Genomic DNA, 72,089 nt, shown 5'->3' with positions numbered 1-72,089 from the left:
ACTCAGCTTGCCTGACAGCATCATCATTTTAATGCGTTGCTTCTCCCTGAAGAACCTTGCCACCGTCCACTGATTTGTTATCTATGTAGCGTGGAGGGTGCATTTCTTGCCTGATGGGATTTTAATGTATCTGTGACTCTTCCTAGTTCCCAGAGGCTAGGTTTGCTGCATTTCTTTTTGATTCCTAGTTTTCCCGCCTTTCTGTGGCATATGTACCTTTTCCAATAAAAGCACAACTTTCAAACTCACTATCTTTTACATTGCATTAATGTTTTCCCTTCTGGTTTAAGCTCTTAGTTATACCCTGGTTACAGAAACTCAGTTACCCTTGAAACTTCACCTAAACTTCAGTCAATTCCTTCTGTGTTTTCAAGGACCAAACCATTTATGCCATGCACATAAATTAGCCTGTTTCAGACTGCACTGGGAACATTTGTGTTTTTGGAAATGAAGCTTTCCCTGTTACTAACACTCGCAAGCATACATCTATTTCTTTTAAACCTGACCTTACTAAGACTGAGCCCCTAATAGTCCAGCTAGTGTTTAGGTAAAGAATAGGCTCAAATAATATTTCTGAACTTCTAAGGGCATTATTTTAACAAACTGCCTCCAGAAATGAATGAAGAGGTGACAGTTCATCTTGATCAAACATTAGTGACCATTTTTTAAAATGGTGTCAGTGTGTTCCAAAAACGTATTTTTAGAAGTGAAAATGCAAGAGATCGATAAAACTCACATTGAACCATCAAGTTCAAAATGAACTAGAGCTCGGGAAAAAAAGAAGTATGTGTGCACAAACAGAAGCACTCTGGAGGAGGGAATTTGGTGCCTATTTCACACTTGATACAGCAGTTACTTGGAAAGGCATCCAAATATTTTAGTTCTCTAATGAAATTAATTCTGAGCATACATATACATCTGTATTAGGTAATACATATGACGTAGAGGAATGATAATAAAACACAGCCAAGTTCACTCAAAAACCTGGCTAGTGGTCACAACTGCAGAGAAGTATTTTAAAATCTGTGCCTTATTGTCTCTAAAATATCCCTGAAGAGAAGTCCACATACTTTAATAACTTCCAGATGTAATGTTAAGAATGGGGTATCCATGAAGGAGGTCTGTCTAATTTATAGCTCGAATATTTTCTTCTTCATGTTGTGATGCAATGCAATAGAAGTCCATCTATGTTAAATTCCACAAGCTACTTGCAGCAAACGAGAGACCTGTGAAAAAAATGCTTATGAGAAAAAAAATACAAGAGTGGTTTTAACCTATCCTTTTTGATACAGTATGCTAGGATTCTGACTATTTTCACAGAGGGCTAAAGGAAAGTGCTAATGCAATAAGGCTGTTTAATCAAAACAAACGCTCTGCTTTTAGAGAGTATATGCAGGTAAAACAATGCACTTCAATAAATGTAGGGCTGACCTTGGCATGAGTTTTCCCTTTGGTGAATTACTGGTTAGAGGTCCTCTGGTGAATTATTATTTAGAGGTCCTCTTATCCAAAAGCTTAATAAAGATTTTTTGCTCATGCCAAGTGGCAGATGCACGGGCTTCTGAGCAGAAGCACTTGTCTGTTCTCTCTCAGAAGTTCTACATGGGCTCAGCGTATTTCAAAGCAATGAAGAAAAAGGAATACATTTTTACACATTTGTTGTGAATACTGAATTCACAGCAAGCAAGATCTCTTTACATCAGCAAAGTCCTCACCACTGCTTTTTCTGCAAAGTTTTATCCATTTTATTGCTGATTTCCCCTTTTCTTTTAACAACATTTATGCAATAACAAAAAAAGTTTCTTTATTGTCCTTTGTGAAAAAAAATAGTAAAAGAAACGTTAGAAGAATGGCTAATCTTTTAAAAGCTATTCCTAAAACAACAACACACCATTTAGAATTAGGGATATTTTATTGTGCTTGTGATGGAGAAAACAAGGCATACCAGGACAGTGTTTATACTGTTTAAGCAGTATACTTAGGTCTCGAATTACATCGCTCTGGCGAATCTATTTGTATCTATATTTTGTCTTTGCTCTGGTCCATCTCCATAGCAACATGTTTGTTCTGATGGAGAATCTAGGGGAATAATTTCAAACTGAGCCTGAAATTTTTAAAGCAAGGTTTCTGTTTTCTATAAAATAATTATGGACAAGAGCAATTTCACAAAAAAAAATTCAAAAATAAACATAGTTTTACCCTTGTTTCTTTTACCCTACTGTAGACATGGTTAGCTCTCAATAATCCTTTGATCTTTCTTTCCCGGGATGTTCAGACTGGGAGCAGGCTTATCCACATGACTTCAGCAGCTGTTATAAAATCTGGTGGGGAATTTTCATTCCAATTTGAATGGCTCAGTCACTGTATTTACGAATTATGTTGTTATACACACACATTCCAAGTTTTTGCTCAGAAACTGGGACCTTCACTTAAAAAACACCCAACAAACAAAAGTCCCATGAGGAGAGGGGGGAAGAGAACAGAGCTTTAAAAGGACTTTCAAGATAATATAGGTCATTTTAGAGGTGGTCTTTAAATTACAGCCAGTATCACTTCCTGCTTATATTTGTAACTGTTCTCTCTTTCATCTCAGGGAAAGAGTCTATAGCTAATAACTGTTTATTACTGCAAGATAACAGTGTAAAAAAAGAGTGTCAAAAAGCATTATTGCTTTTTAGGATTAATAGTAATGAAACAATTATTTACTTCTTCAAATGTAATCACCCAGAGAAATCTAAAAAAAAGGAGGATATTTCCATCAGAACATGCTGGAAAATAAAATAAATTTTATAAAAGCAGAAGGGGAAAAAAAAGACTAAGAAAAAATTATTCCTAATGACATAGTATATTTTTTTATCATGAGCTTTCTTAGACTAGTAGGTCTTTTAAGTCTAGTAGTAAAATGATCCAGCTAGTTTTTCACTCAAATAATTTCAGGAATTCTCATGGAATTGCCAAATTTGTCTGACCAAATTCAGCTTTCCTGCATTGCACAGTATAGCAAGACTGAAAATCCTGTGTATAAGCTCGCTTAAAAGGAAGGACCTTTGTTTTCTTTAATTGAAAGAAAATGGCTCAGACAATGCCATTCTCCCAATTTAGCTGAATTACTGCTGCGAAGTTTGAACAATTCTGCAATATTTTAAGGCAGATCCAGCATCTGCATCATCTGGAGGTAATGAGGCTTTCATTCTTTCTGCCAGCTATTCAAGTCTTCTATCTGATACTCAAAAAGTTTTCACAGATGGCCCATTCCAACCTGTTCTTTTTCTGTTTCCCCTGGGTCTGTATTTTTTTAGGCATTTCCCATCTGCCTACTTTAAGATCTTTAAATAGGTGGAATATTCTGGTGAAAGGAATGAATACTTTTATTCTGCCTCCAAATTCTTTCGCAATGATGCCACGCGCACATTAGGGCTGGCACGCCCATACTTTGAAAAGAAGCATGAGGTTAAGAAGCAAAATATGGACCTGTTTTATATAACAGTGAGTCACTGCTGCATTTCAATCGTAGACTACAGACAACAAAAGAGAAATGAAGTGTCAATGATTTAATTGGCAGTAATAGACAAAGGCTGAATAGAGACAGCATTATCTCTTTTAAACTACAAAAACATGTTCATTTACGAGATAGGTGCCCTGCCATCAGCCACTTGAAGACAGCTTTAAAAACCTAGGTGGCGTAAGTAAACAGGACATACAATTATGGAAGTGGTGTCTGAATATCAGTCTGAACAATATACTTGAGTGGTACAAAAAATAACTGAGAAATAGATACTGAGTAAAGAAAGATGTATCATTAATTTTGAACAAAAGTATCAAAAGAAATACATTCCTATTCCATAAAGTAAAAAAACAAATAATGAAATTAGGCAGTATGTGTGACAATTTATTTTTAATCATTTAAGCCAACCTTTCCTATTTGAGCTAGGAAAAAAAGGAACATGGAAAACAGTGGCAGCTTTGTCTGGAACCAAGACTGGTCTTCTGTAAGAAAAAATCCCATGTGGCATGTATGGCTTTTATTATTGCAATGTGAGCACTGAACTAGTCACTCATCTTCAGATTTCAGATTGCAATCCACTTGAGTTCAGTGGGAACTAGAGGTAAAATCAGCTCTTGTCTAAATCAGATATCTAAAAATGTGTTGCTTAGTACCAAGGTACTTTAAATCACAGGCCATTACTGAAAATTTGGGTTTCAGTGCACAGCGACTATATTCACTTGCACAGTCCACTCATATTTGTAATTCAGTACTTCTACTTGAAAAAGCTATGAAAGCCTGCAGAAAGAAAGAGGAGCATGTTCGTCAGAATTAAAGGTACTGAAGACAACTTAAATTATTACCCAGGTTCATGCAGTTTTAGTGTTTTCTGTCCTAAAATTCAAGCTGATAAATATACGCTGCAGTGTAACATCTGTGTACCATCCCATGGTGAAAATCATGGGCCTTCATCAACTCTGTGGAATATAAACTAAAAAAACAAGACAGTGAATTACTGAAAGATGTTTTTTTATGTCACATGAAGAAATAGGAGAATTCACAAGCAAGTCAGGAATAAAACACTGAAATGTGAGAAGAACAAACATCATCAGACTCATTTCAATAAATTAAAGTCTCACATGCAGTTTTTTAAAAGCTGGTGGATAGATACTTCAATGAGATGTTATTCAAAGGCTAAAAGCTTTTTCCTGACAAAGGAATACTTGGAGACTTGCCATCTAATTGCAAACAGTCATGGATAAATAAGTGCTTCTCTTCAAATCCAGACTGTCTCTAAATGTGTGGAGACATCATAGGAAGCCCCTGGGAATACTCTACGTGTTTTGGATCACATAACAACTAAATGTCTTTTAACTGTGGTTGTGTTGGAGTCTATGTCATACTAGGGGTTGTATGAGGATACATAGGATAAAAGCTAAACAGTTAGTGAACTGAATAAACCAAAGCATATTACTATTTATCAGTTTTTGGTACTGTGTGTGTTTTGCATAGCCTCATCTCATTCTAAATAAGCACTACACTGTTCTCATTACAGCAGTAGGTGAGAGCCATGTATTGGTTGTGTTCGCGTCCTTTGTCCAGGAAAAAGGACGCAGTGGTGTGTCGTGTTAGAACAGGTTCTTTTCACAAATGTCTGTTGTATATGGCTATGTTAAATAAAGTCAGGCCATAGAAACGTGCTTTGCACTTGGAAGAAAATACGGAAATATCTAAGATGTTTTCACACTTGCAGAAGGCAAGTCCACTGTTCTTTGCATATGTAAGTTTTACTTTAAAAAAGTAAGAGGAGTTTTACAGAGCTGGAATAAGGGCACAATATACCATACCGTTCATGTAAGAGACAGACTGACATTTCCACTTACCAAAATAGTAAGCCAGAAGTTAGGGCACTTGCCCAGAATTTGAAGCTTGTTAATCCGGGGAGTGCCTAACTAATGCATTAGCTTTTCCATCTTGAGTTGGAGGATTTTTCCCGAATGTAATGTATGCAAGCCTATATATTGCCAGAAAATATTCTGGGTTCAAAAGAGCAAGAAAAAAAACCCAACATAGTTAAGAACTTTTCACTGGCTCTAGAGATAATGAATTAAGAGCATGTTACTGACTGCTAGGATAGGACCTAGCTAACTCAGGATAATATTAAAAATCAGAAATAGTGCTTTCTGTGAGATGCTACAGGATGAATGAGCCAAATGTAAATTTGCATCAACTAGCCAAAGAGACGAATGCTTCAGACTCCTACTCTTTAACTATCTTTTATCAATTCTTGGTTGGCTTCAGCAGAGTCTTCTTCCATGAAATGTTCTTATCCAACATCCAAAATTATCTTGTTGGCAGCATGGTCTTAAGTGATGAACATTACTTACAATGTTTACATTTCATGCTAAACATAGATACACTCATTCCTGTAAAATAAAATCCTTTCAATGCACCCTTATAAATATACATGTAGATTTTACACGACAAATACATAAAAAGGCATAACAAAATGCGTTAATAAAACAACAAAGTCACCTAAATACAAATTATGCCCCTGTCAACGTTCCCTAAAGTCTATCCATTCCATTGAGTAGGCTACGGATCATGCATTTCTCTGTAAGTGTTCTTTCTAAGCAGCTCTTCCTGAAAAGGCTTACCTAGAAATGTAGATATAATTTCTGCTTTTCCTATTTCATCACCACCTCTGTGGCTCTGGCCCTCTGGTTGTGTTTCTGTTTAGAGAGTAGAAACGCTATTGCTCTAGTGTTTTTCTCCATTTAATGCTGTTGTATAGCAGTCTGCGGATGTTGCCTAATTTGAAAGCCTTGGCCACTTAAATCGTGGCTGCCTGCAGCAGTTGCTAAGAAACTACAACTTAACTGCTTTCAAATACAGTTTTACTAAAGTGCTATTACCCACACCTGCTATTATTATTTATATGAGCTAATGTGTAATTCCTTCTTCACCATAGTGGACACTTCCTCTCTTACCTCCCTTTGCACTAAGTCCCTTCTTTCTGGCAAGTTGTGAGATCATTTCTCATCTCATCCAAACAAACATTTTAAACCACGCCCATACCCCAGATATTCCCCGGGCAGGGAAATGTGTCACAAAACAGCTTAGCATAGCTCAGCACAAGTCAGAGCATAAATGCCCAGCTGGTCACTGTCACTTAGAAAACCACTATTGTGAGGCAGAGCCTCCATAGTTATTTTACCCCTGGGGAGACTGCGTGGCTGACGAGGAGGCGGATGGGCATTTTTTAATTGAAGAGAATGTTTCTGCAGTAATAAATTATTTAACTAAAAAGTAAGTGGACCATTTACTAACTCTGCTTCTAGTAAGTCAGCCTCCAACGTTTTGTTATAAGAACAAACAAAATGCCAGTGGGTGTCTTTTGTCTTTACCTTTTCTTATCATGTAAACATCTATTGGTGCCTCTTGAATAACAAGGGCATCTTTTATAGCATCTTGGCTGTATTCCACATCAGCTCAGACCAATCTGTTTACTAAGTAACTTCAACCACGTGAATTAGCTGCCTTATTCTTTGCTTCCTGGAGGTGAATGCAGACATCTTGCAGCCAATCAAGCAGCGACTTGAGTGCGAGGAAGGTTTAAGCAGATAGTGGGAGTCAACAATTAAAATGCCCCAAATTTGTGAAGCTTGATGCCTGCCCTTTTTATGCAACAGGAGGTGAACCAGCATGCAGCAACACAGGGCAGTAAGGGGATAACAGCAGTAGTAAGAAGAGCGTGGCACCTCTCCGCAGGCAGGAAAAGCCAGGCTTGGTTACCTCTTTGCTTCCCCTCTGCTTCCGCTCAGAGCTAACTAGACACAAACCAGTGAACAGGCTCTGCAAGGAGGCAAATGTATTACCCTCAGTCCAGGTGTGTGTTAAAACATGCGTGTAAGCCATCTGGAGAGACCCTTGCTCGTACTGAAGAGTCAGAAACACTGGAAACAGAGCTTACATGTCTACCCTGTCTTTCACATGGATACACATGAAACAGAGAATGCGAAAGAAAAAGGCGAAGGAAAAGGGGAGAAAAAACAGATCTTCTTACCCAATAAATACCTGCATACTCAGACCTTCTACATTTACAAGCTGTTTAAAAGAAAGTTGCATTTTCTAATGCAAAAGTTGATGTAAACCAATCTCATTAATCATTGTATCACTAGTCATTTAAGCTAAACTACTTGATTTTTAGCATCTGGTTTGTAATCAGAGTACACAATTACTTGTCTCACTGCTGAATTTGGGTGTTTGCTCTGCACGTATCCAGGTTTCTGGCAACCCAATGTTGAATACTTCAGCCTGTCCATGGGATAGTGAGACGATGTATGCTGCATTAGACTGCAGAGGTAAACAACGTGATTTGTAGCTGCATGGGGTTGTTAATTATGCAAAGAAAAAATTTGGAAACAGTACAATAAACAGATGAGGTTATTTGTAAATCTCTCATTTTCTGGTTTTAACTCCCAAAATGCATAATACAAAAGTGCCCATGTTTTCTTGCATGAAAATCACAGTAAGTTAAAAAAAAGTATCGAAATACATCATTGTGCAGTTATTTGTAAAAACAAAGGAGTCTACAGTTCCTTTCAAGTAGATTTCATTAACAAACATTTTGACATCTCTAGATGACTTAATAACATATTGTGAGAATATATGTCACCAGAATTTCAATACAGCTGCTGCATTACTGTAGCAAACTAACCACAGGATTTTGAGAAGTCCATTTTAAGAAAACAAAACAAAACAAAACAAGAAAACATTTTCACAAAGCTCTGGTTTAGAGTGGCATAGGGGATAACAAGCTTGAATATCATTTGAATGACCACCTTTGGAGACGCAGCCTCACACGGCTTGCCCCACATTGCCCAGGAGACCATCAGAGGCCTTCCAGTGCCCAGGTGACAAGGGGCCGGCAGCCCCTCTGCCCTGCTGCAACAGGCCCCGGTGCAGGGGGCTGTGCGCCAGGGGACCGACCAACCACCAAGAGTTTCCAGCCTCCTCCCAGGTCCAGACACACGTTATCATTCATGTTCTGAATACAACACTAAAGCACTATATTGAATGCCATTTTTACAACAAATTTATCAATATGAGTAAGATGTCAGACTTTAGGGTGTGCTTTTAAGGGTAGTTTGAAGGAAACAGAGGGTGGCAGAAGGGCAACAGACCACAGAGAGGGCTCCCAGGTGTATTCCTGTGCATCCAGACACATCCAGATTTTTAATAATTGTTTCACCTGTGTGAAATTTCTTCTGCTTTACTTGTGGATGGATTAGAAATTCACTCTTCTTCATATCCTCTTTACCACCTGAAATAGGGACCATAAACCACACAACTAATAAATCTAGAGATTCAAACTGCAGCCCTTGGCTGCCACCTAAAGGTTTCAAATACTCCTTTAGAGGGATACCGTCAGGCTCCATTCCTGGGTTTGGAATGGAAAAATGCTTCCCTAGTATTGTTACAGGCAGCCTCTACAGTCCCTACAGCTGAAAGATATTAAAGGAGGGGGGAAAATTAGTCTGGAAGAAAAAAAAACACAAAACAAAGCAAGAAAAAAACTCATTAGTCCAACTGGGCTCCAGAAGGAATGATTTCTTCTCTCTGCATATACCTTGGATTTGAAAGCCAATCTAAAAATTAGGGAAAAAAAATAGCGTACATTATTTGTTTTCAGTAAAAGAAGAAAGCCAGAACAAAGAAACAACATAAAAGAAAGCATAAACTACCAAGCAATGGATGGCTCGAGCAAAAGGGTGTGGTGTGCCCAGCCACCATTTGGGTAATGCAACGGCAGCAGCAGGCAGGTTGGGTAGGTCTTGTGCTCTTTACGGAGGAGAGGTTGCTCTTTCTAGGCACTTTTTAGAAAATGAAGCTGCTTGAAAATAGCAGGAGCTCAGATGGAAAAGAAAACCCTGGCCACTAACTCCTTCTTGCACCAACAGGTAGAATTCTGCCTCAACTCTCTATTTAGCTACAACTATCTACAATTTCCATCAATTAACTTAAAATCATTGTTTCTTATTCACAGTGTCTGCACTAGGTGGTCAATACTGACTTCTTGCATAGATATTTTGAATCTATTATATAAATTTCAATTTCAATGAAGTATCAATTTTACATAATGAAATACTATGTTGGGCAACATTTTTCTAATGTATCTACGTATCTAGAATTCATAACATCGTACAGTCAATGTTATGGTTTGCTCCTTATATAAGTGGATCTCACAAAAACTTTTTAGTAGGCTGTAGAATACAGAGTGAGGATCTCAGTAAGGAGAAAGAGGGCTTTGAAGTGATAGGGCCACATAGTATAAATGTAAAACTACCAGAAAATCAACTTATAGTTGGAAATCAAGTTGTAGTCAACTTTTTAGCATGAAAGTATACTCATGCACATTCTTTTTATCATTTCTGTGATATGGTCATCCTATATGTCTTACATCCTGGAGCACAAAGAGCAAACAAAATAATGTTTGCAATAGATTATATGTAAAATATATGCAAATTAATATTTTGTGTTCCATTTTCTTCCAAGGCCAAGTCATACAGTTTTGCTAATTACTTGTAGAAGTGCAGACACTTAGAAGATTGATAGAATTTATATCGAGAAAGAATTATAATTATTTTTTCTGACCTCCCATATTATATACAATATAAAACTTCAGCTAGCAATTTCTCCATTAACCTTAACACTTCTGCTTCATCTATAGTCTGTCTCTTATAAAACCATTAAAGACAATTTGTGATGGAAAATGGTGCCAAAAAAGAAGTCTGATCAGAACCATTTTTCTTCAAACACAGTTAGGCTTATTAAATTATTTTGCAACCTCTATTTCCCCTCACCTTCCAGTGTTCATTAGTGTGTCATGTCACATAAGGATTATTTGCTGGTAAAGTATCACATTAACTAAATTCTAAAGGATCAAAGTAATAGTTTGCCTGTAACCTAATTATGTAAAATATTTTCCATTTGACATAAAAAGATAAGTTCTGACAAATCCTAAGGTAGCTCTGTACTTTTATCAAGTATATGCTAACAGCGTGACCTTAATTTTGGTCCTCAGTTTACACTGACTTTTTATTGAATTGTTGAACAATTCAATTACCGCTTGACTGCCTCAACTCAGGCTAGAAATGTCTGCCCAAACAAAGTGATTTCTGTTCCTTAGCAACAGATGAATCCCATAGTTCCCCTCATGCCTTATCCTCACTTCAGTAATGGTCAGTACCAGATGCTTCAGCAAAGGTAGGAATCATCTTTAAAGGACCGCATCACCGTATGGCTGCAGGGGAAGTTTCTCTGTAGCCCCCCACAGTGTTTGATTCTCGTTCTGAAGCAAGAAAGCTTACCTTCCTTATGAACTTTTATCCTGGCTAGTGTGAAGGCACATAAAATTCATATAAATATCTAATCTGTTTTTATATCCTACAAAGTTATTATCTGGAGCCAATGAATTCCACAAGTTAATTATACGCTATTTTTAAAAGAATCTTAGCTTTATTATAGCATAAAGGAAAAACAGCAAAACCAATAACTACAGCTCTACTAGATCCTGGACTTAGACAAGAGAAGATTTACTGAGATGAATAAAAAAAATTTCAGAAGGAGGGATGAACTTGTGTGAGGTGCTGGCCAAACATACTTGCTCCTATGCCAAAATGATAACAATCTAAGGATAAGCAGGATGTGAGAGGTGAGGAGACATATCTACAGACACATATGTGAAATAATTACAAAAATCTGTAAGTAGTGTGGTTTTTTCCCATTCTTTCTTGACTTCACCATTAAACATTTCTTTATTTGTTTTAGTTGTCACGTTAGCAGTGAGTCTTGAGCAGCAATCTGGTGCGAGAGGGGAGGGGATGTACAGATAAATACCCGCAGAGAGCATCCTGGCTGTCACGTACACACCGTGTTTCAAGACTGAGGACAAGAGATGAAATCCTATCAGAGAGGCTTAAAACCTTTGATAATTCTGGAAAAACACACCCTCCCTTTCCCTGCTCCCCATCCCTCCTACTTCCCCCCTCTGCCATGCACAGACAGAGTCTGCCTGTGGGATTTTTCCACTCATCGACCACAGCTCAGTCCACCAGATTGAGCAGTTTAGCTGTGGACAGGAGAAATTATTTGTACTTATCACTCACCCAGTTACAAACTTCTGTGTTGTAACTGTAGGATACTTTTAAGACTGATATAAAGAGGTTATACTGTGCTAAAAATGAACTTTAATTTCTGTTAAACAATACTAGTGCTGTTTCAAACCGCAACTTAACTTTCCCTTTCAACCTCTAACACTTCATTTCCTCAGTAGTTTCTCAGGAGGAACTTCAATGTTTCAGAAGTCCCAAGAAATATTTCCTACTGTTTCTCTGCTATATTCTACCTTTTTATTTCTACCAGTTCCTTGTAGAACATTACATAGGAAACCTCTGGGAAATACAAGTGAGCTAATGGGGACAGGGGCTTACCTGGGAATTTTCTCTGAAAACTTTCCAATATGTTGTCAGGCCTGCTGTGTTGTTATGGAATATTTAATCTCCCCCTTTGGTAACCCAGTATCTTAAATCCTGGGGACAGAGAAGGGGTGTAATCTACACGGAAAGAGGATGAGGGAGAAATTTCAGTGCTGCTTGAGCTAGCTGCAGTGGCAGCAGTCATGACCTTGAGACTCCATTAGGGAAGTGAGAGAAGCAGAGAGGGGGAAGATGGGGAAAGTAAGTGGCCTTAATGAGAAGAAAGAGTAAAAAAATAATTTTAATGCAGGTGAGGAGGGAGGCAGAATAAGAGTAATAGTCTTCAATGAAAAAAAAAGAGGAAAAACTAAATTTTGAGGAAGAAAATGAAAAAACTTGCTGTGTAACACAGTCACTTGATTGGCACCTAAGCTGGCTCCTGGCAGTAAGTGGAGATAACATACCTTTTTCAAGTACCAGAGAGAAAGGTAGGAGACAGGCAACAAGAACAGAAGGAAATAGGTGGAGGTAAAAGAAAGAAAAACACATGGAGTGCCAGTGCAATGTGGATAGCTTCAGCTCACAATAATAGTAAAAAAATCTGATAAAAGTGCTTGACTAGCTGAACTTTACAGTGGCTGTTGGTGCTCTGTGGAAATGAAAATGCTATTCGTTTATGTCACAAACTATCCTTTCAAATCTGTATTTTCAGAGGAGTTCAGCAGCCTTAGCATCAGTGGATCTACACCTACCTCTATCAAGAGGAAACCTGGCCTTCACCCATCCTCCACGGAACTGGAAAATCATACAGTTAGCATCAAAATTGTAATGACTGTTTTGGGGTGGGCTGCAGTCCTTTGTGAATATAAAACTAAGTAAAATGATATGCTCTTCGTTCTGTTAGTCTATGAAGGAAACAGAAAAATGGCACAAAGATTAGTAAACAGAGGGTCTGATCTTCCGGCAAAAGTCCCACTGAAAGAAGGTTAATGAAATAAATTATCCGGCTTCTATCCTATTCCTTCCAGAAGTCAAGCCACAGCGCCGGTAAATATATGACATTATATCTGGCAAATATTAATGACAGCCTTTAGAAGAACCCCAGATAAATTTTATACTTTAAAGGGAGGCCACAAGGGAGCTCTTCTGTCTAAAATCATAAGGCCTGTCACAGTACACCACATGTTTATTTGTCAAAAGGAAGAAAACACTTCTATCTGAAATACCAGTTCCGTCACATAAAAAAGCATAGTGGAAGTACCAAAAAATCTCAGTGTAATAGTGTTCTTTAAAACTTTGCATAGGACACAACTAAAATGTTCTTCTTTCAGAACAGATCTGTTCAACTGCATGTACCGCTGGGGGTTTTTCAGTAAATACTTCCAGAAAGACATTATTCGAGCATTTCAACAAACAACCCTAAGCTTTGACCACTTGTTACAATACACGTTTTTATGCTTTTGAGCATCTTACTTGGACTATATTGATAATTTCTTCTGCTTGCTTGTTTCTAGAAAAATCACCCTACTCTTTCTTAAACAGAGGGCTAGGGCACCTTCACCGAGGCACAATGCAACACGAAGTTACAGACCAGCTGTCTGTACTACAGACGTCTTAGAAAATGGGTGTCTGTATAGAGCTTAAAGCATTGATTTTGACCTAGTAAACTGTAAACAGACTGGTACCTCTCACTCAAGAAGCCACTGCTGTCTCCCTCTCAAACAATGTAAGATGAGATCACAGCCGCATGCTGACCATTTCGGTTGAGAAACCATCTGATTCTCAATCTTTTTTTTCACGATGGTGTGAAATATCTCAGGTTTATTGTCTTGCAACACACACTTCTACAGTGGGCTTCTGGCAAGCACTGAAGCGCGCAAGATCAAGATCTGGGATTTCTAGAGGACTACATACTCTGTTTTTAATATACATATTTTAGAATTTGCTTGGTTGTCTTAGAAAGGAAGAGAAGTGCACTGTTGGGGTTTTGCAAGTAATTTTGTGCAAAGAAGCAGAAGGGAGGGAATATTGCTGGCACTTAGACCAGAAAAAGCTTCATCTTGTATTTAAACCTACAAAAATAAATAGTGAATAAGAACAACAGTTAGACACAAGATACACAACTGTCACTAGGCTGGAATGTATGGAAAATAGCAGGTGTTATTCCACCTCTCTCTGCATAACATTGACTAAACTGTTAGAGTCAAGCACGTAGATGCAAAAAGATTATGCTTCAGACGTTGCCAGATTGTTTTATGCAAGCCGCTTGAAGCCACAGAAGTTGCAAACCCAAGTATGATTTGTAATGCCACATGAAACACCTGCATGAAATCAATGGCAGCCTTCATGAAAAACTCTAGAGTATTGGTCATTTTGGATTATTATTTTTCCTTAAAATGCACCATTTTCTCTTTGTGCCATGTGCATCAGAAAGTTCAGTAGCATGGACTGGTAACTAGGGCAGGCATTAATGAAAAAAATAATGAAAAATACTATTCTGGTGAGTAAATACTCTGTTTTGAAAGTTGACATAACCAGTTTTCACAGTGAGAATTGAGCCTAGAAATGAGAAACGATGTTCATAGCTTTAATATCTTGTACAAAAATGCGTCATAACTTTGTCAAAACAACAAAATTACATGTTGTCAAAAATTTTGTGTATTGCATTGGGTAGTTGGAATTTTACACAGAATTTTACTGGATATAAAAAACAGCATGGGTAGATTGTTCATCATCTACACTGCTGGAAGAGAGGCCTATGACTCCTTGGCAATCTGATTCTTGGGAACAGCTATTGAATTTGAATTGTGCCATCATTTTAAATTGATGGGTTATGAAAGATTTTCAGACTACACTGACTTCTTTATATGAAACAGATGCAGTTTAGATTCAAATCTTGTGTAAAAAAAAAGAACCCAAGCTATAGCAAATGCAATTGTATCTGACTGACAAGCATGTGATCCTTTTATTAAGTCATATAGCAAAGAAATACAATTTGCATGTCTGTGGGATCAAGTGAAGGCCCCAAATCCAAAACAATTATTGCACTCCAGGAAGATTTTAAATTATTAAAATAGGGAAGTTGGAGGAAAGTGCAATTAATTCAAGTATACCAAAATGCTTGCTATGGGGATTTTAATCGTGTCTAAGATGCCATGATAATGCAAAAAATCACGTGATAGGTTAATGAACACATAATGCATTTTTCATTTTAAAAAAGTTTTGATATTAGAAGTTGTAAAACACCATCACTCTTCCCTTTGCAATCTCGGTTTGGACTCTCCCCCATGAAATGGCACATCAAAGATGGTTGGAAATATTCAACCAAAAAAGGAACATGGTTTTTATAAGAAATGCTTTGGGTTTTTTGACCAGCTCGACTGAACAGTCATCGCAGATGCAACATTTTCAAAACTGTTTCCTGAAAAGAGAGGCTATTCACCAACACTGTGAGAGACAATTATATTTTGTTTTCAGTGAAGCAAATGTAAATACTGGAAAGAAACCACAGCTATAACACTTAAAGAAATTTGGTATACATGTAATATAAGAACAGAGAATTACACACTTTCCATCATAAAAATTCACAGAATAACTTAGCTTAGAAAAAGCCGCCCCGAGGCCCAGCCGGCCCGCTGCTTGAAACAGGCCCAATTAGATCAGGTTGCCTGGGGACTTGTTCAGCTGAGTTTCAAGTATCTCCAAGCACAGAGATCCCACAAACACGTTACTTCAAGCATTCATGGCCCTGCTAGGACAACAGACTGAGACTTAAATCCAATTCCAGTGGTGTTAAACTGCTTGTAACCAGTCTCTTAATGTGACCTTAGATGATTCGGTTTCTCCACTTGCAAAACTAGAACTATAATTCAAATAATGCTCTTTGATATGTGGCTTATACTATTACATTATAAACACCATCTAAACAACAATATATTCAAAGATGCTATTGCTGCAAAGTAGGTATTTTTAAGTCTTTGGATTCCACCCTGGGAGGAACGAAGCTAAAGAAATAGGGAGAAGCTGCATTTTACATAAACCAGCAGAATACTTTGAACAGTTACAGCGTCCTCAGCTCATAGAGGCCTCAACTATTGGCACCTTCAGCTCTCGGCTTCTTTGATACTGTTGGTAGTGGTGACTTTTACTACTCAGGCTGCATAGTTCTCACCCAGTACCAGCATCCCTTTCATTATGTTCTCAGTGTTTAAATTAATGACTAGAGTGTGTTCATTTTGGTTACTTTCTTCTCAGATGTTATACGAAAATTATCCATTTTTTTCACTCACGCTGGACTGTAGGTATTGTCTTTCTGCCCAGAATGCCAAATCCTTGGATGTCATTCTCATCGGGTGTGGTGCATGTAAGGACTCCTTTTCCTATTTGTACAGTGAACAGCCTACGCTTAGAAATTCACAAGATAATTCATGCTGTTGAGGACGGAGCCCTTTTCTTTAGGATGCTTATGATAATTTAAATTCTGACCTGAAAAAGAGATTCATACAGAATGTATCCATATGGAGTATTAGCTGTATTCTTCCCCCCATCAGCACTACTTAGACTACCCAGATGAAAATCCCAAAGCAGAGAGAGCTCAGTTTCAGAGACTTTTGCTTCTGCTGGGATTTTGCCTAAAGGTATTTCCTTGAATTTATCTCTCATCCTGGACCCTTGTTTCCAGACACATTTGAATCACCACGAATTTGCAACATCATGGCTTGGGAGCTAGACATTGTAGTGTCAAATAGGAGTAAACCAAGTTTAGTTCACCTGTCACAAGTGCATCTCATTTCAAAGAACAGCATCCAGCTGAGCCCTTGTGGGACATGTAGCTCACCACTTACACAGTTTGAAATTGTGACCTTGGAAATCATAGAGCTTTAAGGTCAAGCATGCCACGATATTTGAAGTCATGCAGACGCTGCCCTTTTACGTTACCATCATAGCACATGGCATCCTCACACCCCACATCCCCATTTGTGCCACGTCTGCTGGAGGAATGACACTCCAGTGTCTGAAAAGGGGGTTTTGTCCCAGAAGCAGCAGAAAGATGATACCGTGTTTAAAACCTCCCAAGAGCAGGAGTGTAGGACTGCTCCATTGCCGCCTCTTCCTCAGCAACCTCGAACAAGCCCGGTGTGCGTTCGTATCTGACCTTTGAGGCGCGGATGACAAAGCATCCTTCTCTCGGCACCGCGAGGCTTAGCGCAGGGTCTGACAAACGCCTCAGCAGCCTTCCAGTCGCAAAGCCCGTGAAGCGGCGCAATATTTACACCGGTTGCCTTCGCGTGACTTACGTTGTACCCTGCACAGGCGGCCTCGGACGCCGTCGAGGGGCTGTTTCGGGACCCTGTGCGCACCGACACCTGTTCGGTTGTAACAGAAATGAAGCAATGACATAGCGATGGCGACCGCCGGCTCTGCGCTCAGCCCGGAGGCCCCGAGGCCGGGGCACCTTTCCCGGCGGGACCCCGTCGGCCGGCGCGGCAGGACGAGGTGCCCCACAGCGCTTCACCTGCCGCGGAAACGCCCCCCCCCCGCCTCCTCCGGCCGCCGGGCCCTCGAGGGGAAAACAATAAAACGAGCGGCGGGAGAGGCGGGGAGCGGTGCGGAGCGGGCGGGAGAACGCACCTAGGCCCGGCGGGGCTTTCCTGGCCCGCACGACGAGGTACTTTCCATCCGGCCCAGGGCACCGTTAACCTTTGCGTTACTGCTGCTTCGCCCGGAGGGGTGGAAACTCCGAGCAGAAATGACTCGGGGAGAGCGATACGAGCGGCGAAAGCAGGGGAGGTGTTTAGGTAACGTGAGGCAACGAGCGGCGCGGGTGAGGGGCCGCGCCGTGGGAGGGCGGTTTGCCGGCCCGCAGTGGGGGCCGGGCGCGCTGCTGGCAGCGGGGCGGAGGGACGCCCGGGCGGGGGACGCGGCTGTCAGAGGCCGGCTTCACACGGAGAGGGGGCCGGGGGGGCCGGGGGCGAGCGGCGCTGCGCCGTGCCGTGCCCGCGGCCTTCGCCCGCCGCCCCGCGGCAGCCGTTGGCGCGGCCGGGGGGCAGCGGCGGCGCGAACAATGGGCGCCGGGAGCCGCCGCCAAACAAAGAGGCGCGGGCGGGCGCAATGACTTCACCGCCGGGCCCGCCCCCGCCCGCCCGCCCGCGGAACCTGCCCCGCTGCCGTCTCCTAGCAACCGGGGGACCCGCGGGCCCGGCGCGCACCGACCGCGGCGGGGCCCGACGGCTCTGCGGCCGGCCTGGGCGGCAGCGGCGGCGCCGCCGGCCGCGCTCCCGCACCCCCCAATCCCGGCCCCGCGGCGCGGAGAAGCGGCCGCGGCGGCGGGCGGCAGCGCCCACCTGGCGGCGCGGCGCCCCGGCGGGGGGCGGCAGCGCGGGGGGGCGGGGACAGCCGCCGGGCGGTTGTTTCCCTGAGGGAGGTGCGGGGCCGCCGCCGCTCCCCGCCCGGTGCCAAGGGCCTCCCCGCAGCCGGGCAGGGCGGACGGCCGGGCGCCCCTTGCGCGCCGGGCTGGAGGCGGATGGGGGGAGCCGCTCTCCGCGCCCGGCCGCGCCGCCGCCGGGGGGCCGCCCCTCACGGGGCGCGGGGGCGCGGCGGGCGCTGCCCCTGAGATGCGGCGGCCCGCGCCCGCCCCGCCGCTCGCCCTACCTGTGCCGGGCCCGCCGCCGCCCCTCCCCCGGCCCCGCCGCCGCCCCCGCGGGGGCCGGGACTGAGCGCGCCGCGGCGCCGAGAAGCGGCCCCGAGGAGAGGGCGAGGGAGCGGGAGCGGTGCCGGCCGCGGCGCATGATGTGGGTGCCGCTGCTGGCGTGCCTCGGCGCGGGGATCGTCGCCGTGTCCAAGTGCCAGCGCGGACCCGGGGCCCTCCTCGGGGCGGCCTGGCTGCTGGCGGCCGCGCCGGGACTCTGCCAGCGCCGTAAGTTGCCGAGCCCCCAGCGGGCCGCTCGCCGCGCCCGCAGCCGGTCGGGGTTGGGGCCGGGGTTCACTTTTCGCGCGGGGGCGGAGGGCACGCCCGGGCCCGGCGGCGGCCCCCGGGGCGCGGCGCTGACGGCGGGGCTGGGCGGCGGGTACCTGCGGGGAGAGCCGGGCTGCGGCGGCCGCACCGCGCCCGCGCTGCGCGCTGCTGCAGCGCGAGCCCGTGGTTTAATTGTCCGCCCCGGCGGCCACCGGCCCCGACGGAGCCGTGGCAGCTCCCACGGAGCGTGGGGAGCCCACGGGGAGCGTCGCGGTCCGGGGAGCTGCGGGTCCCGAAGTGCCCGGTCACCCTCTGCGAGCCTCCGAGCGGCGGCGGGCAGAGTCCGGGGGGGGTCGCGGGCTGCGGGTGGCAACGCTCGGGTTTATGTCGTTCGTGTGGCACTTGGTGGCAGGGTTTGAAATGGACAGAGTCACGGGGGGATCTGTCTTGTCCTTGCCTAGGGGTAAGCTGTGTGCTGGCAGTTCCCTGGTGGCGGTGGTACTGGTGGTGGCAGAGGGTCTAGCAAGTGTGGGTGACCCCTCAAATTGAGGAAGGGCTTCCCAGACCCCCAGGCATCAGTTTCGATGCGTGCAGGCTGAGAGGAGTATGTGCAAATCCGCCGTCGATCAGACGGAGCTCTCGGGTTAGTCAGGTATCTCCTAAAGGATCTTACCTGACTCGTAGTGGTCAGAAAAGCAGATCAAGTTGCCAACCACCTTTCCTTATTTTTTTTTGCTTTTCGCCTTGTGGAATAATTGCATATTCCAAGTTTAAGCCTGGAGTTAATTTAAAATGTTAACACGTAACCTCTAAAAATAAGATTTACAGTGGGAACAACGTATTAGTCTTAAATTCTTCATTGCATATGTGACAAATTTGTGCCTAATTCAGTACGATTTGCCCAGTGCTATTGGAAACAATGGAATAATTTGTTAACTTTCATAGAACAATTTATTTTGCTTTTTTGGCTTCATATTTTGAATTCAAAACCAAATTAAATGTCAATAAGAAGAATAAAATATTACTAAATTTCTTATGAAACATCACATCTTGTATTTAGCATCCCAGATTCTTTTTTATGCAGTGTAATGGAGTTGAAAGGCTAATTGAAACTTTATGGAGAGGGTGGTTCTGTACCTGAGTGCAGTGCTGTGCTTGCTCATCGGTGTAGCTCCCGGGTACACACCAGTGCAAATCATGTGTGAGAACAGAATGCTGTAGGGCAAGATTGCAGGTGGGGCTTTCGCTCCAAAGGATGCTTGCTGTCTTGCTTGTGCTTGGTAGTGAAAATATACATGGGTGATACGTCATGGGTTATGTGTTTATTGTGACAACAGCTCCCAGATTGGACAGACCGTAACTCAGACCTTGTTTTTCCCTCTTCATTTGAAACCTCTGCTAATTCATGAAAGCTGAAAGTCACACTGAATTCTTTCCTTCATACATAATCACTTTACAGGCTAGAGCCACAGTTGATGCAAGAGGAGTGTTTCGGTTTGTTTTTTTTGAATGAACACATGATTTTTTTCATTATAATTGTTGCTATTATTGTTGCTATTGTTGTTATTGTTATTGTGTGCTTTTTACTTTTGGTTGTGATAGCTCTGTCAGCCAGTGCAGCACCACCTGGATGCTCTGAACTTCTGCAGGCTGCTCAGAGAGAGAGAGAGACTCTGGGCAGCAGCTCCATGTACAGCTATTTGGCAGCACAGCTTTGTTGAAGCAGCCACTCCTCTTTGCTCCTGCCTTGACAGTGCTGGGTATGGAGAAGAGCATCGTGCTGTTCCCGTGCCATCAGCAAATTCAGTTTATTTATGTGCAGAGTTAGCAGAACCTGCATTATATGTTACATTGAATCTCCAGTTCTAAAAGAGACTGGAATGAATATGAAACGTACATGGGACTCCAGTTTATTCATTCTTGTTGGAGCGTTTGTTGCTTTTCCAGTTGAAAAATGGACAGTTTGATGCTACCTGAGGTATCTGTTCTGTAAACTGCAGTTTGAGATGTGAGTTACTGCTTGGCTTTAAGTAAAGGTAGAATTTGGCCCCAGGTTTAAAGTTATAAGGAACACAAAACACTGTAAAGTTGCAAGTCCCAAATTAAAGGTTCTGTAAGCTCAGATAAAAAGGTTAGTGTTGCTACCTTCTACAAAGGGTCCCTTGTTTGGTAAGTCCAACCAAAGGAAATTTGCAGTTCGCTAAGCCAATTAAAATAAATACCTGACATAAGAATGGAGCTAGTTCCGTAGTGATTTATACTGATCCCGGATTTATATTTGGACACTAAAACCTGACAGACTCCTAAAGATGTCAACCAGTGAACTGAATAAAAGCTGGATTCTACAGCAAGAGCATGTGTATGCATTGTGTTAACCAGTTGCATTAAGTGCTCCCTTCAGTGGAGACAGTCCGCTTGCCTTGTTCAGAAACTAAATTATTGAAACTCTCTAGTTTCTATCTGCTGTGTAAGCACGTGGAATATGTAGGGCTTAAATACTGCGGAATGACTGATTGGTCAAGGTTAACAAAGGACATTGGTTCAAAACTCAGCAGTGTCTCAAAAGCAGTTTTTACATGTATTAAAATTTGAAAACTAAGGTGTCTGGTGGTTTCAAAAATACCTAGACAGTCATTCCTGTGTGAAGCTCAAGTAAGCACCATTTTCCGCAGTGTGCACACAGGGATGGGATGGTGTGAAAATCTTTATCCCTAATTTAGGAGTTGGAGAACCATCACACAGCAATTCAAAACAAAGTGTATATAGTTCATATATATTCAGATAACAATACACAGTAATAGTTGACAAATCTCTTGACCTTTTAAAAGTTTTTTCACACTTTTCTAGAGTGTCTTTTGGAAAGACTGGTTAGGGGTTTGGGGAAAGTAGAGGATCTGTCATCATGGCAGGGGCAACTGTTAATTGATTTATCCCAATAGCATGACTTGTGATGCCGAACATAATTCATTAATGTTCCTTCACCTGGGCCTTTGGTGTTTTGCCAGTCTTGTCACGTCAGATGCTTAAGCATGTTCCCTCTAGTTAGAAAGTTTCATAAATCATTACTGTGTCGCTTCTCAAAGGAATAGGAAAAGTCATTCAAACCATCCATGTAAGAACTGTTTTTGAAGAGAGGTAGCGCAGGTTTGTCTGACCACACAAAAAAGTCTGAAATGAGTGGTGTGTTGTGGTAGCTTTAACCAGTGTTTGGCTGTTGATTTCTCTTCTGTGCTGGCCCATCTCCTTTTGGGGATCAGTGGAAGGAGCTGTGTTGTATGGGGTACTCGGCACTGAGACAGTTCTGCTTTTCCTAAGGCTGGAAACAATCCAAGAAGAAGAGAAAATCCATTTTTCATTTCCTGAGTCTGCGTGGGTGATCTCCTCCCTAGGGGTATTGGACCATCCTCAGGAAAGGCAACCTGGGTGTTGGAGAGGGAGTGTGGTTGTCGGTTGCAGTTCTGAGGAATAGTGGGGGGGAGGTTTGCTGATCTGCACATTGCCCAAGGAGTGTGTGATGCCAATGTTAGCATGAAGTTGCTTTGCGGATTGTACACTTGTCATAAGCTGTTGCAATTTCATGTCTCTTCAGGGTTTTTATGTGGTAGGGTTTGTCATTTTATGGTTTTTGCAAGTTGAATGGCACTGGTGGTTGCATGTATAGTATTTATGAAGTTTACATGCTACAGATGTTTCAGAGTGGGTGAAAATGGGAAGAGAGAGGAGATGGGCAGTTTACTGACTAGAGGAGCAGTAGCTCTTGGTGCTCTGGGAAGGTTGGCTCTATGGCCTTCAGGACATGCTGTTGCTGGAGGAAGTTGTGAAGGCAACCTGAAGACTGCATGCAGCAGGAATACTCCGTATAGCAGTTTAAAGAGGCAGTAGGTTCTTTTCTGGTCTTTAAATTTTCAAGGGCTAGAGCTGCAACAGCTGAGCAAGCAGGAATTATACTCCATTAGCCAAGAGGCCTGGACGAATAAATTTGATTTTCTGTTAAAGTACAATCTAAGTGTAATTTGCCTTTCCAGAGTATCAGAAAGATGTCAGAATGTGAGCTTTATGGAAGCTTAAGAAAATCTTCGTCAGATAAGCCCTCATCTGGTGGTATGTTCAACAAGATGACACTAAAATGTCAGATTATTATCTCACTTATTCTTCACAAAGTGCATAAAAGTTGTTAATATTTTTCAAGTACCTAGAAAGAACTCATGATGACATGTCCATGTTAATTGTGTCTTGAATTTGGAACAATTTGTGTTAATCTACAGTAGGAGGTATAAGAAGAGAAACATACTATATTTATAAATTGTGTGAGTTGACATGGGCTTCTGATACTTACCAAAACTTTTTCAGCAAGTCAAATTCATCATCACTATTTTGGGGACTAAGTCCTTAGAAGCCAGGTATCTCACTTCTTTAGAATAGGCCTGATGTCAGAAACATTAGCCTCATTGAACAAATAAAATGTACAGTACCTACATGAATTATTTATCACCAATGTACATTTTAAAAACTGCATATAGCAAAACTGTACTTTTTTAGTGTCAGGATAGGTGTATCTTAGGCAGTGGTTGGAATTGAATGAGTTCTGTTGGGTTAAGAAGCATAAGCAGAATGGGCTTGTGTCTTGAGCTTTGAAGTTTGCTCAGTGTTCTTGAAAGACATACGATTTTAGTGTCATTAATGTTATGTTTTCAAGAATCATATATGTGAACTGTCCTGTGCTTTTACTGTAACTGATAGTGCGTCTTGGTATAAATCTTGCTTGTCATGTTGCATGTACTGAAAACAAAATTCTGGAGAATAACATAAATTCCTTTGTGTTAATAAACTTTTTTTTTTAAAAATCAAATTCTTAAGGCCTCGGTGTTTCTTTTTCTACTTAGGTCCTCCTTTCCAGCAAAATCTGCCCCCAAAGCTCCTCTGTGTGTCTATTGCTAATTGCTGACTCCTGTCTAACCAGTGGAAAGATGTAATACTTCTTTCTGATCTGTTTCATAGGCATAATTTATGATGGACAAAGTAGGATATGGTCTGTTATTCTTCTCTAAGCACTTGAACTTTATTAAAAGATAATTTTTTTTCTTTTGGAAGTTTACATAAATGGACTTGTGCTATTTAGTTTAGCTTTTGGGAAGGAAGTAGAGCTCTAATGAATTAGTTCACTGTCCACTGTAATGGAACCTTTCTTCAAGAAGAAAAGTAAGTTTCTTGCCAGCCATTCAGGATTCCCCCTTGTTCTGGTGGCAGAACAAGAATAACCCCTTGAGCAAAATGTAAGTGTTCCAGGATGATCAGAATTTACAGCATTAGAAAGCTGCCAAAAAGGCAACTTCTAGCTGAGACTATATTTGCCTAAATTCAAAAGCTCATAATTGACTTTTTTCTTCATATGTTTCTATGCTTCCCATGACTTCATTGTCATATGCCTGCGGTGATTTCTGCCTGCTATTATTACCCATGGTGACAGTAATGAGTCTAAAGTATTTATAATTATCAAAAGATATTAAGAAAGAGATTTTAACTGTAATTATTGGAGGAGGGAAATTCTGTAGCTGCAGGCAAGTGGAATGACGTTCCTGGATGCTGGATTTTTATTTTTTTTCAGGCTCATTCTATGCCCGCTGACTTGGCAGTTGCTAGCAGCTGTATTTAATTGTGTTCAAATCTTGAAAACTTAAGTATTTTTTGTATTATTGCTGTTGCTGTAGCTGTGTTATGAATATGGCTGCATGATGTATGGTGGCATCACAAAAGTAGGCCACGTCTCATTAAACCAGTAACTGCCCTTTCCAAAACAAATTCTGTTCCTTCTCAGTGTTCAAGGAAATTAGGCTAAGTGAATTCCACTTGCTCTACTGTACTTAAGAGTAGGATTTATTTCCATTTCATCTCTGCAGGGTGACAGGGATAAGTACTGTGCTGAGGACAACTTGCTTCTCTGAGATGGGAGCTTCTTGCTGGCAGGCTGAACCAAGACACCATCTGCTTGTATTAACAGGACTCCCAGGAAATAAGAACTTGAGACAACTTACACTCTGGCACAAATGATGCAAAATTACCTACATGAAGTTAATGACATCAGCAAGCATGCTTTTCCAATCTAAGCAAACCTGTTGGATTGTATTTTGCTGTCAAAAATGTTGTGGCGTTACTTCAGAACATTAAATAAATCACTACCTGTGTAAAATCTGGAATTTGCGTGTGTGAAGGCTGTCCCTTACGGGGCATTTAAACTGCACCTGCAGACTGTACACATCTGTGAATGCTTCCTTGCAGAAGCTTGCATTCAAACGATGTATGTGCACCAGTAGTTACAGTTAGCATGCGAGTGCATATTTTATAGGCTGTGGTCATGTTTTGTGTAATCTTCACCCCCGAATTATAAAAACCTAAGAGGCTTACAGTAAACCAAAAATGCAGCTTGGCCGGTGGCTGTTCCTAGACAGGTATGGTTGGGTTGGGGGAGGTTCAATATTTGTGAACAATGCATGTGTCTCCTATTTGAGAAACTAGTTTCTCAGTATTCCCTTAGAAGATCTTTGTGTTCATCCATTTTGATCCATGTATTCAGAAAAGCACTGCTTAACTCACCTTTGAAGGACTTGTAATTCAGTGGTTAATCATCAAAAGGAATCTTTAGAGTCTTTTGTGCTGTTATCACACAATTAAGATATGACATCTAACTGTTTTCTGCATTCAAAGAGCTTGAAAGTCACAAAAATCATTTAGAAGAAATTCCCAGAAAGTTTTTACCACATTCCGTTTGTCTCGGGGCCAATAACCAGGTTTGAAGATTGAAAACCCTATTGAAAAGCAAATTACTGAAATAACAAATCCCAAACACTTAGTATTCCAGAAGGCAATAACTTTTTTAAAATAGCCATGCTGAATAAATGCTACTTCCAAACTTGTGCATTGCATATCACAAGTCCTTAAAGAGTGGTGGTTATCCTCTCTGGTACCAGTCTTAGCTTTTATTTAATATTCTTGAGTTTTTTTAATTGTGAATGTAAACTATGTATTATGTGTTCCATGTTTTGCGTTAACCCTGGCATGTCTTCCTAATATACACACATGCACAGTTTTTGGTTTGGGGCTTTTGATTTGTTTTACTTACGTAAAAGCACAACTTGGTTATCGTTTTATGTTCAGAATTGAGGGACAGGTTTCATTAGGTTTTCAGCTTTGAGAATTACCGTCTGAAATGCAGCGTTTGTTCCAACTCATAGTGTATGCAGATGAAAAAGCAGGTGGAGTGAGCTGTTTGCATTGCTGTGGGCTAAGAACCTATGGATGACATTGTCTATGGTGACACTCCTTGAGAAGAAACAGCTCTGAGCTGTTCCCCACCCTCTGCACAGCTTCTGGGTTTGTGAATGAAAGCGCAGTGGCAGGAAGAGGTAGTGCTTTTATGGGGCAGAAAGAAAGAATTCGGAGAAGACTAGATATGCAGTAGAAAGGTAGATAACAGAGGTGGTTTGGGAGTGAGGTGGTTTGAGCAGGTGAAGCTACAGAAGATGGTGGGAGGTGCAGCTTGGACTTGTCTTTTATTCAAGGTTGAACTTCTTAAGCAGGAAAAAAATAGTCATTTGTGTTTACCTTTAAGTCCTCATATTTAGGTAAAGTCTTTATAGTATACGTAGGAATATACTGACCATCCTATGTTGTTGATGTGCTACTTGCTAGTATTGCTTAAATAAAAAAATTAAATTAGCAATGAAATACGGCAGCAGCCATTCCAGGCTTCGCTCAAGGAGCATGACTGTATCCAAGCTGGCCAACTCTGAGGGAGATTCTAGCAGCTGGAAATGACTAGAGTATAATGATTCCCATGCCCATGTTCTCTCCTAGCAATCAAGGGAATTAACACAGCTCTGCGCATCCTGAAGTTCCCTTTAAATCAAGGGATTTAATAAAAAAAGATTTAAGCTCTCTGGTTCCATATGCTTTGCTTTTTTATTGGTGCAAAGCTGCGCAAGTAGGACCATCAAACCTGTGCTATAAAAGCTAATGGCTGTGGGAAATGATATAATCCGAGTAAATTGTCCTGTATGTTTTTATATGCAAGAGACAGAATAGGTTGGTTTCAGAAACCAAACAGTCTTTGACTCATTGTTTGCAGGCATGGATTGCATCAACAAAATGTAACCATCTCCCATAAAAGGAAGTTTCATAGAAAGGAGAGGCTGCAAGTAAAGTTGGCCAAGAAACAAAAATTGTTGTGAAAAATTTCAAGGTTACATTGCTTGTTTTTATTCTGTATTGTGGCTTGGGAACAAAGTTGGTCTGGAGTAGTCAATAGCTCTGTCTCCCACAGTCAAGGCCATGTTTGAGGCTGTGCTTTGAGCGTTGTGTTTATGAATCCTCACTCCTATACCAGTGGCTGTTTTGGGTAGTACCTTTTCCAAAATGCTGCTATATGCATCTTTCTGACAAAATAAAAAATCCTCTACGTTAATGCAAGTACATGAAAATCTTGAGTTTATATGGATCTGTGTGAGGCGTCTGTTCTCCAAGTTTTCCTCTTGAATGATGGGCAATATTTGTGTAGGTGATGGAACTTTTCAGACAGATGAGGCTGACAGACACATGTAGGCTCAGAGAGGTGTCAGGAGTACCTCCTTGAAGCCTAGGATTTCTGGCATTCCCTAATTATGGAAGTGTCCACACACTATTTGGGAACTCCATCTCCATGTGCTATTACACAGCAGACCTCTGATACGTTTGCTGACCTCCAGCATCAGCTACGACTGTCCTTTTCTGCCAGAGCTTTCTTAATGCTGTGTTGACAGAGGTCTCCCCCTTTTCCTCCTCCTCCTTTGCCTTTGCCTTGTTCAGCTGATATCCAGCATCAGTTCTCTCGAGTGGTGTCACTCAGAGCTTGCACAATGTGCCAGAAAGGAAGATCTTGGTCATTTTGCTGCGTAGTTTGCAAAGGCACAGACTTTCATACAATGAGGCAGACTGCTACATTACTTTGCATTTTGATGGCTTTTTGTATCACTTGTGTTGCTCTCAGTAATGCCCCTCGTGTTCATCGGGTACTGTGTTCATAAGGTAATGCAGATTAATTGGGGAACCCCAGAACTATTGGGGGCTACTGGCAGAGTTAGCAATGGGAGCCCATATCAGTCGTCAGTACTTGCTCGTTAGTGATGCTTTTCACTGCATTTATTCAGATGTGCAGGTGTACTTATTTATGTCTCATATCTCTTATCATCCCTATAACCACGTTATGGCTTATCTCTTCTAGTATGATCCATTTTTCTTTTTAGGAACACTGTAACACTGGATTTTTTTTTTTTAATGACTAGTAGAAAAAGGTCTGTGGTGTTTTTTGGTTTGGGTGGTTTTTTTTGTTTACTTGTTTGTTTTAATGGAGAGGTGTTTTTACTCACTTGCCGTGTTTACAGAAGTATTTTTCCTTTTGCTCACTTGCCAGTTGTTTTTCTTCTTTTCTCCCAGGGCTGGGGATTTAACAGTGCCAGTGATGTTTTGCACCTTTCCTTTACACATCTTTTTTTTCTTATAAAACACATGTGTCTCTTTCATGCTGAGTTTTAGTTTGCTGCTGCTTCTCTTACTGGTAAAGGATATTTTTAAATCAGTGTGCAGCTTAGCTCCTGTCTGAACAGTGAAACTAAAGTGGACAACCATTAATAGAGAAGTGAAACAATTAACAAATCGAGTGTATAATAGAAAAAAGGGAGAGGGAAGAAAAGTTGTCTGGTATTTTTGCTCAAGTAATCTTAGGAATTTATTATAAAGCATAATAGATGCACAGTATTCAAACTGAAATCTTCTTTTCTGGGCAAGAGTGAGTACCTCTTAAAGCTGATTTTGAGGCATACCTTATAACCCTCTTGGAAAAACTGGTGGTGACAAAGTGTGTTTTTGAAGCATGGCATTCTGCACAAAGGGTAGAGGGAATTATTACTTGTTTCGAGAAGAGGGGAGAAAAACCCTAATTCCAGGATTAGGTTTTAGAATTGGCAGTTAAAGCACAGGCACTCATTTTTAACTTGTAATCTGAGCAAGTAAGTGTCAGACACAATAATCGTGGAAAGAAATTCCCCCTCTGTAACATTTTTACAATGCTTTTCATTGTATCTGCACATTCAGCCAAAGGGAACTGGGAAGCTGTGTGGTAGCTGGGGCAGTTACTGGCTGTCCCCTCTGCAGGTGTCCAGTTGCTTAGCTCCTGAAGACAGAAAGGTGAAGGGAACCATAGCACACTGCATAAAAGCTGCAGCTTTCCTCGTAAGTGATGCTACACAGAAGTTACTGAAGGCCACATTATCTGTGGAGAGGAACAGCCTGGCTGATTGCTGCCCTAGAACAAGACTGGATGCAGAATTTAAGGAAAAAAGCTCTGTAAAGGCTAGATAATTTTGGGTCTTGCCTTAACTGGTGTTTCACGGTCTGAGGACCAGTACAAGCTGCTAGTTATATTTTGGCTTTCTCTTGTCAGAAAACAAATGGTACACCCTCCAAAAACAGCACAAACATGTACCAACAGTGAAGTTGATATAAATCTGAATTCTTGGCTGTACATGAACAAAGTGGTGTCTGTTTGAAAACCTGTTTAACATCCCCTCTCTAACGCCAGTGTGCATTATTTTTATTCTGTCTCTGAGATAAATACCCTGATCATGATAAAGTTGTATTTATAATAAGGCGGCAGGATATAACATATTTGCTATTTGTCCTGCCTTGATCCTTCGTGTTGCTGAGAGTTTAGGCTTGTCGCACCTGTGATCACTGTAAATAGCTGCAGTCTTTGGAGCACGGTTGTATTTTTGTGGAGGAGGCTGGAAAAGTGCAGTTTAACCTGCTGCACTCACTTTTTATTATATGCATATGCCTGTACAGTTCCCAGCACAAAATTTGGCCCTTGCTGAAAATACCTTTTGGCATACATCAGTTATAATGAAGCCAGTAGAAACTTGCCCTTAGCTTTGGCTGAACAGTAACTCAGTCTTGTCTGGACTCTGTTTTTGGTGAAGTGGCAGGAAAAATCTCAGTTCTTTTTTGAGCCAACTCATAAAAAAAAATCTTTCTTGCTCTAGCATATGATTTTTAAAAGAAACTGAGAAGTTTATACTAAATCAGTTATGGTTTTAGAGTAGGCCTATAACTAAATAATAAATATTTGGTGAATGAAAGCACGTCCATAAATGTTACTTCTATAAGGGACTGTGTACTTGGGAACTACAGTGGTGATGTAGCCAAGATGTGTCTCAGGCATTAGTAAACCTTTTTCAAGTTTCTCTTTATTCCAAAAAAATCAACTGTTTGAGCCAATGGTACCAACCTTGTCAATTGCCAGTCTGTGACTTCATGTTGCGAAAATGGTGCTCTTGAAACTAGAAAGTTATCAGCAAAGAGATCTGCATCCAGCAATACTGTATATCTGACTTGTTAAAGCATTTCATCTGCCATGATCACACTGAAAACCCAGACTGGATTTTAAGATACTTTCTTCTGCCTTAGCAGTGTAGAAGGACACACCCATCCCACCCCCTACTTTATTTTACCAGATAGGCTGTATTAATAAACTAAATCAAGCTTCAATAGATTCAATAAACTAACCATACAGAAAAAAAATAACTGGGCAATGATTTTTCAGTCTGTTTTCCGATGCATCTGGAAATATGGTTCCAGCCATGGACACATACTGGGGTTTTTTGTTTGTTTTTTTTTTTTAGCAAGTGCACATTACAATAAGATGTTAATGTTTTTTTACATTGGGCAGCAGGATTTATCTGGGGAAACGTATGTTATGCAGATAGGATTATACATTTTAAGAAAGGAGTCTCGGGCATTGCTGCAGTAAATTAATTAGGCCAAACTCATTATTTGGTTTACGGATTATGATGACCAGGAATTAATTTGACTTACTCTTTATCTGTATAGCTGAAAACACAGGTCTCTCATTTCTTCCTGTCAACTATTTATTCTTATCAGAACAGCTTGTCTCTTACAGTGGATGTAAACTTGATTTGTAACTTCAGAGTTCATGTCATCTCCTCCCGGTTTTGCCCCATGGTGCTCTTTAGCCACTACTACGCTGCAGATCAGCAGTTCAGATCTTTCCTTGTCTTTTGACATTTTTACTGAATCCATCACTTGACTCTCTTTTGCTGGTAATGCCTTTCATCTCTGCTATCTTTGGTATCCAGCTGGAGATGGGAGTCGTGTTTCTGTGCCAAGGGATCTGTGGCAAGCTCTACAACCCTGTGCATGTCAGTACCTACTTGGAATCCTCATCCTCCTTCTCTCCTGAGGTTTGCAGTAGCTTTTTCTATGGCCTCAAGGTCTACTCTTTCAGAGTGCAGAATATAAAGTGCTGTTGCCATCTTCTTATAAATGCAAAGAAGTTTTATTGTGTCGGTGCCGACCAAGCTTGCTCTCATTTCACATCCAAGTCAAACTTGCTGTGTTTATTTTGATAACAAACAAACAAAAATCTTCTGGATTTTGTCTTGTTCTTTTCTCTCTCCTTAGCAACTGCTTCTTTATTTATCCCTGCCCACCTCTCCCACCCTTTATTCAGTTATCCCTCTGTTCCAGCACCTTCCTGGGCTGCTTTTCAGTTTATTGCTTCTATCGTATCTATTAAGAGTTTCTCTCCCTTTTGTATACAGTTGTTTTCTCACATTGCCTATGTGGCAAGAATTGTCAACAGCAGTTTATATGAAATAGAAGTATAGGTTTGATCTTTGAAATTAATGAAATTGCCGCTGACCTGTATGTTATTAGTATAATGCTGCAATTGTGCTGTACTAGGCTTTTTTATACGGTTAATACCAATAATGGTATATATGTTGTTGATACTAGTTGCAAGCTGTGATCAGTCCTCGGATCATGAGTTATTCAAAGTGACATACTGAGGACAAGTTGTTCATGTGATATGGGATCTCATCTTTGAATCCATAGCTGAAGTCAGTTAAATAAAGACGACAAAGATATTTTAGTGTGTTTTCCTAAAACTACCTTTCACTGTGAGAAGTTGCTTTCATTACTCTAGAAAGAGAGATGGTTTGCATTGTTGCAGGTTGAAAAGAAATAATCTGAGAGTACACGTAGCCCAAACTTTGGATGAAAAACAAATCTTTCTCCAAACTGTTTGGGTATAATGATACACACATTATCATGATGGACCAATTAAGAGAGATAGCCTTTCCAGTATGCAGTAATTAATTTTATTCTGTTTCCTGTATATTTCATTTAATATGCCATGTTGAATATGCCACTAAGCAGTGTTGTTAAACAGCGCTACTACTGTGCTGTGCGTTGAAGAGTCATATTATGTGCCTTCCTCATAGCTCTTGGCAAGCAAATTCTGTCTCGATTAGAGGCACACTGGTCTACGAGAGCCTTGTGCTGAGCACGCTGAAAGGATGCACTGGTGCTGACATTCAAGTTGAGCTGACCAAGTGCTTTGAAAAGGCAATCTCCTCTTCTCAATTCCAACTGCCAAAGTTTCATAGTAACTTAAGCAATGACCTATAAAACAAAGATGTGAATAGGGTATAAAGGATTTTGCTGATAGACCTGTTAGTAGGCACAATTTTTGCAGCTATTAGTACAGAATGATGTGTCTTCAACCTGCGACACACATAATGTTGGATAAATTTGAATTCACTTCTGAAAAAAAAATTTGCCTCTTCTGGGAAACCATTCAAGAAAATGCAGAGTGGGGATATTTATAGAAGGTGAGAAAATATTTTGGGTTCCACGTGTAGTGAATAATGAATAACTCAGTCGAGTGTAAATGACTTCAAAGGAAAACGTCTATGAAGAGATAAGCTACCTGGTAAATTTTTTCTGCTAGGTGCTAAATCAGCAAGGTACACGCCAAAGATAAACTTTCACTTAAAAATTATTCTAACTCACATTCTTAAAAAATTACCCTTGAGAATGGTGTTTTTTCAATCTGTACGTATAGTTCTACACCATAGATACAAAAAAAAATGCTGCAAGTATTCCCTCACCGGGCTGCCTTTGTTCTGTTTTACTTCTGTTTGGACACGTTGTCATCACTCTTAATCTGGTGAAGTAATTTTTGAAATCTTCATTTAAAATTAGGTATTTTACAATTCCCACAGATCGTCATAAATCATGAATGTTTGGTTTTATATTTCATTGCAGCGGAAAACAGATGTGTCACTTCAAATGCAGTAACATGCACAAAGTGTCTTGCTTTGGGTCCAGAGTGTGGATGGTGTGCTCAAGAGGTATGGCATTTTGCTTATTTACATTTGATTTTATATTTTAGCTGCTTCTGATCTTTATAAAGATACAAGGCTTTTAAACTGTGAAAATTATAGTGAGAAATAGCAATAAAATCCTTAAACGACCCTTGGAGACAGAATCTGAGAAATAATGTGACATATATTTTGTTTCCAAAGGAGAAAATACAGTCTTTTATTTGGAAAATTGCAGTAATTTTAAATAAAGTGAGAACTTTTTAATGCATTCCATCTGCTTTGTAGACAGCTTTGGCAGACTTATAGTAGCTTTGAGAGTTCAACAGTTTTTGGCTTCAAAAGCAAAATTACTTATCAGTATTTTATATTAAGTCCTCATTATATAAACAAGTCTATACATATATGCCTATTGCATTTAGCAAAAGGTTTTACTGACAATGGAGTTAACTTTGACTTCACCGTATCTTATGACCCTGTCACAAATGGAAAAAAATTATACTCATTTTGACACTTGAAACTATCGGTTCTGAGGCTTATCACAGAAGGTAGATCTTAGGTAGCAAGAATTATTCTGAAATTGTTATCGCTTTGTGAACTGTAAGAACATGGGAATTTCTGGGTTTGTTTGACAGAAAGAAACAGTTGTACATGATTTCAAGTAAGGCTGGACCATTTTAAGCTAGCTCTTCAGAGGAGTAAGGTTTTAAAGAATATCACTGGCAGTTACAAACTCATATGCTCTGGAAGGTCATGTGCAAATTATCTGTAGTAGCTTTCATTAGCAGAGGAGGGAGATAAATTCCTAGGGTGTGCCTGGAAGAGATAAGGAGTGTAAGGCACCAGCGTAACTCTATCTTTGATACTGTGTTTTGGAATGATTAACTTAGTCTGAAACAAGTATAAGGAAAAGCACCGGGCCTGCTCGCAACAGGTGGATCGCGGCTATCTCAAAGGGGAAAAAGGATTCTTGGCCACGAACTGGCGGGGCTCATTGAGAGGGCTTTAAACTATGTTCGAAGGGGGAAGGGGACATCGCCCAGCTCACTAGGGATGAGCCCAGGCTTGGCGTGCCAGGGTCAGGGGTGAGATTGACAGCCCAGCTCAAGTGTGTCTGTACCAACGCACGTAGCATGGACAATAAACAGGAGGAGCTGGAAGCCATTATACAGCAGGACTGCTACCACTTGGTTGCCATCACAGAAACGTGGTGGGACAACTCGCATGACTGGCATGCTTTCATGGATGGCTACAGACTCTTTAGGAAAGACAGGCCAACAAGGAGAGGTGGGGGAGTTGCTCTATAGGTGAGGGAGCAACTGGAATGCATTGAGCTTGGCCTGGGGGCAAATGAGGAACGAGTTGAGGGCTTGTGGGTTAGAATTAAGGGACAGGCTCACATGGGTGACATTAATGGTGGGTGTATACTACAGGCCACCTGACCAGGAGGAGGAAATTGATGAGGCCTTCTACAGGCAGCTACAAGCAGCCTCACAGTCACAGGCCCTGGTTCTCATGGGGGACTTCAACCACCCTGACATCAGGTGGGAAGACCATACAGCTAGGCAGGCGCAATCCAGGAGGTTCCTACAGAGCATCGATGATAACTTTCTGATGCAAGTGGTGGAGGAACCAACAAGGAAAGGCGCGCTGCTGGACCTTGTGTTAACAAACAAGGAGGGACTGGTGGAGGATGTGAAGGTCGGAGGTAGACTCGGCTGCAGTGACCATGAAATGGTCGAGTTCGTGGTCCTGCGTGGAGGAAGCAGGGCGATAAGCAGGATCAAAACCTTGGACCTCAGGAGGGCTGACTTTGGCCTCTTCAAGGAGCTACTGGGAGGAATCCCGTGGGCCAGGGCTCTCAAAGGCAGGGGGGTCCATGAGTGCTGGTCGCTCTTTAAACGTCACTTCCTCCATGCTCAGGAGCGGTGCATCCCCCTGAGAAAGAAATCTAGCAAAGGAGGCAGGAGACCTGCATGGTTAAACAAGAAGCTTCTAGCGGAGACCAGATGAAAGAGAAAGGTCCATGGAATGTGGAAAGAGGGGCAGGCCACTTGGGAAGAGTACAGGAACGTGGTCAGAGCGTGCAGGGATGCGACGAGGAAGGGCAAAGCCCATCTGGAATTGAAGCTGGCAAGGGATGTCAAAAACAACAAGAAGGGCTTCTTCAACTACATCAACAGCAAAAGGAAGGCTAGGGACAACGTGGGGCCGCTGCTGAATGAGGCAGGTGTCCTGGTTACGGAGGATGCAGAGAAGGCAGAGCTACTGAATGCCTTCTTTGCTTCAGTCTTCAGTACCAAGTCAGGCCCTCAGGAATCCCAGGCACCGGAGGTAAGAGAGGAAGCCTACAGTGAGGATGACTTTCCCTTGGTCAAGGAGTACTGTGTGAGGGATCGCTTAAGCGATCTGGACATCCACAAATCCATGGGCCCCGATGGAATGCACCCACGAGTGCTGAGGGAGCTGGCGGATGTCATTGCTGAGCCACTTTCCATCATCTTTGAGAGGTCCTGGAGGACAGGAGAGGTGCCCGAGGACTGGAGAGAGGCAAATGTCACTCCAGTCTTCAAAAAGGGCAAGAAGGAGGATCCAGGGAACTACAGGCCGGTCAGCCTCACCTCCATCTCGGGAAAGGAGATGGAGCAGCTTGTCCTGGAGGCCATCGTCAAACAAGTGGAAGAAAAGAAGGTTATCAGGAGTAGTCAGCATGGATTCACCAAGGGGAAATCATGCCTGACCAATCTGATAGCTTTCTACGATGACATGACTGGCTGGGTAGATGAAGGGAGAGCCGTGGATGTTGTCTACCTAGACTTCAGCAAGGCTTTCGATGCTGTCTCCCATAGCATACTCCTAGGGAAGCTCAGGAAGTATGGGCTGGATGAGTGGTCGGTGAAGTGGATAGAGAACTGGCTGAATGGCAGAACTCAGAGGGTTGTCATCAGTGGCGCTGAGTCTAGTTGGAGGCTGGTAACAAGTGGTGTCCCCCAGGGGTCAGTACTGGGCCCAGTCTTGTTCAGCTTCTTCATCAACGACCTGGATGAAGAGTTAGAATGTACCCTCAGCAAGTTTGCTGACGACACCAAACTGGGAGGTGTGGTAGATACACCGTAAGGCTGTGCTGCCGTTCAGCGTGACCTGGACAGGCTGGAAAGTTGGGCAGAGAGGAACCTTATGAGGTTCAACAAAGGCAAATGCAGGGTCCTGCACCTGGGGAGGAACAACCCCATGCATCAGTACAGGCTTGGGGTGGACCTGCTGGAGAGCACCTCTGCGGAGAGGGAGCTGGGTGTCCTGGTGGACGACAGGTTAACCATGAGCCAGCAGTGTGCCCTGGCTGCCAAGAAGGCCAGTGACATTCTGGGGTGCATTAGGAGGAGAGTGGCCAGCAGGTCGAGGGAGGTTCTCCTTCCCCTCTACTCTGCCCTGGTGAGGCCCCATCTGGAGTACTGTGTCCAGTTCTGGGCTCCCCAGTTCAAGAAAGATGAGGAGCTACTGGAGAGAGTCCAGCGGAGGGCTACAAAGATGATGAGGGGACTGGAACATCTCTCCTACGAGGAGAGGCTGAGGGAGATGGTCTTGTTCAGCCTGAAGAAGAGAAGACTGCAAGGGGACCTAATGTATACTTACAAATATCTGAAGGGTGGGTGTCAGGAGGATGGGGCCAAGCTCTTTTCAGTGGTGCCCAGTGACAGGACAAGGGGCAATGGGCACAAACTGAAGCACAGGAAGTTCCGTCTGAACATGAGGAAGAACTTCTTCCCTCTGAGGGTGACAGAGCCCTGGAACAGGCTGCCCAGGGAGGTTGTGGAGTCTCCTTCTCTGGAGATATTCAAGACCCGCCTGGACAAGGTCCTCTACAGCCTACTGTAGGTGACCCTGCTTTGGCAGGAGGGTTGGACTAGATGACCCACAGGGGTCCCTTCCAACCCCTACCATTCTGTGATTCTGTGATTCTGTGAAAAGTAATGCAACAGAGGCACGGAGGGCTTGTTTTCCAAGAGGAGCGTTAGAACGTGTGTAGATGGTGCAATGGATTCCAGTGTTGAGTGGTCCATTATTGTGGCCTGATTCCTGTCTTAGAAAGGGCACATTTTTATCCTGCTGCATCTGTGTTCATCACAGAACAGCACTTTTTAGCTTTCCAGTGCTATGGAGTTGCAAGAGGTCTCCTTCTAACTAGGTGCTCAGATTTGACCAGGTTTCACTTCTGCTCTGCTTCTCTTGCTTCACTTCTCCTGTCAATCCTGAGAGCTGTCCATGGAAGCTAAGGGTTTGTCAAACCCGCTTAGACCATGCTTTGATAGCCAGTTCACCCACACACTGTCCATGGTTATGGAATGGTAAAACCCATACTAATGCAGATAGAAATTTTCAAGAGTAAAGTTACAGGAGCAGTTTTCAGCTTAGCATGCCAGCTTCATCTAAACAATGTTTTTAATGAGACAGTCAGCCCTGAGGAAAATTTGAGATGCTTTGACTTTCTGCCCCCACACAGTGAACTTCAGATAATGCTACATACCTATCAGTTGCTAGTGATAACAATGAGAGTAGGTAAGTTCTTTATACATTTAAAAAGTCTGCCTTTTTGAAATGTATATACATCAAAAAAGATATATAAATAGCAGTAACCTAAAAGAGTAGTCTCTGTTGTCTACATTAAAGGAGGTTATGGAAAAAATGTATCAGAGGTAGACTACGAAAATGAGTTGGAACTTGGAAAACAAGATATATGACTGTCAGATCTCATTCTTCAGAGGCTTTCTCTGGTCTTTTCAGGGTCTGCATGACTATTTATTGTCTTATACACAGTTGGCTGTATGCACTTTTTGATTGTTTATTTTCCCCATCTGCCTCTTAAATATCAGAGATTGTCCATTGTTTGGTCTCCAGCTGTGGCTGGGATGGACCAATGCTTTGAACGAGTACAAAGGATCTTGGTTTTTTTTTTGCTTGCATGATCAGGATCATGTTAATCATCACATTTCTGGTCAGGAAGGAATTTTGCACTGGATCATGTTGGCACAATTTTGGCAACTTTGCCCTTTCACTGCAACAAAGGATGTGCTGCTTCTGAGATCATCCTACTACTAATTACTTTTCTGTTGTTAAAGGGTCTTTATTATGTTGACAGCATCTTAAACTGTCGAATCCTGTAGTACATAGCTTCCTCTTTCTGGGGATTGAAATGATATAGTCCAGCTGGTCTTTGGATTTGGTGTAGGGTGTGGGGTAAAACTGAAACATCTGTGGTAGAAAAATTCAGGTTAGAAAAATCTAAAGCTGACTTCTGCTGCTACTTTTGAATATTAGCCTGGGTAACATTACCAGTGGATTATTCTAAAAACAAACTGGTTTTGGTGTTGTGTGAATGACACTTTCTTGGTATAACTAACTCATAGCATAGCACAGAGCTTTTTTTAGTGCCATAGTGACACTACGTAGTTTCCTTTTTCTACAAAGTCAGCTTGTTCTGATTGTGCAAGATCCTCTTTCTCATACAAAAGTTTTGTCCTTTGTAGACAAAAGTCATTGTGGCAAACTTCTAATTTAAATATTTTGTCATTGCCCTTATTAAAAACATATGGCTTTGATGAACTCATGCTACAATTTATGCAATTATAGTAGCATATTTTATTGTTTCAAAGACTATTATTTTGTTTTTCTCTTTCCTTTGAAGACATTACAGTTGTTTTTTTCAGTTCGAATTGTTTTGTACTTTTTGTCTCTTATAAAACAGGATTTCATGGCTGACGCAACACAGAAGGGACGCTGTGACACTGTTTTCAACTTAATGAAAAGAGGCTGCCAATCAGATTTTGTAGAAGATCCCACAGTTCACGTCACAATACCCAGTGACCATGAAACAAATACACAAGTGACACCAGGAAAAGTTTCAGTCCAACTGCGTCCAGGTTGGGTTGTCTCTAACACATTGATATTATAGTCAATTCAAACTAAATACAATAATATTAAGTACAAATATTTTGTGAAGAAGCGTCTGGAACAATTATTTTGAAGAATGATGCTATAACATTATATTGTAGGACTATGATGGTGTTGCTCCCATATTCAAGTACGGTTTTCAGCGTTTCTGTCAAACACAGCTGGAGGTCAGAATAGTGCAAGTAAGAAGTAGAAAAGGGACTTTAGGTTGTCTTTCCATAGCCACTTGCACAAATAGTTTTCCCTTACATGCGTATAAATTGTATTCCTTACGGAAAGTAATTTGAGTTAGAATTTCCAAATTCATCATTTGAGAAGCTTCTTGATTATTTGGTTACTTTCAAGTGCATTGACTGGACAACTGTGAAGACACCAAAGCCAATATATAAGAAAGGACTGGATTCCTAAAGGAGACTTAGGTATTCACTGCCTAACATTTCATTTATAAAATGCGAGACACCTGGCCTTCACAGAATCTACAAGTCCCTTTATGGATCTGAGATTTTCTGGTATATCTCTATTTGCCCTCAGCTGAACTCGAGTTAGATCAGTGTACATTCTCTGTTTCTAAAATAGCTGTAGCCAACAGCAGAAGTGGAAGGTGTTATAGAGGGATGGAGGGTATCTTTCATTTAATAAAATTTAATCTATTTCTTTCGCAAACAATAGGTCATTTAAAAATGATCAATCTTTAATAGAAAAACATTAAATGAATAAGAAAAGTCTGAGTTACTGTAGTATCTTGCTGATCTCCATATAATTTTCTGTCAATAACCAGGGAAAAAGGAAGGATCTGCATGAGTGTAAAGCACAAAGGAACTCTGGTTTTCCATCTTCATAATAATAAAACTAAGAAAGTAACATCAGCACTTCCTCCCTTACATCAGGGAGGCAGAAGTCTGAAATCCTGAGGGCTTCAGAAGAATAACTTTTGATATATAGATATCCTGCCTGTATTTTATTCCCCAGGGAAAGACACAGATATACAGCTATAGTTGTGCCTCAAAACAGAAATTTGATACAGTATAATCATGCAGACAAAGATGCTTGTGTTTTGATACTGGGGTTTTTTGGTTTGCATATACCCAACTGCCAGGATTTATGTGGGAAAAAACAAAAGCTGCACTGAGCATCTTGCTATATGCAAACTGGAGACCTGCAAGGGTCGTTTGCAAAAAGTAATTCGATTTACATTGACAAAGAGGAAAAGCATAAGTTACAGCACACTGAAATTCTGGTTTCTTCATGCAAGACCTGATACAGACAAATGCTGAAATTTTTGAGTGGATTATGTTCAAAGACCACTGGAAGAAAGTACTTTGCATATTTAACTTCCCTGGGTCAGATCTTTGTTACACGTAGTTGTAAGTATGCTGTCTAGCAATGTCATATGCGCTAGTAAATGTAACGAGTAGAGAAGTCACACTTCAGGTGCATTTTTTAGTGAATCTCTTTCTGAATGTATTTAGAAAGCTTTTACTGAAAAGCTGCGTAATTCTGCTATAATGTGTCCCTTCCTCCTGTCCTTTGCTGTATCTTCATTGAATAACACTGAATCAGATTCTGCACTCATCGTGCGAAGATCCTACTCTCTCATTTCTTCTGTGAGCCCACACTTTGGGTGAACAGTTTGAAGTCATGCGTTACTGTACCTATGTTGCCCATACTCCAGTCACTTCACTCTTTTTGCTGGCATTGCAGAATATTAGGCAAGCAGAAATGTTGGGACTATTTTTAGGTGCTTCCAGACCATTAACATGTTTATTGCATAGGAGAGCGTCATGTGGTTCTACAGGAGAGACAGACGTTTGTCATCCTGAAATAGAAGAGTTCTGTTTTGTGTACACCAAAAGATGGATATTTTTAATATTAAAACCTCTTTTTTTAAAAAATATTTTGATCCTACTGAGTTTTCTCATTGAATCTTTGGAATTAGATTGATATAAAATTGAAGCATAATTTGTATGAGTTTTTCAGGCTCTGCTGTCTTTATGGTACACGTGTAGTTTTAGACTCATCTGACAAACTATTTATTTGCAGGATACACTTACATACTTGGAAGTGTCAACCTTGAAGTGACTGACCACAATTTGTATGCAAATCTGTGTCCTTTGTGAGTCAGAACTGCTTTCTGGTATAATGCCAAAGGGATTGCATAACGAGAAATTTAAAAGAAAATGGGGAGAAGTCAGATTTTTACAATAAATCACACAGTGCTCCTGTGAGGAAAAAAATGCAAGATGTTCTACAAAGAGCCCCTTTATGGCTTATTCTTGAATGATGCTTCAAAGTTTTGTTTACTTTTTGGAGGTTTTCTTGTTTGTTTGTCTTTCTGTTTGCTGACACAAACAACTCTGTGCTGAGGTTGCTGCAAAAATAAATGTATTTTAAAGAGTGTCCATTGAAAAATAGTAAACAAACTTATTTGTTTCCTTTGAATCAGGAAGTGAAGCAAACTTTATGTTAAAAGTTCGTCCTCTAGAGAAATACCCTGTGGATCTTTATTATTTAGTTGATGTCTCAGCCTCCATGCACAACAATATAGAAAAACTAAATTCCGTTGGATTTGCTTTATCTAAAAAGATGGCGAATATTTCTCTTGATTTTCGACTGGGGTTTGGATCCTATGTGGATAAAACTGTGTCACCCTACATTAGCATTCATCCAGGCAGAATCCATAACCAATGCAGGTACGTAGTCTTTGTATATTTACTGTAACACCAAGAAATTATTAATTACACAAATATGCATTATGCATATTTATTTTTAAAGGTCTTCAGAATCTGTCTTTGTTTCGTTATACCTTGGTTCTCCAGCAAAGTTCCTAAGAAAATGCTGAACATTATTATGCAATAATTACTCTTGAAATATCTGGTGAGTGATTTCAGAAAATCTGTTTCTGTATCAGAAAAAATGTGCAATATTTTCTTTAGCGACACAAGCCAAACAACATGCTGCTTTGGTATATTTGAGTATGTTTTGCATTTTATTTTATAGTCAACTGTTGTGTTCTTAGTTGTTTTGGATTTGTGTTGCCTAGATTCATCCCAAAGTTTTGTACTTTTTGACCTAGGACTTCTCTTCTGGTGTATGGTCATGTATTCATTAGCTCTTTTCATAAAACTCTACTTTTGTTGAAGTGATGCAGTTTCTTTCAGCTCATTTAATGAACAAAAGCGATTCTCTGATGCAATTCCACAGCTGTAATATGAATGAACTCCTATTTTGAGTAAGAAAGGTGTTGTGGTTTGCATTTCTTTTTTCATGCCATGGCTTTTATATCTTGTATTCAACGCTTACATAAAATGAGGGATCTCTTCCAAAACCTTCTGAAGAATGAGATTATTCATAATCAATTCAAGCCTGTATAAACTGTAGTACTTGGAAAAGTGAATATTAACTATTCATACTTTCTTGTTCATTATTATCTTCCCTGGGAAGACATGATCCAAAGTTCTGTAAAGTCCATAAGTATCGTTTTTTATTTCAGTGATATTTTTAATTTGGCACTTGTAGTGGAATTCTTTAAATAGCTGTAGAAGTCTGTGTCTGTGGTAGTCCTCTAGACAGTCTGTATAGTCAGTGGAGATCAGTTGGCACTGCCAGGACACATTTCATTGTAGCTAAAAGTAGATATCTGCAGAGGTATTAATACTTACAGTGCCACTTTCTCTCCGTTGACTGTAAATTGAGTCCAGATTCCTACACTGTGTGCAGCGGTGGATAAGTGAGATGAAACCTGCTCAGCATCCCTGAATCAGATGAACACCTCGGCTTGTGCTGTAAATTCCACAGCTCTAAATGGGTCACAGAGCAGTGAGCTGTACAAGTGCTATGGCATTAACTTACTTATGTCAGACTTCATCCTTTCTCCCCATATATATATCATTTCAAAAAGCATCATTTACAGCTAAGATGATAACTACATGGAGTTTGCCATCCATTTAATGAGATGACTGTCACTAATCTCAACATCAGTTTCATGCATTCATTTACTCATAGTGGATGTAGGAACTTTATTTTAGTTCTGATCCAGTAGCCCGTGTATCTTGCTATTAAAGCATCTCAGTGCTGTGGTGTAATAGCCCTTTGTCAGGATAAGGCAAAGCAAAGCTGTACTGCCCCATAGGTGTTCCAAAAGGGATGATATACTCTCTGAGATGATACCATCACTCACATCATGTTTCTTCTTGTTCTGTAAAGAAATGCTACATATGTACTGTTATTATATGAACTAAATTATGTTGTATACATTTACATAATATACCAAACAAAAATTTGTTGTTCATAGTAAATTCAAACTAATCCCCACTGAACTTAATCTCACTTTAAGTTATTTTTTCTTTCTTTAAGTGTTTCTTTTACTGTGCATATGTACATCTTCATTAGTAACAGGGTTTTATGGGTTGGTAGGGAATATTTACATCTCCTTCAAATGGAAAATATGGAATGTGTTAGACTTCTGTTTTGTTTTGGTTTTCGTACAGTGATTATAATTTAGATTGTATGCCTCCTCACGGTTATATTCACGTGCTATCCCTGACTGACAATATAGCGGAATTCAGAAATGCAGTGAATAAACAAAAGATTTCTGGGAATATTGATACACCTGAAGGGGGTTTTGATGCAATGCTCCAAGCAGCTGTGTGCCAGGTAAGGACCTTATTAACAAAAGACTAAATTGTAGTTCAGACACATTTATATATATATTGATACAACAGTGCTCAGTGTTTCTGAATTCAAAATGTCAATTGATAATAGTAAGATTTCTTCCTCCTTTTCCATGATTTCCCCTTTAGCTATACGTAGTTTCCCAGTGAAACTGATAAAGGAGAGCATAAGGAAATGCTTTTCAGTATTTGTTAATGATGTTCTTTAACCAGCCTAACCAACGTAGGATGGGCAATGAAAGCAACTGCTTCTTGCTTGAACAGGCACATGTATTAATTTTAGCCAATTACAAAATTTGTTTTTAAAATTATTAAAGCCCTCATTGTGTTACATGTCTTGTACTGTTTGACATTTCTTCTACTTAAGAATGTATTTGAGAACTGAAGGATCAGTTACATATCTGCTCATGTAGATGAGGAAAAAAACACGTGCTTCAATGTTATCTTTTAAAGAGTTTCAAACCAATACAGATCAACTAAAAATAAGCTTTTGTATATCGATAAAATTCCATCACCATCTCTCCTATGCAGAAAAGGATGGAAAAGACTTGCATCAGTAGTTCCCAAGCTATGAGCATATTAAAGAATAAGAATTTATTTGCTCTAAACGGCTCTTTTGCATGTTTTTTTTTTTTCTTTCTATGCATAGTAGTACAATAGAAAGTTTGAAAGTTGGCCAGTTCATGGGTTTGCTAATGCTCTATAAGATGCTCTTTCTGGTGCCCTCAAAGAAGGTAGTTCAACTCCTGTCCAAATCGCAGGCTTGGTGTATTTCTCATCTCTTGGGATGATGTCATGACAATGCTTTTATTTTGTCCATCTTCACATTCTCTTTTGGAGCACTAGAATGAATCAAGGCCAAAAATGAATCTGAACTGTCTTAAAAATTAAGACTTTGAATCCAATTTTATTTTCACATTTTGATGAGCTGTAAAACAGGTGAATAAAAGCCACTCTTCACAGACACTGTGATCACAGCTGTTATAAAAACTTACTCTGAAGCTTTGGAAAAATTCCTTAAAATCAGTGTTTTGTTCATTGGACACATTCCACTTATGACATGTGAGCTCTAGAATAACATATGCTTCCAAAAACAATAGAATGGAAACATTCATGAGCATGAGGAGGCTGTCCTGCTAACTGAATTATTAACCAGAGTGGATGAGAACAATGTGCAATTCGTAGCTACCATCATGAACTATAATTTATATTAATGTGCACTCATTTTGCCTACAGTAGAACTTTATGACTTGCTCCATCTTGCTTTAACCAATACATCCCAGTTGCAAGCACTAGCAGGTTAGGACATGAAGCTTCTTTAAAATTTTGGTTTCTATGATGTATGTAGTTAGGAGTCTTGAGGTGACAAAGTGAAATGATAGAATCTTGGGAGCAAAAAGTTTCTGTGGTGCTGGAGGATAATTTGATATTATTCAAGGTATAACCTGTTTACAAATAAAACTTAAAATACCCCTTTTTAGGGGAATGCTGTCTAGGATTGTCTGAGGGAGGCTGATGCCTAACATGTAAGCTGGAAAAGACACCACACCCCTCTGTACTTATTATCCGTTCTGTTACAAGATACGTAATCCCTATTCAGAGCTAGTGGGGAATGAGCCTGAGTAGGGAGCTAAATTCCCTTCTGCAAAGCGAGGAAAGGAGGGTAGAGAATAAGTCACGAAGCCTGGCTGAATGCATGGACTGTATTGCTGATACATGTTTCACGTGAGATGAAAGTTACCTGGCAGTGGTTAGGGAAATTGTAGAGATGAGACGACGTTGTAGGAAGGAGGAGCAAGGAAGGAGGAAAAAGGAGGAAAGATGGAATTAGTGAAGAAGAAGAAGATGGAATAGTTGGGAGGGGGGAATAATGAAAAAGAATATGAGGTGATTCATGTGTGCCTCTAAAGTTTGATTTAAAGCAGCCATTTATTCCTTGCAGGGAAATAAATGTTATGGAAATACAAACTGGCACCTAACCCAGTGTAGATACAAGCTTGCCCTCCTACCTCCTTTACGTCACTGAATTCCTAAAACAAATTAAATTCACCCTTGCGGATGCCACTTTGCTATTAATCCCTTAGGATGGTGGATAGATGTAGTATTTTGCTGAATTTCTGAATTTCAGATGCATGAAGACAGTCAAATTTTAATTTATTGATTGGTTGATCATTTCCCAATGTCCTTTCTGAAAAGCTGCATAGGAAAAGAAAATTGTAGAATGATGAGAATATAAAGTAAATAAATATAAAATAAAAATATAAGAGGGCATCAAGTGCCAGTATGAATGAATGCATATTTATTGCTTGTGATGATTTTTGAATCCCAGAGAATGTTACAAATGCTGTGCATTTGCATTTGTAGGTACTAGTGACATACACGATGCGGCAGCTGTTACCCAAGCCCAGTATATAATGCGTAACTTGTAGATATTTTGAGAGATGTTTCTTCAAAAAGCAGAAAAAGTGAGAAGTGAATCTCTGACTCGCAGTAGTAGTTTTCAGATGTAGGACATGATACTTATTTCCACACAAAATGCTTTAAATAGCCTGGCTTAAACTGGGTGCTGCTAATTAGTGTAATACCTGAAAGTAAAGTTTCATATTTCTTTCTCATTTTTTTATTTATTATTTTAGAAAAGAGGTAGTTACTGCTTTCTTATGCTTGATTTTTGGGTTTTTTTTAGAGTCATATTGGATGGCGTAAAGAAGCAAAGCGACTGCTTCTTGTGATGACAGATCAAACTTCCCATCTGGCCCTTGATAGTAAATTAGCAGGGATCGTAATTCCCCATGATGGAAACTGTCATTTGAAAGATAATGTGTACATCAAAGCTACAAGTATGGTAAGGTATATGTCGTACATTCTGCCTTCAGAGAAGCAGCATAAAACTGTGTAAAGGAGATTGCTGCCAAAGCATTGTCTTTATTTCAGTTATTAGAATAGAATTTCTCATGGTAGGCAAGTTGTGAAATGAAGAATCAATCACCTGGAAATATTATTTTCATCGGTGATAATTTTGGAGTCTGAGGTAACAGCATACAGCAGAGGAGGATATGTTACTGGTTTTGGTGTGGTTTTTTATTACCATCTCATAAAAATCGCACACATGTTGTATAAAATGTGAGTAGGAAGTCTCTGGTGTGGTATTTTGCACAAGAACAAGCTGGTAATGTGTAAGAATTGCACAATCCTGCTAGTAAGACAAAGGTGTTGTTCACGGTTTATCGTCAGAAGATGCATAGTTGCACTGATGGGAAAGGTTTGGTAAGAGTAGAACAGAAGACGTACAACAGCAAAGAGCTAAATCAGTCTTGATGGACTAGAAAATATTTTTATACCACAAAGCTTTTCTGTGGTAATGTAGCACTGAATATATTTGAATCTCATAGTATAAAGCCAATGTGCTGTAATACATACCTGTGCAAAAAATTACATCAAATCCACTGTGGCAAAATAATAAGCCTTCAGCAGATATTTTTAGCTTTCCAAAGAATTTCTTCAAGAACATGTTAAACAGTCATGAGTGAATGAAGAAAGGAATTTCTTTTCTAAGACTTGTAGTACTGAATTGTTTTGGCTATTTCCTTAAGTAAATGTGAATCATTTATTCAAGAAACATGAATAATTACTTAATTGCCATGTAATCACCAGAAAACAGAAATATGAGCTGTGGTATCATAAGAACACATTACAGTTTTATTCTCAGTGCTAGCTGCAGTTAAAGTATAGAATCTGTGTTCAGCCCAAGCCAGCAATGTGCTAGTGAAGTCAGTGAGGGCTACGTGTAAATTAGGCTAGACCTGAATTTAATCCCAGCAACTGGTGCTTACAAGGATGGTGGGGCAGCAGGAAGCAGCCACTGTATGCTGTGCAACCATGAAGTACGGGAGGTTTCTGGGAATCAGTGGGCGTTGGGGACCTTGCTGAGCAGAGGAGGGAGCTGAGCATGTGCTAACAGGAAGGTGGTTTGGATTCCTGATTATCTGATATTGTTGCATTCATATACTCCCTCTGTTACCTCTTGGATATTCCCTCACAGATGTCAAGATTATTTATTTCCCCCTAGCCAGTCTGTTCGGTTTCAGTATTTCTACATTGTCCCTAGGATAAAAACAACCCCTTGCTTTATTCTACTTCAAGCAAATAATCCCGAAACTTTCCTTTCCCAAAGTGGGTTATGGTCTCCCTATCTCTGTTTTTCTTTCCTTCTTTTTTTTTTTTTTTTTTCTTGCTAATTTCAGTGCTATAAATGAGGGAAATTTTGCTTTGGTTATTAACAGTTGCTGAAGGTACAGATCTTATCCTGGTGTTCAGTATTGCTCTCGGTAATAAAGACATTGTCTGTTTCAGAAAAAAATCCCAACTACATTTATTTTCTGTCCAGCTTGAGAAATTAACTTCTATTTCAGATGGAAAACCTCACCAATGTAAAATACAGACAATATTAATTAATCTCTTTCTAAGAGACTATGACAGGTTGATAGCTGACTGAATAGAGTGTTTTTTGGATTCTGGGCAGGATTTTACTGTCTCAAATAGAATAAGAAAGATCCATGATTATTGCTATTGATGCCTTTTGTGAAATGAGGTAGTCTTTTTAGCCACCCAAATGAAATGACCTTGAAAGATGCTTAGGTATGGGGTGGCACATTTTGGCCCATGTGTTTTCTGGCTGCTAGCACATATATTTTTCAACCACAGGCTAATTCATGCACGCACACATGTAATAGTGGGCATGCACTTAGTAACAGAACAGGGGTAGAATAAAAACCTTTCTCAGTATTAGATATTTTCTGTACTAGATTTGACATAACACAATAGTGCCTGTAAGGATAGATGTACAGGTTTCCTGCTTTTCTTTCTTCACAGTGGTATATAGCCTGTGATTATTTTAGTGATAGTAGTGTAGCCTGTGATTATTTTATGTTTAGATCCATAAAGAAACTTCAAATAAAGAAGTAAAATCGGGGGGGGGGGGGAGGCCATTTGATATTTATGTGAAATGTCATGAAAGGCCGTCAGCTTTTTGAAAAATACATCGTATGAAATATTTTCACTTTTTTTTCCTTCTCAATGCAATTTTGTTGTGCTATACTGAATTAAAGAACCGGCTATAATCAGGTTGTTTTCCTACTTTCATTCTTAGCTTCTGGTAGTGTTGAGAAGACTGAATTTTGCGTATTTTTATTTCCTCCTTGTGCCAGTTAAGAGGACTTTGCTTTATTTATTTGCATAAGTTTAACCTTTACATCAGAAGTGTTTCCAGTTGGTTAGTTTTCTGCCTGTTTCTTTCTAACTTTTGCTAAGCAGTCATGCAGAGGTCAGCAAAAAAACATAGGACAGGAAAGAAATCTAGTCCATTTTAATTAGATCCATGCTTGGTTAACTCCCTTTCTGAAGTACTTAACAACAGTATTAGCTATCTTCTCAGCTTAACACAGTAGGTTAAAATAATAAAATAAATGACGTAAGTGGAACAAGAAAGATGATCTAAAATGAAAGTACATTCGCCTGAGCAGTAGTGGGAAAAAAAAGATAAAAATACATAAAGTGCAGCAAGGTTTTTACAGCAAGCAAAATGGGACTCCATGAGTGACCAGCAGTTCCTATGTCATCTCTTTATATGCTTAAAATGAAAAAGATAGTTTGGGTCTGTTGATGCTTTTTTTTTATATTCTCTTCTAATAAAAATAAATTTTTTTCTTTCTAATCTGAAGTGAGACTTTAATGTACTACTAACCAAGCTGGCCACTCTAGTGAGTTAGAACTGATGAGTATATTTGTGAGCAGACTAGGTGGTTTGGGGGTCTAGTTCCTGCAACTCTTGCACGTTTCTTGGCTTCAGTGAGCTCCATCTGCGTAAGTTTGTGTTTCATGAGGGTTTGGAAACCCATTTCTGATACCACCTATCCCAGAGTTTTGCCATTAGTTGCGGAGATGTTGAAGGGTGACTTGCTGGAATTCGGACAAGTCTAGTGTCATGTGTTAAGCAGGAAGACTGACTTATCTCAACACCATCTCATGATCCCTCAACACTGCCCTCATCTTTCACACATATGTAGTGCAGGAGGTTTTTGCAGAATGTCTGGCTTCACTCGCCTGTGACTTGGGACCACTTGGCATGTCTGTGATCTGCCAGACAGTTGCATGTGGCCCGTAGGGTTATGCAGCACAGTGGAGGCCCCACCACAGTGGTTTGTGGCCATGGAGAAGGCAGGCAGCTGTAATGAAGTGTTGTGGGTCATTGAGAATGGCACCAAAGCCACTGCTGCTGCAGTTCACCCACAGCTGCTGTGTAGTGGGAATGCATGCTCACTGGACCCTCGCGTATGGCACGCTCCCCAGCTGCAGCTGTAAGAAGGCCCGTTTATGGCTACCTTTTATCACTTATCTAAGGAATATAATCTCTTACCAAAGGGTAGAAAAGTAGAGAGGCATGGACCCTGGCTGAGATCAAACTGCAGCAAGAAAATCCTTTGTTCTTTCTGTATGAGGCTCTTGATAATGGTGCAATATGGTGGAAAATGGATTTTGCCCCATTGCATAACTTTATCTCAGCTGTCTTGGCATTTGGATTACTGTTTGGAGATCAGGTGACTTTCAGGGTGCCTTGAGTGACAAGTGGAACTCTGAGGAGAAGTGAAATGTGCAGGGAAACAGAGTTTGTTTGTGCAAGAGAGAGACAATAGGGGGCAGATGGTGAAAAATATCAGGAAGAGAAACACGGCAGAAGTATGTGGGGGAAAGAGGTTGAAGGACCTGACATAAGTGGAGGTGTCCAGAGGAAATCTGTGTAAGGGGAAACACAGGCCAAGGCTCCAGTCACTTCTCTGTGTTTAGTCATGAATTTCAAGTGCTGAATTTACTTCTTGAGAAGTATTCACAGATGTATGGTAAACAAGCAGTGACTTTCGGATACAGTTTGTTTTAGAGTACTGAAGCTGGAGGAATCTCACGTAACCCAGGTGTACAAAGCCCACTGGGACCACACAGACACCCTTGTGCTTCCTCAGATCTTGGATGACGGGATAGCAACGCATCTCTGTTTCTCGAATCCATATCAGATCTCTCAATGAGAAGTGTAGAAGGGCAGGTCACTGGCACAGAACATGCCATGATAGGTACTTGACCAAATAGAACAGTGTTGTTACTGGGGACAGGAGGGAGACTCATGCTACTTTCTTCAAGCACAAGCGTGATTAGGAATATGTAGCATGTCATCACGGTGAGGACTGGAGGCATTGCTCCTAAGGCAGGTCTTGCACATACAGAGAAGGAGAAAGCTGTCAGCTGTAACGTATGTAGAGAGTACTGACATTGCTAGAACCTGACCCAGTGGCTGCATTTAGTTGATGAGACTGATCCCTGGTGCCAAAATACATTTCTGAGAAACAAACTTTTAATTACTCGCCTTGTGGTTCCCAAAAGCACACCATCTCGGTGCCCTCGTGTTGCACTTTCTCCCTGACTTCTGCTCAAGAGCTCACCTGTAATTCTCAGGAATCTTGCTATTCTGCTAGATGGACCATGGAAAACACCATATCCATATTTCTTAAGCATCACACTCAAACCAAGAAAATAGTACTGTATGAGTTAGTCCTCGCATTGTGCAGCACCCCTGCACAGTTGGCAACAGATAAGCCTGTCACAGTCTGGCTGATGCCCTGATGATTTATTTTGTCATGATCTGTTTATTTGGTTGGTCCCACCTTCTTTCGGATGTAGGCCTAGCATTTCTCTGAACATTGAGAAATAAAGATTGGGGTGGTGTTGGAATCCTGTATTGTGTCATATATGAAATGCAAGCTTTTTCCCTACTAATCTGCAGTCTTAATCCTTTTCTTTTTTGCAGGAGCATCCATCTCTTGGGCAGCTCTCAGAAAAATTGATTGACAATAACATCAATGTTATTTTTGCAGTTCAAGGAAGCCAGTTCCATTGGTATAAAGTAGGTTAGAAACCTGATTTCTTTTTCCAATTTTGAAAGCACAGTATTTATATTAAAAATGAAAACAGTGCATAAATGATTGTATTTTTCATAGGATCTGTTACCTCTGTTGCCTGGTACTGTTGCAAGACAGATAGAATCACAAGCAGCAAATCTCAATGATTTGGTGGTAGAAGCCTATCAGGTATGATGAGAGTGACAATGTTGTATGCCGTATTTGTACAGGGATTTTTCACATTTCATAGCCTCAAGTTGGAAATTCCAGGATCTTTGCTTCTATCTGAAGTCCACAGGGATAAGTTCCCTACTTTTCTGAGTGTCCAGGTTGATGGGTGATGCTATCCCATGATAGCTCTCAAATTCGTAGGCTATTGGGGTCTCAAAACCAAGAGCCAGCACTTTTTCCTTTCTAAGGATGCTTCTGACTATGCTGTTTGATTCCCTGCACCTGTTGACATGTAACTTCAGAAAAAATGTCTGACTTGTTTGAATTTTGGCATCTCAGATCTTTAGTTACAGACCAGACACCACTGTCTAAATACTATATAAATTCAATGCAAAAAGATATTGCAGTATCTGGAGGGTTTTACAGCATAATTCTTAGAAAATGGGCAACAGGTAGGAATTTACAAGGAGGTAGTTTGACAACAGTGGATATTGTGGAAAGCAGGATTTACAGTGCACAAAGCAGTGTAATGACTCAGGGTTTTGAAGCCTGCCAGTAAAGAAGAGTTTTTATGGGGATATGGGAGAGAACAATGGAAATGGCTTTGTGAAGCCTTGCCTGGAATTCTCAACTGAAAGTAATAGTATGGGAAAGAGAAAGTAATAGTATGGGAAAGAGCATAAAGACAGTTTCCACAAATGGTTGATAGGGAATGGCCGCTTGAAAGTGGAAATTGGCATCTTGGTAGTGAATAAAATATGGCCTGGTAAGAGGGGGCATAAACAGCTTTGAAAATGAAGCCAAGTAGTATACATTTGGTGTACTAGAGCACAGAGAGCCCACAGAGCAGCATCAAAATCAATGTGATGGGTTCGATGTTTGAATGCTGTTAAGGTGTGCAAGTTCCACAATCATGCAAGTTCCAAAAGATGAAAAATCAGTTACAAAGCTGTATGCAAGGTACCAACATGTATCATGTTATTTTTAGTTAGTTGGACATGAGAGGCTGAAATTATCCATTGTACTGGGTTAACCATCTAAATCAGGCTGTTTGCTTTCAGCATATTGGCTATATTGAAAAGACAAGTCCCCTGTCTGTTCCTAGTCAAGAAAGTGTGTTTGTGCACATTTTTTCTCACTGTCATGTTGGAAACATTATGCAGAAGGCAAAGATGTTCAAAAGCAGTGAAGGTTAGGTGTAGTCAAATTGCAGAGAAGTCCATACTGATATTGTACTTCCTTTTATAAAATCAAGAGATCTCTTTTTGAATATGGAGGTTTGCAGGGAGTTACTGACCAAAAAATTTGAAGATCATAGTCCTTTTGTATGCCACTTTTACACTGTTCATCCAAAACTGTGTCCCAGTTTTTAGAGCATAGTCCAGGGGAAACACTCAAGGAGAGGAAACGAAAATTTACAAAATAATGGTTTAGTTCAATGGAAGATTCTGTGGGACTTTCCTGTTCCAGCCACCCCCAGTCTGCTCTCGCCTTGTTTTCATTTTTTAGACAGTATCTTCCTTCCCATCCTAAACTTAATTGGATTTGATATTTTGAGATTTTTATCATAGTTTTAGGGGCTTCTAATATACAAACACACAGTGAACAGGACTTGAATGTTTTGCATTTATGAAAGCAAAAGTGCTTAGATAAGAAAATAAATTTCGTGTTGATGCTTGATGACAGTGGGCCTCTTCCACTCTTGCTATAGGCAGGGAAGCCTTAGGCTTAGTTGTGGAAAACCCTGGCTGAAAATCCCTGGCTAAAAAGCCAAAGATGAGTCACTAATTTTCAAAAAGTTACAAAGATAAACATGTGTTCAGATTCATGTAATTACATTTCCATTTGTAGCAGTAAAAATATCCCACTAAACTAATTCTTAAAATACTAATATGCTAGGAATTTTAATAATCTCGTTGTGTGATTTTCAGCTCATAGGTTTGTACAGAGCTTTAATAAATCTTTAAAACATCAAGAAGCAATATTCCTTCTTGGAAGGAAATAGGATTTTAGAGCATGCGGTAAACACAAGTTACAAAGTAGTTGGCTTTTTCACTATTTTATACTGTAAAAAGTCCTAGTGGGATGACTGCTATAGTCCTACCTGTCCCAAATAAATCAGTAAGAATAATCCCAATAGCCTTTAGATCACCCTAAGGTTTGTTCAGAGAGAATTTTTCCAGGACAGATGCAAAATATCAGAAGTTTATAGTGTCAAGTCAATTAGGAACCTCTTCTGCTGGATGACAATAGTTGTGTGTATGTATTATTTTCAATGTGTGGCTAAAAGGCGGTGTAGTCTCTCGAACAATAAGCAGTTTTTGTTGTCCACGGTTGTTGGAATAGATTTTCAAATTGCAAAAAATACAGTCTCAAAACCATTTTAGAAAAGCTGAAAATGATTTTATCTGGAAAGCGTAATCCTCTTTATCAGAATTACCAGTTCACTGGTTGTGTATATTTGGAATGCAGTCGGGTCTTTATATGGGAAACAATGCTTTAATTCATTCCTTTATTCACACAGACAAGCTTTCTTCATTTTTAGTCAGACATAGTAACCATACTTGGTGTTAGTCACTAATGTACGTTATATGTTGAGATGCAATGCGACTGAAACTTGTTTTCTGGTTACAGAAACTAATCTCTGAAGTGAAAATTCAAGTAGATAACCAGATCCAGGGTCTTCATTTCAATATCACTGCGATCTGTCCTGATGGAAGTAAAAAAACTGGCATGGAAGGATGTAAAAATGTGGGATATAATGAAGAAGTATGTTGATAGTTCTCATTCTTCAAGGAACTGGAATACTTGTTTTTCTGTTTGGTTGGGTTTCAATGGTGTGAAATTTTCTAGGGATTTACTTAAACTGAAAATGGATTTATGTGATTGATGATCACAGACTCTCTATTATTCTCTGGTTTTATTTTTTCCTGAATCTTATTTTAATTCTCACTAATCTCATGGAACTAAGGCTCAAAGCTTTTCCTGAAAGCTAATGTCAATTAAAACTCGGCTCCTTTGTCTTCCACTGGGCACAATGGCCACGTTCATTGTGATGAAATCTGTGTGTGAAGAGGTTGAAAGATAATCACCCGGTGGAAAAGAATCACTGGAATTTGTGTCCTTGGATCGGTACGAGACGCCACCTTTCCCTCTCCTTGCTCTAGTAGTCTTCATGCACACTCAGGGTTGTGGATAATTAGTTTATTTTGTAAATCAAATTAGTAAAATGATTTATCCCCATTTGGATCGGTGCCATCTACCGAATGAAACAGATTGTAAAGCTGGAGCATCATACACCGTGAAAATGCGGGGGAAGATGTCTGGCTAATATAAAGAACATGGGTTTCTTCCCAGAACAACTTCTCTGTGCCTTGATATATTTACTTAATTGCTTGGACTAGCATAGTAATTCATTAGCTTGCCAGGAAGAGGTCTTTGTTTCTGGAGAGCAGGGTCAAGGAGTTCTTTCCTTCTTGACATGTACACACATCTCTGCTGGTGTGATTTTACTTGTGTCCGCGTGTAGAGATAGCAAAACAAATTGGTAGATTAAATGTGTGAATTTTAGACACATTAATTTAGATGTATTTTATGCTCTTCTGAGTTTTGTCTGCATGACTTGTTGCTGATTAGCTTCTACAGTTTAAAGAAGATTTGCTGTTTTTCTTCTTAACTCTTCTCCAGTGTTGTTCCCTGTGCATGTCATAAGAAATAGGGCTGGAATTTGTTCTGTTTAATGAAAAGAAAAATATTTATATCTGTTTCTTTTTAATAAAAAGCCAAGCCAGTTCATTGTAAAAGATTGCATGTGGTCTTAAACCTCTACTGCTGTTGAAAATGAGCCATCCTCAAGAGATTAATTTATTTTAACCGTAAATCCTCCTTTCAGTATTTGTTTACAGGCAAAATGCTTTTCCTTAATTCTCACATTCCTTTCATTGTCTAATCCTTCTTCCTTCCTTTTCTTATCAAAACACAAAGTGTGTTATATTCTGGAAGAATCCTATGGCCTCTTCAGGGTGCAAAACTGACTTTGGCCATTAGTGAGTGTCCGTGTTCACGGTGGTATAATTATCTAGTCGTAATGTCTTTAATCTTTCTGCTGCTGTGTTCAGACCTATCAAATTTCACAACTCGTACGCGAGACATGAGCTGCCCTGCCCTCCCATCTCCCTGCCGTTCCTCCAGTAGTGTGTTGTACATGAAGATGATGTTTTCTAGCAGGGCTCCGTGTTGAATAAAAAGCAGATTCTCTAGCTGCAGCCTGTCCTCCCCACGTGATATGCACCTGCCGCATGAATTAATTACTGCATAGCCACACTTTTGCCCAGTAACCGAAGGGAAGAAGTCTCATGCACAGAGAGTGTAGGCAACTGAGGGGTTATGTGTGTAGTGACGCATTTGAGAAAGAAGAAGAAAAGCAAAGGGCGAGACAAAGCCTGTGTGCCCCATCAATATGACATTAAGAAGCACATGCTTCTGCACAGCATTCTTCTCCTGTTGTCCGTGTAGGCAGCCACAGCCCCGCTCACCACAAAGCCACCATTGTCCCCAGGGGCTCGGCTGTTCTCGTGTGGGGGAGGCAGCGATGAGAAATGAATGGTCTTAGTCTTTGCGGGTAGTTTCCACTCCGTATGTAATCAGTTTCTTAGGTTTTCTCCTTTTTTTTTAATTTGGAAGTCTTTGTTCTTTGCGGTAAAGAGTGAAGGTATTTGCTTCTCTTGGGCTCCTTTCTTGCCTTTTCCTATTGGTTATATTTTCTCTGTGAGGAGGCAAGGAGTAGTTGTCTTCCGTCAGCAAGCTAAATAGACTTAGTGAGAATGCCCTTTCAGAAACCTACCAGTCAAAAAAACAACCAAAAACCAGTCATGAAATATAAGATTGCTATCCACTGAAAGTATCGCAGATGTGAGAGCTGTCAAAGAGTTTTGGTAGTGATTGATGCAAACTCTATGGCAGTCGCTTCACCACCAAAATGTTCTGGGCTCCTGTGCCAGGACTCCGGAAAGCCACGGGGGCTGCTGCTGCAGTGGCTACTGCTGGAGTGCGGTCCTGGGACATGGTGGTGATGGCCATGACACAGCCAGGACCTGGGCACTGGGTCCACCCTGAAGCAGCACTTGTCTGCCCAGGGCCGCAGCAAGAGCAGCAAGACTCCATCCGCATTGTAAGAATGACAAAAATAAGCTGCTGCTAAGGTATGGGTAATTTCTGTGTTTCCTTAGGAGCAGGTAGAGCAATCTAAAAAACCTGTGTGGTTTCTGTTTGCACAGACCATTTCTGCAGCCAGAACATTCATTATAGGTTCTTTTATGACTAGTATCTCTTTCTGTTTGTGTGTTGTATTGTTCAGTCTAGTCCCAATTCTCATCTGAGTATTTCTGTTATATACACAGAATGTACACATTAAAGGATGGAGATAATTCCATGACTATTTAACTTGTATTAAACTTGTCTTCTGGAACTATGCTTTCTTCACATGAAAAGTAGACTGCTGTCAATCTTCTAATGTTAGGGTTTTAACTGTATTTGTGATGCCTGTCATTACTAATACATCATATTTGACAAATGGTCACTGTGTATTTTGTTATTATTAGCTATTATCGCACATTTATACATAATGTAAGATTCTGCTTTATTTATGTGTTAAAAATTTTAAGCAATTTATAGGAAATAGTAATGATGTAAAATCTGTCTTTATTTCTTCTTAGGTACTTTTCAATGTATCAGTTACAATGAAAGAATGTGATGCAGCTGGAAGAAGAAAATATGCAATACTTAAGCCTATTGGTTTCAATGAAACTGCCATCGTTAATGTGCAGAAAAGCTGTGCCTGTCAGTACGGAGACAGTGCAAGGCACAAAAGAGTATGGGCTGATGAAACTTTTTCTGATGGCAAACAGTCCCATTGCAATGACAATAATTGTAGCTCTGACAGAGATACGCTTTCTTCTGAGAGGTGCAGGCAACACCAGGACCAGCCCATCTGCAGTGGTCAAGGAAATTGCATAGGTGGAAAATGTTTCTGCTACAAAAACAAACTAGGCAAGGTGTATGGCAAGTACTGTGAAATGGATGATTTTTCCTGCCCATATCACCAGGGAAACTTATGTTCTGGTAAGTTGCAGAGTTTATGTCTGTATTTTGGTTTTGTTTTGTTTTGTTTTCTGAATATTGTGTACATGATGCAGCTGAAAACAATGATACAAGGCTGTCAAGTACAAGAATTGTGTATGCAGAATTAGTGTGTGAAATGTCTTGAACAGCTTGATAGGAATTCACGCTGCCAGGCTTTCTGTATCACAGAGGTATGCACTGTTTACTAAACTTCAGCACTGCTTTTTAGGGGATTTAATGAGTTTTTTCTAAATATACCTAATTTAAGATTTAAATCTCAAACTTCTTCAGAGGTAATGACACTGATACCTTGGATAAAACAGTAACATTATTCAAGAAAGTAAGTTGGTATTATTTCAGTCTAATGGGAACATGAGATACTGAGAGATGGGGATGAATTATAACTTCCAGATGAGGTTCTGATTTTCTAACACCCTAAATCAGTCTTGTCAGAGATACAGTGACATTTGATTTCAAATACTGATATATATGCTAACACTGTTCAGAACACCTGCTCTAAAAAGGAGAGTAGAGTGAAACATAAACAGGGAGAGCTGTTAGAAATTCTTATTCTTTTTGTGGCCTACTTTGTGTTTTTTGAAGAAAGTATGCAAATGAAAATTACACATGAACAAAATACAAAATGTACTTCTAAGTTAGAGTTATTAAGGAAAAATGGGACTGAGTCAGTACCATTACTGTATCTCTACCAGAATATTTTTTCCCCCCTCAGAAGTAATTAAATATTTTAAAATCCGTACTGCTATCCTGCATCCTCTCATTTCACTGTACACTGACCAGTGGGTGAATTGAGGCACCAATTTTTTCGACTGCAGTTGGATAAATTTAGAGTAATACTATGGAGTTTAGTAGAGTTATTTTGGTTTTGCTCTGCTGGTCACTCTGAACTTTACATAAAATTAAGAGAAAGAATGTTACCTAATCCTTTAAATACTTCCTTCCAAAACACACAGAATTACAGTTCATCTCACTCTTCTTCTCTCCCCTCAACCAGCTTTGCAAATTTACTGTTTCTTAGCCTAAGCAGACCTTTCAAACATAGAGGCTCCTAAAGCCTGAGGCGTGGTGCCCTGGTCGGCAGAGGAGACAGGGAGATCTTTGCCTAAGAGATGTTGGTGGTTGTCACCTGTGATGGAGTCCTGCCCTAGGGTACCACAAAGGGAACCTACCACCCAGGGCCATGGCTGAGTGGTGTGCCTCTTTGTGGGATATTTTTGAGCGCAGAGCCTTGCTCCGAGATGTCCTATGATCCCCTTCCCCCTCCATTTTTCCCAGCCCAGGCAAAAAAATGGGCAGCCTGTGCCTTGGTCTCCGTCCCATCTAGGGGATCCTATCATGTTCCGTCTGAACATGAGGAGGAACTTCTTCCCTCTGAGGGTGACGGAGCACTGGAACAGGCTGCCCAGGGAGGTTGTGGAGTCTCCTTCTCTGGAGATATTCAAGACCCGCCTGGACAAGATCCTGTGCAGCCTACTGTAGGTGACCCTGCTTCGTCAGGGGGGTTGGACTAGATGACCCACAGAGGTCCCTTCCAACCCCTACTATTCTGTGATTCTGTGATTCTGTGATTCTGTGATCTGTTAGATGGGACCATCGCCCTGCAGCTGCTCTGTGGAACCCTGGAGCACAAGAAGGGCCCTCGCAGCCTGTGTGAAACTTAGGTACTGCCGAGACATAGTTAAGGAGACCTCATTAGATTTGCTAGACCTGCCAGTGCTTTATGTGCTATTTCTATATTTCCTATAGGTGCTCTCATACAGAGGTTCTTCATAGCCTTGGAATCCTTGAGGCTGCGCATTTTAAGTTCTTATGGAACAATCTACGGTTCATAAGCACAGCATACCCACCTGTCCAGCTCAGTCATCTGTCCTTTAGAAAGGCAGAAAAGCAGTACTGTCTTGTGCTTCTGAAAAGAAGAGAAAAAAACAACCTGGCATGTGCACATGAACTCGATACTCCTTCCTCCACTGAATCTTGCTGTTTGTTTGAATTGAATGCTTTCTTGCTAAAGAGAAGTTTGTTTAGTTTTCCTGAAGACTGTTTTCCTGGTCGTTGCATAATTTTTAATCCCTACTGCTTTGATCCAAGGCAATAGGGAAAATTCTTGTAAAACATTTTAGGATGACATCAAGGTAGCAGCTTTTGCTCTACTTAACAATGGACAGCAGCCATCAAAATGTATCATGCTGGTAATTTCAGCCTAAATTGTTAACTTAAAAACTAATTAGCAAGCCAAGATCTAAATTAGCTCTGTTTAACGTAAAGCACCAGCAATACAAATGAATGCATATAAAAATTGACTTTCTGTGTTTCCATGTTGTAGGTAATGGTGAATGTGAAGCTGGTAAATGCAAATGCTTTGCTGGCTGGGAAGGTGACCGTTGCCAGTGCTCATTACAATCAGCAAAGCACTGCCTGAATTCAAAGGGCCAGATTTGCAGTGGAAGAGGAAAATGTATATGTGGAAAGTGTGAGTGCACAGATCCGAGAAGCTTTGGCCGCTTGTGTGAATATTGCCCTACTTGTAACGAAGCCTGTGAAGAAAGCTGGTATGTTTCTTGTGCGAGACTTAACTTCTTAACTCTGTAGTGTTGAACAAGAAGGAATATTTCTGCTTGGCTAGGTGTGTACTGTATTTCTTAGATGTTTAGACTGCAGGAAATTGAAGCAATTCGTACTTGAGACTTTTCTCTATGTAGCTGAGGGGTTCACACTGGCAAGTAAGAGAATTGTGTGTTTGTATCTGTGTTCACCAGTCTGCATCCAGCTTTCAGCTTTCTGAAGTGGAAGGAGGTGTGTCCTATGAGTATCTTTTTTTTAATATATTTATTAAAAGATGGTCCTTCATATAAAATCTTCTGGGAGGGAAATAAAGCCCAAAAATTTGGAGTTTTAGAAATGGACAGTAGATCCTACTCTTGAATGCCACCCAGTCCAATAACATTCTGCAAATTTTGTTATGCACACTCCTTGTGCTTGTCAGCTGAAAGAAGGAGGTGTGGAACCAGAGCGGTACCTGCGCATTATTGCTGCCATTGGTCAGCAGAACAGAGCTGGCCTTACCCAGACAACAACATTCTCCATTTCTCGGTTTTAAACCACTTAGTCTTCACTGTGCTAGTTTTAAAGCATGCTATTTTTCCTTACCCATGTAAAGGAAAGGTCAGTGTGGAGGTCAAAATGAGCAGCCCAAGGAGGAGATAAGCTAGACCAAGCTGTCAGTGGCTGGTGCTAGCTTAAAGAGTCAGTGAAGCCCTGTCTTTGGGCATGGCTCTTCTATGCCCTCCAGTCAGCACATGTAAACTTCTACAACCCACTGTGGCCGAGAGGGTGAGAGATCAGCCTTTAGCTGGAAAGGGAATTATCATCAAAACAGAATTGTTGTTTGTTTGTATTCATTTGAACTATAACTCATCTGGTGAATACACTGGAGACACAATCTGGGCCATGTCTGAAAAGGTGACTGCGAAGACTTCACTAGGTAAAATGCAGTTAGCCTTGCTGGCTTACACTTGTTCACAGTCAGTGAAATGCGTGCCTTTAGTAAATTCAGAAGATGGCATAGCTTCATTAAAAATTCAGTCGGGGCTTTTTCAGGAGCACTTATGATGTGCGTCTTCTGCAAGGCTATAGAGCGAAGATGGCAAGACTGACAGCGCTGCCTTCCACTGTGCTGCTGACCCTCTGAACTGCCCAGCAGCAGGACCTTGCATGGCTTTGTCTTAACGTAGCATCCAAAAAATGGTTAACAAAGTTGTTTCCTACATCTGTCTCTTCTCTTCAGTCCCAGTGTGTATCCCAATGAGACTGATAGATAAGGAAGACTAGGACTGAACTAGAGGCTGACAGCTGAAGAAAGGGTGCCGGACTCTTAGCTACACCCCTTGAAAAGCATGCATCACGAAATGCAGAGCAAGGGCCAGATGAAGGTAGCTCGAAGCCAAAGACATGGGATAAAATGCTGAGAGGCATCACATTTCAGAAAAAAAATAAATAAATGTCACAATGTTTTTACTAACAACGGGAAAATGTTATGAGCAAGCGATACGTCAGCCTGTTGATACAATCTCTTTAAGGAGCGTGCAGAGAAAGACATAGGTTTCTAATTACATTGTTATTTTACAGGAATTGTGTTCAGTGCCAGCATTCGAACAATGCATCTCAAGCTATACTTGATCAGTGCACAACCTCTTGCGCTTACCTGCTGCATTATATTGACCGAACTTCAGGTATGTGACATTTTCTAGGTAATGTTAATAGAGATGAAAATCTATTGGGATTAATAATCGAATTCACCACTGTTACAATGTCTTTCAAAGGCCTGTCATATTATTACAATAACAAAGAAAGAAAGCAGGCAAAAGAGAAAAATCACTCATAGCTTCAGAGAACGTGAAAGATAAATAATAACAGGAAATGTGATTGGCAAGCATTGCTAAATCAGATTTCCCAGTTCCTTGAGAAGTCACATCTAATAATAAAGAATCCTGCCTGAGTAATGCTTAAAGAAATGTTTATAAAAATCTGTTATGGCATTTGTACGTTTTATTACTTTGGATTTGCTTACATTATTTGACATTACCAGAAACAAGGAAGAATGGAGTAGAATGCTTACCTCACGTTCAGTAATGTTTAAATATTCCTTTCAAGTATAAAAAGCTGCACAGTTATGAGGGCTGTGGAAGAATAAAATATTTATTAATAAAATCTCATAAAGCTTAACCAGTCCACACTGCAACAAAAATTCAGGTAAATGGGTACCTTCTGTCACTTCACATTTTTGTACATCTTGTTACCTTACAGTTGTTCATAAATGAGAAAACTAACTGTGAATAGTTTTCTCATAACTTTGTATTAATTGAAGGAAACCTTGCTGTGCGAGAGAGTTTTACCAGTGAGGAGAGCATTGGACAGAGATTCAAGAAACCACATTTTCTGTCATATTTTGCCAATGACCTGCACTGTAATCTTGTGAAGATTAAGCTGTCTTGGCCCCGTACATCTCTAGCTATTCATCCTGCTTATTTCAGCTATAAACTCACCAGCTGACAGAGAATTTACAGTGGCCAAGACAGTGAAGCCTGAGTCTTAGCTCTGTAGATTAAAGGAGTAACAGTTTCACCATTTTTCTACAGCGGATCTTAATCGGAATTGCCTTTCGTGGTATGCCCTGCTTCAAAAGCTACCATATGGCAACTTTTCCCCATAACCTCCCTTGAGTTATTTTCCCTTAACTTTTATCAGGCTTCTGTTACATTTATGTGACATTAGTATGCAGTGGTAGATATAACTGTGTGTGAGCGATGTGCCTGTTCGTTCATTAGGCTTTACACTTTTTTTCCTTTTGTTGCAGAATGTTTCTCTGGACGAAGCTACTTTAGAGTCTTTTCCATAATCTTTATAGTTACCTTTCTGATCGGGTTACTTGTTGTCCTTATCATCAGGCAGATAATTCTGCAGGGAAGTAGCAATAAAGTTAAATCTTCAGCTGATTACAGAATATCTGCAACAAAGAAGGTAATTGATTTCAGAGCCATCATATTCAGTAATCTTTTTCTTACACATAGAAGTTAGCTAATCGTTGACGAAAATTGTGTCTTCTCCTTCAAGGATAAGATGTTTTTGCCTACTGTTTGTACAAGAACAGTAACATACAGACGTGACAAACCAGAGGAAATAAATATCGACATCAGCAAGTTACGATTAAACGAAGCTTTCAAGTGTGAATTCTGAAGACAGTGTGTTTTCTGCAAATTTCTATTTCCATCATGCTCGACTTTTTAAAAAGTTGCCTTTTGTACTCTGTCGGAGTCTTGACTGTTGCCATTTGGTTTTGTGTCATGCATTTTGTTGAATACTGTAACAAAGTGACATGTAAGCATATTCACATAGTGTGACTATGTTTGAAACTATAGCTGCTGTATTTTTTTTTTTTAAGAGAAATGTGCGTTACTACTGTTCAGGAACTTTAGTGTTGATGTAGCACTTTAGCGTATTCTAATTTATTTAGTTTTGTCCTAGAATGTAGATATGAACCAGTCTGACAAAGCACTGATCTCACTCTACATGTAGCTAGTACTGATGTGCTCTGTGGGAATGGACAAAACCTGTGACTGAAATATTAACATTGCTGTATATTATAGCAATAGGTAAAACTATTCAAATGCTCTTAAATAGAGTAAGCGGTACTTTTATAGTTCTCTCAGTTGACTAAATTCCACTGATTTGTCTGCTTTAGCCTCTTAGCTTCTCCTCGTTACTAAATAAAAATGACTGGATTAAATGAATGCTTAGTTACTGGCGTGGGTGTATAGTTGTGTGCGTATATGCACACACGTGCGTGTACACACACACAGAGGTAAATTATATATGTATAGTTTTTTATACATTATCGTGTCACTTAAACATAATTTGTATCTGATAAAGAGTAAATTTTAGCTTTTTTTACTTGTTTCAACGTAAAAATTTATATATGAAAACTGTATATGTATATGGAAACTGAGTGGCTACAGAAAATAAGAGTTCCTCTGTCCAACAGCATAGTCTACATTATGATCACTGCCAATTGACCTCACCTTTGGAGTCAGAGGCATCAACTCCGTTGTACACAGATAAATTACACCAGAGGTGTGTTTGGTTTGCTAGCTACATGTCAGTGTTTTGCCAAATAAGGGCTTTGTTCTTTTTGTACGGTGACAAACAGAAGTCTGATTTTACACACGTGCTCTTTTTCCTGTGTAAATTAGTTGACAGGATTAGTTTTTGTGAATCCTTACATAACCACTTCAATTTTTGTGACTGTGCATTGAGAAATGCATCCAGTGCAAAGTGGAAAAGAACCTGCAATTTGGAAGAAGGTGAGGAAAGCAGGAGTCGTTTTCTCTCAAGAGAACACATTAGTTGACTTCGTAAGTGTGGGATCAAATTCTGTCTTCAGAAAAGGGCAAAACTCTTCTGAAATCAGTGGGACCAATATAAGCTTATCTGAGAGCAGAATTTGAGCTAGAAGGTCAAGCAGAAGCATTTTCGTACCCCTGAAACCAGCTGAAGTAGTAGAAGACGTTATTGTTACATACTAGTTGGAAGAGTCAGCCAAAAATCTGATTGACTAATTTTATGCTGCTGAAACCCTACGAAAATCTGATCAACCTATAATGCACTAAAATCTTGCTGGCAAAAAGAAAAATCATCTCAGAAAACAATACACAGTGTACCACTTTAGCGACGTTAATTAGTGATACTAAATATTGGTCTGTACTTGTCATACATAAGAGTTACAGAAATAATGCAGAACCTCTTTATATGCAGTTTTTAGAAATTAGTGTCTCTTCATATTTCCTATTCTGTATTTCTTCTGTAAATTCCTACTGAAATCTGAGGAGAATAGACACGAAAGGAAGGCAGGATGCAGAACAAAAGATAAGTGTTACGTGAGTGTTCATAGTTTCTTGGGTAAAGTGGGATTGAGAAAAATAATATAGAGACAATAGGCCTGCCATTAAATTGTCATAAAAGCTTTAGATTTTAGAGATTGTTTTTTAAAGAAAGTAAACTGGACTATTGAATGTTTTAAAGCAGTCCCTGAGCTTTCTACCATAGAGGTAGGAGTGTCTTATTTAGAGAAAAGGGAGTTTCCTTACACCAACCCTGATTTAAGTGATAGCTTAATTGTAATATCTTAATTGTACATTAATTCTGTAATCTAAGTTTACCTTAAACTTTCACTTTCTTTTAAAATATGTAGAACCGTTTTACTCCTGTGTAAATTAACATGTTCCAAACAATTGGTTTCAGTGGGATAAAGAGAAAAGACTGATAAATGTTTACCTGCTATTGCCCTTGTCACAATTCATTAGTATTTTTAAGTGAGTAGGAAACAAAGTCTCTGGTTATCTGTTTCACTTAACAAAACAAACAACAAAAATAAAAGCTCAGCAGAGAATATCTGAGTATATAAAAGAAGATGTGATTATGTTCTTTAAACTGTGATAATTTTTTTTTTTTTTTAGCAAAAAAAGGTTGCTAACATAGGGGGAGGTAAATTATGTGGGTAGGGAACAATGGAGCTGGATTCTTTGTGGAAGAAAGATTTGAGCTGTAACACCCATCTTCCAGACACATCACACTGCTACTACTTTTCTTCTGTAGCACTTAGTTGGCATTGCAGTGCTGCCTGCGAAGAGGCACAGCCAGTAATTCCTTATCAGATACCTGCCTGAATGTTTAAAATGCTCTGGTCAGATAGAGCAGGCTCACAGGACAAATTGCACTGTAAGCTGCTTGCTGTCCCGAGGTTAAAAAAGAGTATATTAAAAAAAAAAAAAGTTATTTTTAAGGAGGAGAAAAAAAAAAAGAAAAAAAAGCTTTTTTGCATCTCCCTCGTGTTTGCTGCATTGTGGAGGAGGCTGGTGCAAAAGAATAAGCTGCTGCTAATGTGACAGGTCAAGGCTTTTAGAAGGCCCATGGGGAGCTTATACAGAGCAGGATCCTTGGGAGGAGGCTTTGTTTCTAGGGATGGAATCTATCCATGAGAAACTCTGGCTTTGCTTGGTACTTGTTTCCCTCTGCCTTTGACCATGTTTTTCAGAAGAGCTGCTGCAGGAGATGAATAGCCCAACAAAAGCCTCACTATTTAGGGAGCTGTGTTCCCTCAGCACATGACCTTAAATGAGAAAGCAGCCTGTAATTCACAAGGAATTTCCTCAGCGATTGCTGAAGGACTCTGCTTCCTATAGTGCTTAATATGGGAGATATTAAAGACGAAGTAGTTCGTATTAGTTTTCAATGTATTGTGCGTCAAAGATGCTCATGAAAATAGGGGGAAAAATATCTAGCCTCAGAATAGAATGTTCCAAACTTCTTAAATAAAACTTCTTATACTAGGCTTCTTCAAAAAATTAAAAAAAAGTCAAATAATTCAACTACATGTCTATGCCCAAAAATATACCAGCAGATACTGTTGCATCTCATTGTTGGTTTGGGAAATTGTTTTTAGATCTGCTCCCACAAACAGAGCATGTGCATGACTTTTCACAGCAGATTTGGTAATGTTAAAATCCATATGTATAAGTTTTGAATTCCAGTCCCACTTTTTTTTACCTTTAACTGGTTATTTGTGTAACATTTTGGAATGTTTCATGTTTATGCAATGAAAAAGCATACATTTTACTTCAGATTTTTTTCAAAGACTCTAAAATGAAGAAATACTATGATTTGATTATTTCCAAGCATCATGAGTACATTAATAACATTGCTACAAAAGTGTGTGGGAAAATAGCTGTTTCCTCCAGCAAAGTGCACATAGTATGCGAGGAATTTTCATTGTGCCCAGCTGAAATTGCCTGACGTTCACAAGGAATGTTGAAAGTGAACCTTAAAAAGGAAGGACGTTTGTATAGGCATAGTTTACATTTTATCCATTATTTTCAACTGGATTTATTTTTTCCTCTCTATGGTGTCATGAAAACCTGCTATGTAAAGTATTCTTCAGACTGCAGTGGAAAAAACTATTTTCCCAGTCTGATCATGTATAAGGTTTGTTTCCTGCTTAGCGTGCATACCTAGATGTACATGCGTTGCAAACTGTGGGAGTGAACGTGTGAAGCAGCTTCAAGCAACCTGTAGTCTAAAGTAACCATAAGGCCTAGCGACGCTCAAGGCAGCGAGATGCAAGGGCACTGCTGCCGTGTGGGGACTTGCAGAGGGATGGCATCCTCAGCAGGTACAATGCGTCCTATGAGCCCCGGAGCTGGGAATGATCCTACAGCATCCATACAGAGATGCTGCTCTGAGACCACGCTTCTCCATTTGTCAGGGCAGGAAGCCTGCTTCAAAGTAGGTTGGCTTGGCAGAGGTGGTAGGGTTTCTGTCCTGGGCACTTGGCCACACGTTATCCTCAGCACTGCAGGCTTCTTGCGTCTTTACTCATCAAAAAATACTTGCATGTATCTTAGCAAGAGGCCACCTGTGCCAGTACGTACTGTAAACCTGGACGCTGCACACCTCCGCTAAAGCTTCTGGGAAGTCTCTGGGCATCTGCCCGCTGACTTCCCACCAGCCCCTGGATCTTCACCAGCCAGCCTTAAGGAACGTAAGCCACGGCTGGGAAAGGGCACTTCTCGTAGAGGCGTTCGTGCTGAGTCAGTGCTGGGTGACGCTTACACGCTCTGACTGTGAGGGAAGCGTAGTGCCAGTGTGCTGGCTGTCCGTTTGCAAGGGAGGGGAAAGATTGACTTGCTAGGCAGAAATGGAGCAGTACTTAAGAAGAACACTATTTTTTAATGATTATCTTGATGCTGCTTGATGCACAGGAACCTCATTGACATTACAGAGAATGGGAATTCATGGAGAGGGTAAAAGTTAAAATTAGCTAGCATAGATGCGTTTCTATAGTGAGCCAAATAAATGGGGTTTCGCTGAGTGTGAGCAACCTCAGAATAGTTGGCCTTTGGGGGGGAAAACCTAATATTAGTACATTCTTAAGCTTTAGAAATGCTGCTCTGTATTGCATGTTCTCTTGTGTTTCCTTTTCTGCACACACTCTTTAAAAAAAGGTACCTACTTATTAAAAAGAAAAAAAATACAACGTCTGGCATTTGTTAAAATAATGGCTTCTACCCAAATCCTAACATTTCATCCTGCTACCTATGTTGTGTTTGGGCTGTTTCAATTTATCTTGAAGGGATATGTTGAAAGATGAAAGATTCATTTGGGAAGGCATTGATGTTGGATGAATTCACTGTGCTAACATCTTCACTTTTACCTACTACTGCTTCAAAAAATAAAGCTACCTTGAAGTGTCTTATTTAGCAATGGTGTGACAGCTATTAATAATACTACAGTTTTTAACTTTCTATTTAACATATACTACCTTTTGTAAAAAAATTATATACAGATAAATAATGTTTCTCTAGATTTTATGCATAGAGAATGTTAGTAAGGGAAGAGATTTTAAATAAATTTATAACTTCTTACTGTTCATTTTACGTTTTAAATGATACTTTTAAATCACTACTTTTGTTTGTCTGGAAATATACTGAATATTTTATTATTTAAAATAGTGTACTTTTATAGCTGTTAATTCCAGTTGACTACTAACTTCTATTTTGGTATTTATTAATGAATTGACACTGTAGTATATTGAGATGTTTATTTTTCTATCATCAGAGCTGTAACAACTATGACATAGCATTATTTTAATGCAACATCATTGTACTTGCTCTCTAAAAAATAAAATCGCTATTTAATCCATATGGGTTTTTAATATTTTTAATGTTTAATATGTCTGATAAGTGAAGGAAGAGATGCTCACCTCCTTTTAAAAATACAAAGCACTGTCATTAAGGTGCACAAATGTCTGCAAAGGGAAGCATATGCTTTCAGTCATTTTTAAATGGAATAGTACTGTGTCAGCATGGGTTCACCAAGGGGAAGTCATGCCTGACCAATCTAATAGCTTTCTACGATGACATGACTGGCTGGGTAGACGACGGGAGAGCCGTGGATGTTGTCTACCTAGACTTCAGCAAGGCTTTCGACACAGTCTCCCATGATATCCTCCTAGGAAAGCTCAGGAAGTATGGGCTGGATGAGTGGTCGGTGAAGTGGATTGAGAACTGGCTGAATGGCAGAACTCAGAGGGCTGTCATCAGCGGCGCTGAGTCTAGTTGGAGGCTGGTAACTAGTGGTGTCCCTCAGGGGTCAGTACTGGGCCCAGTCTTGTTCAACTTCTTCATCAACGACCTGGATGAAGAGTTAGAATGTACCCTCAGCAAGTTTGTTGATGACACCAAACTGGGAGCAGTGGTAGACACACTGGAAGGCTGTGCTGCCATTCAGCGTGACCTGGACAGGCTGGAAAGTTGGGCAGAGAGGAACCTTATGAGGTTCAACAACGGCAAATGCAGGATCCTGCACATGGGGAGGAACAACCCCATGCATCAGTATAGGCTTGGGGTGGACCTGCTGGAGAGCAGCTCTGTGGAGAGGGACCTGGGTGTCCTGGTGGACGACAGGTTAACCATGAGCCAGCAGTGTGCCCTGGCTGCCAAGAAGGCCAATGGGATCCTGGGGTGCATCAAGAAGAGTGTGGCCAGCAGGTCGAAGGAGGTTCTCCTTCCCCTCTACACTGCCCTGGTGAGGCCTCATCTGGAGTACTGTGTCCAGTTTTGGGCTCCCCAGTTCAAGAAAGCTGAAGAGCTATTGGAGAGAGTCCAGCGGAGGGCTACAAGGATGGTGAGGGGACTGGAGCATCTCTCCTACGAGGAGAGGCTGAGGGAGCTGGGCTTGTTCAGCCTGAAGAAGAGAAGGCTGCGAGGGGACCTAATATATACTTACAAATATCTGAAGGGTGGGTGTCAGGAGGATGGGGCCAAGCTCTTTTCAGTGGTGCCCAGTGACAGGACAAGGGGCAATGGGCACAGACTGAGGCACAGGAAGTTCCACCTGAACATGAGGAAGAACTTCTTCCCTTTGAGGGTGACAGAGCCCTGGAACAGGCTGCCCAGGGAGGTTGTGGAGTCTCCTTCTCTGGAGATATTCAAGACCCGCCTGGACAAGGTCCTCTACAGCCTACTGTAGGTGACCCTGCTTTGGCAGGGGGGTTGGACTAGATGACCCACAGAGGTCCCTTCCAACCCCTACCATTCTGTGATTCTGTGATTCTGTGTCAGAAGAGATCAGATACGAAGAATACTGTGTGTACCAGATGTGGACAAACAGACGCATGAACATTCAGGTTGAACTTTGAGAAGGTGGGAAGGAACATGGTAGCAGTTAGCAGTGGGGAGGTGCAGCTCATTTACCTTGCCCAACCCAACTGAGACACGAATGCACCAGGAGGTGTCAGCCCTTTGTAGGGCACAAGAAGATACTTGTAGAAATGTAATCTACAGATTGATAGGTGGTTACAGTAGGTTTTCTTCTGCTTTGCTCTGTTGGGTGGTAGAGGAGCTGGTTTTCTGGGAATGGGTAAATCTCTCTGCAGATGCCTCATCTGTGCCGCTCACTGCAGATTTGGGTTGCTTTATGAGTAGTGGTGGAAACGCATCACTGGATTGGGAAGGTGACACACGTCCTGTTCTTGAGCAGACTCAATAATAGCATTTGCTTTGCACAATGCCATGAAATTTCTCGTGAAAAGGACTTCAGACATGCTGTGTGTAACGACATTCAACATTTGTGCTGTAAGACCATGATGCCTCAGTAAGAGACAGCCATGGCACCAAGACACCTGACAGGCATCACTGGTAAAAATTAGCTGTTCATGCTTCTAATCTAGTTTTTGCTCTGGGGATGAGAGAGCTAGAATCAAGTGACAACTGATAGATGCTCAGTCATCACATCACTTCATGTCCAGGCCTTAACAATACAACAGAAAAAACTGGGAAAAGGTGTACAGCAAAACTGGAAAGAAAAATAAGTAAATATCAGAAGGACAATCTGTTAATCTTTGTTGCTTCTTCTATCAAAGGAAGGAACATAATCCAAATGTATGCCTGATGAGACTGAGGATGAGAAATTTCCTTTCACAGAGGCAGGGGTCATCAGCCTTCACTGACACAGAGAAAGCACATGCAACCAATCCTACAAACTAAGAAATACACGTTTTCCTTGAAAGCTCTTTATTGAGGGAACATTGATGTTGTCACCAACTCAGAGTAAACATAAACCTAGATCTGAATTTCAGACATACAATTTAAGCATATAACTTGAGCTACAGATGTAGGGGTTCGTTTTGCCATTTGACAGTAATCCTGAAACTAAGGCTAATGTTGACACTTAAGTCAGCTATAGACAGTGACTCCGGCACTAAACTGTGTTGCATACCCTATATGTTGTGAAATGATGGTAAGCAATCTGTATGAGGTCTTTGTTTCTTCCTGTGTCCTGAAATCTAGCAATTAAATCATGTCTATATACCTTTAAAAGTCCAGATAAAGACAGATGGGATTTTTGACACTTTAGCCAATTTTTATTCACATCCATGAAGTCGTCAGCAAGGGCACAAGACTGCCTTAATTTGGCTCTAATGTAATGCAACTGCTATTTTGTTGCAGATACCATTGACAAGAAAAAGGCTTGC

General features: G+C 40.6%; 1 protein-coding gene across 2 annotated transcripts; it reads left to right on the top strand.

Moving 5' to 3' along the window:
* The first annotated feature begins 18,664 nt into the window (after positions 1-18,664).
* On the top strand, positions 18,665-69,059 carry ITGB8 (integrin subunit beta 8). Of its 2 annotated transcripts, XM_075419183.1 has the most exons (14): positions 18,666-18,880; positions 33,074-33,159; positions 38,873-39,047; positions 41,522-41,768; positions 43,566-43,731; positions 46,435-46,593; positions 51,604-51,699; positions 51,794-51,883; positions 54,500-54,634; positions 57,580-57,985; positions 60,330-60,555; positions 62,132-62,235; positions 63,360-63,523; positions 63,617-69,058. In XM_075419183.1, the coding sequence occupies exons 1-14, from the start codon at positions 18,751-18,753 to the stop codon at positions 63,737-63,739; spliced, it is 2,307 nt and encodes a 768-aa protein (XP_075275298.1). In that variant the 5' UTR covers positions 18,666-18,750; the 3' UTR covers positions 63,740-69,058. The 2 variants fall into 2 exon arrangements, with proteins under 2 accessions (XP_075275299.1, XP_075275298.1); XM_075419184.1 differs by lacking the exon at positions 51,794-51,883 and having other exon boundaries at positions 18,665-18,880; positions 63,617-69,059.
* The last annotated feature ends 3,030 nt before the right edge of the window (positions 69,060-72,089 follow it).

The sequence above is a fragment of the Opisthocomus hoazin genome, chromosome 4 (genome assembly GCF_030867145.1).
Source record: "Opisthocomus hoazin isolate bOpiHoa1 chromosome 4, bOpiHoa1.hap1, whole genome shotgun sequence".
In the NCBI taxonomy this organism is placed as follows: Eukaryota; Metazoa; Chordata; class Aves; order Opisthocomiformes; family Opisthocomidae; genus Opisthocomus; species Opisthocomus hoazin.
This window is presented reverse-complemented; position numbering and strand designations above follow the sequence as displayed.

Excerpts from the sequence above, each read along its gene's own strand:
- ITGB8 (XM_075419183.1), top strand. The coding sequence starts at position 18,751 with ATGATGTGGGTGCCGCTGCTGGCGTGCCTCGGCGCGGGGATCGTCGCC. Across the intron at positions 57,986-60,329 it reads CCAGGGAAACTTATGTTCTG|GTAATGGTGAATGTGAAGCT; the intron begins GTAAGTTGCAGA and ends TCCATGTTGTAG. Across the intron at positions 63,524-63,616 it reads GAATATCTGCAACAAAGAAG|GATAAGATGTTTTTGCCTAC; the intron begins GTAATTGATTTC and ends TTCTCCTTCAAG.